The sequence below is a fragment of the Urocitellus parryii genome (assembly GCF_045843805.1).
Source record: "Urocitellus parryii isolate mUroPar1 chromosome 8 unlocalized genomic scaffold, mUroPar1.hap1 SUPER_8_unloc_1, whole genome shotgun sequence".
In the NCBI taxonomy this organism is placed as follows: Eukaryota; Metazoa; Chordata; class Mammalia; order Rodentia; family Sciuridae; genus Urocitellus; species Urocitellus parryii.
In genome coordinates this window covers 186,424-257,337 of record NW_027551785.1, presented here as the reverse complement: position 1 = coordinate 257,337, position 70,914 = coordinate 186,424, and the positions used below count along the sequence as shown (strand labels likewise).

General features: G+C 42.5%; 3 protein-coding genes and 1 non-coding gene across 4 annotated transcripts; 2 read left to right on the top strand and 2 right to left on the bottom strand.

The window, feature by feature from the left end:
- The first annotated feature begins 2,131 nt into the window (after positions 1–2,131).
- LOC144251521 (pre-mRNA-splicing regulator WTAP-like) lies at positions 2,132–5,620 on the top strand. The gene is made up of 2 exons (XM_077794390.1): positions 2,132–3,124; positions 4,804–5,620. Exons 1-2 carry the CDS (start codon positions 2,947–2,949, stop codon positions 5,385–5,387), a joined length of 762 nt encoding a protein of 253 aa, XP_077650516.1. The 5' UTR covers positions 2,132–2,946; the 3' UTR covers positions 5,388–5,620.
- Positions 5,621–15,890: 10,270 nt separating this feature from the next.
- On the top strand, positions 15,891–41,104 carry LOC144251517 (acetyl-CoA acetyltransferase, cytosolic). Its single transcript, XM_077794386.1, has 9 exons — positions 15,891–16,076; positions 16,683–16,817; positions 19,915–20,096; positions 22,301–22,418; positions 37,979–38,122; positions 38,769–38,891; positions 39,782–39,936; positions 40,433–40,543; positions 40,929–41,104. The coding sequence occupies exons 1-9, from the start codon at positions 16,022–16,024 to the stop codon at positions 41,097–41,099; spliced, it is 1,194 nt and encodes a 397-aa protein (XP_077650512.1). The 5' UTR covers positions 15,891–16,021; the 3' UTR covers positions 41,100–41,104.
- Positions 41,105–41,231: 127 nt separating this feature from the next.
- On the bottom strand, positions 41,232–52,285 carry LOC144251519 (T-complex protein 1 subunit alpha-like). The gene is made up of 8 exons (XM_077794388.1): positions 52,200–52,285; positions 51,635–51,816; positions 51,283–51,409; positions 48,074–48,249; positions 42,705–42,828; positions 42,054–42,246; positions 41,761–41,924; positions 41,232–41,435 (listed from the first exon to the last, which is right to left on the bottom strand). Exons 1-8 carry the CDS (start codon positions 52,220–52,222, stop codon positions 41,234–41,236), a joined length of 1,191 nt encoding a protein of 396 aa, XP_077650514.1. The 5' UTR covers positions 52,223–52,285; the 3' UTR covers positions 41,232–41,233.
- LOC144251527 (small nucleolar RNA SNORA20) lies at positions 42,524–42,651 on the bottom strand. Its single transcript, XR_013342685.1, has one exon. It is a non-coding gene; the product is annotated as a small nucleolar RNA SNORA20 (small nucleolar RNA).
- Positions 52,286–70,914: the final 18,629 nt, after the last annotated feature.

The following is a 70,914-nucleotide window of genomic DNA, read 5'->3' as shown; positions in this document are numbered from 1 at the left end:
ACTTACTTATTTAGTTGTGTTGGGGATCAAACCCAAGGCCTTGCACATGCTAGGCAAGTGCTGTATCACTGAGCTACACCCCACTCCCTGTTTGCTTGGGGCAGGTGCTGAAGCTTGAATGTAGGGCCTCACATGCTAAACATAGGTTCCACCCCTGATTATAACCCCAAGCCTTTTTTTTTTTTTGGTGTGTGTGTGTGTGTGTGTGTGTGTGTGTGTTATGCATCACATAAATTTTACATGAGATAATTAATAAAAATGAGATAAAATTACAGAGTTTTTTTGAAAAGTGTTTTTGTGTTTGAGTTATCACTAATTTTAGAAGTGATAGTGTTATCTTAGATCAGCTATTTATAAAAAGATGAGTTTTTAAAATTTTTTTTTGCAATAGAATTTTTTTGGGATGTGATTGGGGGGGATGCCAGGGATTGAAATCAGGGGCACTTGAACACTGAGCCACATTCCAAGCCCTTTTTTGTGTTTATTTAGAGACAGGATCTCATTGAGTTGCTAAGTGCCTTCCTTTTGCTGAGGCTGGTTTTGAACTTGAGATCCTCCTGTCTCAGCCTCCTGAGCCGCAGGGATTGTAGGCGTGTACCACCATGCCCAGCTTGCAATAGAGTTTTCGATGTTTTTATATGGGGTTAAGTCAGGTCATTAATGTATTTTACAGCTTTCTTTTCCTAATCCTTATTAAATTCATAGAAAAGAATTTTCAGTTTAATTGCTGTATGCCTTGCAAGAAATAAAGTTGTTGCAGCATTGGTAGCCAAGTGGAAAGAAGTCCACTGCCTTTGACAGCGGTGTTCATGATATCTTTTTTTGTTGTTGTTGTCCGTAATATCTTATTTCCTCATTGTTTGGTTTCTAAGTGCTTGTTCAGTGGAGGGTAAGTCTGAGGATGCTTATGAAAAATGGGATAAATCTGAAGCTACAGTAGCAATGAAGAAGAACACCAGCTAATATAATTGAAATATAAAAGAATAAAACCCTTGTCATGTGCTAACTCGTGAGTTTCACCTCGTACTCATTTGAGTAGTGTTAAACTGGGTTTTACTGTTCCATAGATTTTTGTAAGGAAACTTACAGGCTTTTTTGTTGGGTTAGAACATAAGCTGTGATAGTGAAAAGAACTTTGCCATACTACTTGAAAGATTAAGAATTATCTATCAAGTGCTCCCAGTTTTAAAGTTCTAAGTCTTGATAGAATCAGATGCACTCAGAAGTAATGCATCAGGAAAGTGCATTACTACTAGAACAAGGAAAAACTAGAATTAAAATATTTTTAACCAATAAAGTCATTTTGAGCTTAATTCAGTGAAAAGAATGTCGTACTGTCCCTATCCACATCCCAAAGTTATTATCACAGTTATATACTTAAATTAATACCTTTAAAAGTACCAGTAATTTCTGTCAGTATTGCTGAGGCTGAAGTAAAGCTGTTATCAGGGCTTCTGATTTTACTTCTGCCATTGCTGTGCATGTGCTTATAGGGACTACAGTATATGGCCCTAGCATTTGGAAATGGAGCTATTGAAAGTAAGGCACTCCTAATTTGGTAGACATTTTTATGTTTGCATTATTTGTCTTAAGTAATCCCTGATTGGGCTGGGGATGTGGCTCAAGCGGTAGCGCGCTCTCGTGGCATGCGTGCGGCCCGGGTTCGATCCTCAGCACCACATACCAACAAAGATGTTGTGTCCGCCGAGAACTAAAAAATAAATATTAAAAATTCTCAAAAAAAAAAAGTAATCCCTGATTGTTGTGATTCATAGTTAATCTTTTTCCACATCAGTAAAAGCTAAGCTGCATATTAGTATTAAATTTTAAAACTTATGCCCCAGTTTGGCGACTTAAAAAAATATCTATATCTATATCTATATATATATATTTTTTAAAGAGAGAGTGAGAGAGGAAAGAGAGAATTATTTATTATTTATTTTTTAGTTTTCGGCAGACACAACATCTTTTGTATGTGGTGCTGAGGATCGAACCCGGGCCGCACGCATGGTAGGCAAGCACGCTACCGCATGAGCCACATCCCCAGCCCCTATATATATATTTCATATAAAAAGTTAAACGAGGCTGGGCGGCTGTGCCACATGCCTGTAATCCCAGCTACCTGGGAGGCTGAGGCAGGAGGATAACAAATTCAGGGTCAGCTTGGGCAATTTATTAGCAAGACCCTGTCTCAAAAAATAAAAAGGGCTGGAGGTGATGGAGTGTCCCTGGGTTCAGTCCCTAGGCTGGGGAAAGAAAAAGTTAAATGAGGCATTGATGAGTGAGTAGAAAAGAGCCCCCACCCTCCATTCCCACTGCTACGGATCAGGCCCAGGGCCTTGTACATGCTGGGCAAGTGTTCTACCACTGGGCTACCCCAGCTCAGAAGAGTTTTAAGGCTTAAAATAGTAATACTGAAAGTGCTTCACTTAACAGAATAGATATATTCTTGAGAAGTAGGAAATATTCATGTGCCAGAGAATCTATTTAGTAGGAGGAATTTATATGTTTTTCTAGCAAGGATAAATATATTTTGATTCATTTATAGGTATTTTAAAGAAAGTATATTTATGACTGATACTGCATGTACCTTTTCAAGAACTTTTGTTTGATAAAGCTAAGTACCTGAGTGTAGTTAATATGGTATATGCAAGATGTGTATTACTTAACTGGACTGTTTCTATTTTAAATGATATTTTGAGTTGAATAGATTATTGATGTAAAAGAAAAACAATTAAAAAAGGCTTTTTGGGTACTCTCTGTATAGGGGTTATTTTTGCTGGTGTATAGGCAAAATACTGACATACAGAAGATGGACATGTTCCAGAAAAGAAGATGGTAATTATAGGGTGGCATTTATTGTGAAGTAGTTATGTTCTGTATGTGTTATATCTACTGCTGTAGTAATGCAAAGAAGGTTATAGAGATTTTTATCTTCATTTTGTGATGGTTGGCTCTTTCCTTTGCAGCCAAACAGGCAAAAAGTTAATGGCGAAGTGTCGAATGCTTATCCAGGAGAACCAGGAGCTTGGAAGGCAACTGTCCCAGGGTCGTATTGCACAGCTTGAAGCAGAGTTGGCTTTACAGAAGAAATATAGTGAGGAACTTAAAAGCAGTCAGGATGGTAAGGGGTTTTTTGAAAAGTTTGCTTAACTTTGCACTGGCTTTAAAACACTGCCAGGCATGATCACATAGGTTAGATTCTGTGCATGCTGTTCTCTGTCTGGTTATATAAAGTTATGAATGAAACATTTTTAGTTAAGTCAAAAAACAGCTATTTAATTTTAGGATTTTCCCCCCTCTCTAATTGCTTACTCCACAAATTGCATAAGAAATTTTTTTTGTTTGGTGGTTAAAAGGTGTATCTTTAACCATTTCTCGGTAAGAGTGAATCTTAGAAATGTTTAGCAATTTCCAGTAGTCTGAAAAGAATATAATTTTATCTATCAGGGTCCTAGTGAATAAGAGATTTAATATTTAAATTTGCTAAGACAACCCAAGTTTAATTGTTAGCCACTGTCCTCTTTGGGGCAAGCAGAGGTGCATCCAGTGCTCTTTCTCCTGTTTGCGAAGAGGACTGATAGTGAGGCACATAGCCAAACTGAACATTTAAACTGAGGGATACAATATGTGATGGTTAATTGCAAAGAGAATCAGTGGCCAAGTACTACCTTTAAAACTACCTTTTAGTTGGGCACAGTGGCGAACACCTGTAATCCCAGTGGCTCCAGAGGCTGGGACAAGAGGATCATATGTTTGAGACCTGTCTGGGCAACTTAGTGAGACCCTGTTTCAGAATTGAAAAAGGACTGGAGTCAACTTGTACTACTTGTAAACATGTTAACTAGGAGATTTTTATATATCAGTGAGGGACTTTGTTTTCCCAAAGTCTTTTAAAAACTTAACAGACGTGTATTTGGGGGTGGGGTATGGGTAAAGGGAATTGAACTCAGGGCACTTGGCCACTGAGCCCCATCCCAGCTTTATTTTGTATTTGTAGACAGGATCTCATTGAGCTGCTAAGCACCTCACCTTTGTTGAGGCTGGCTTTGAACTCGTGATCCTCCTGTCTCAGCCCCCTGGGCCGCTGGGATTACAGGTGCCATGGGGCCCAGCTCGGACATGTGTATCTTAACTAGTCTCCTAGTAGTATTTTATGTGATTTTGTTCTTATATATGAAGCAGTCTTTGGTAACAGCACAGACCTCTTAAGAGAATTAAAGAACCATACTGTCCTGAGGACTGGACCTACTGTGGAGTTAAGACACTGACTAAGAGGGTGAGGAGTAAGGGGATTGGCTGTGGTGAACCCACAGGTAAATGTGGGTCATATTTTTCAGGCTGTAACCAGCTATGGGTAGCAGGATGGCTTGAATCATTTTCAGCTCGGTTCTTTAATATATTACTTGAAGTATCCAATTTGCCCCCACACTCATTTCTGAATGGCTATTTTAAAATTTCAAGTAAAAATTTAAAATGTGTTGTGGTATTAGCATCATTGTTTCTTAGCTGGTCTTGGTGGCATACGCCTGTAATCTCAGCCACTCAGGAGGCTGAGGCAGGAAAATCGAAGTTCGAATTCAGCCTGGGCAACTTAGCAAGACCTGGTCTCAAAGTAAAAAATAAAAAGGGCTGGGGATGTAGCTCAGTGGTTAAGTGCTCCGCAGTACCTCAAAAAAGAAAGAAAGTTGTGTTTCTTTACTTACTTAGTATTTATTGACTGCTTGGCTTTATGACTTTATTGAGAAATATTTTAAAATATTTTAAGAGATATTAAAGTAGGTTTGACTCTCCTTTGCACAGAACTAAATGACTTCATCATACAACTTGACGAAGAAGTAGAAGGTATGCAGAGTACCATTCTAGTTCTTCAGCAACAACTGAAGGAGACGCGCCAGCAGTTGGCTCAGTACCAACAGCAGCAGTCTCAAGCCTCAGCCCCAAGTACCAGCAGGACTACATCTTCTGAACCTGTAGAACAGGCAGAGGCCACAAGTAAAGACTGCAGTCGTCTGGCAAATGGACCAAGCAATGGCAGCTCCTCCCGTCAGAGGACGTCTGGGTCTGGATTTCACAGGGAGGGGAACACAACAGAGGATGACTTTCCTTCTTCTCCAGGGAATGGTAATAAGGCCTCCAACAGCTCAGAGGAGAGAACTGGCAGAGGAGGTAGTAGTTACGTAAACCAACTCAGTGCGGGGTATGAAAGTGTAGACTCTCCCACGGGCAGTGAAAATTCTCTTACACATCATTCAAATGACACAGACTCCAGTCATGACCCTCAAGAGGAGAAAGCAGTGAGTGGGAAAGGTAACCGAACTGTGGGCTCCCGCCACGTTCAGAATGGCTTGGACTCAAGTGTAAATGTACAGGGTTCAGTTTTGTAATATTTTTCCAGCAAATTTTTATACAGTGTCATTTAATTTGGGAGAGGATACTGTCCAGAAAATTGATGCATACTTTTTGTCACAACTTGCCTTTTTATGGGTGTGTTTTTGTTTTGTTTGATTCTTTTCTTTTTCCCCTTTCTTTTTTCTTTTTTTCCCTGGCTTCAATACCTCTGCCACTTTGGAAATTGTAACAGTTAATTACTTTGAATGTTGCTAAAAGGACATTTTGTGTAGGGTCAGGTTATTTTTATATGAGTTAATGTGAAGTTGTAAATGGAAATCTTTCCTTAAAAGTATGACACAATGATGTCTGTATAAATCTGTGTCTCTAGAACCCGTGCTGTGTAAGGGCATTCTTCCTCATGCTGTTATATACTTCCGCACCATTCAGACTTGTTAGAGTAGATGTGGGTTTATGACTGCCAAGTTTGCCCAGTACCGTAGATTTTTATCACTAAAAGTTGGACTTGTTGATGGAATCCTATAGTAGTTTCAGTGTTAGATACAATTTTTTCCACCATACATCTGTGCATTTTCTCTTTAGGTGACTGAATGTTTAAGATATTTGTGTGCATAGTTAACTCAATTTTTATGAACTGTTGTATCCTGTTAATGCATATTGCTCTGTGACTCCAGTATATCTTACCTGTACTGGCCAAACCTAAATAAAGATTTTTATTGTAACTCTTTATCATTGGTAAAAATTTTTTGTTTTGTTGTTTTGGGTATGTTTAGCTTTTGTCACATTGTCATTGACTTGCTGAATTTCTAATCATTATCCTTTAACATGCCACAAAGCTGAAATTTAGGTCTGCCCATTCATCAGTTTTGATTGTGCACATGATTATTAATCTGTGCTTTTTTTTGCAAAATGAAGTTGGAGTTTAGGACTGTTCTTTAATGTTTTTTTTCCTGACATAAAAATAATAATTTAAAAATATTTGAAAATGCAGAAAAGTCTAAAGAAAATAGTCACCAGCTATTTTTTTGGTTTTAACTGAAAAGCAGCTTATTTCTGTGGCCTGATTTTAATTAATTAGTGTATCCTTGTAGTCAGTGATGTTTGTTTTGAAACATAGGCCAGTATTATTGGGTTTCACTAACATATCTGTATATATTATATCACTAAGTCTATGGGGGTATTGAGATGTAGGAGAAAATGCTAAGATTGCTAAAGCTGGTTCCATTTTTTCCCCCTCAACGTAATTATACATTAACTATCAAGGACTAAGACATCATGTCTTTAGAATTCTGTAGCATATTTATATACGGTTGATATAAAACATGTCATTTCTGCTAAAAGCAAAACAGTTTTCAGACATAACTTGTAACCAGTGAACCTCAGAAGTGGAGTTACAACAATAATTGTAACAGAAGTTCAACTTAATTTGGAAATGATGACTATATTTTGCTTATCTAGCTGACACATCTGTGGTCTTAAGTGGTGTATTAAAAATAATTACTGGGGGGGCTGTAGTTGTGGCTCATGGTAGAGCGCTCATCTGGCACGTGCGAGGCCCTGGGTTCATTTCTCAGCATTACATAAAAATAAATAAAATAAAGGTATTGTGTCCAACTACAACTAAAAATAATTATTAAAAATAATAATAATGTATTGGGCTGTGGATGTGGCTCAGTGGTACAGTACTTGCATAGCATACACAAGGCCCTGGGCTCAATCCCCAGAACTGTAAAAAATGAAAAACCTTTTTTCCTTCATTATTGGGTATTGTGCTTGCTAGGCAAGATGTCTAGTGTACTGTGCTGAATCCCCAGCCCCATCCCTGCTTTTTGAAACAGATTGCCCAGGCTGGCTTCCGCCTCAGCCTCCCTAATTGCTGGGGTTGTAGGCATATACCACTGCCTGGCCTGCACGTAAAAAAATAATAATAATAATAATATATATATATATATATATATATATATATATATAATATTTTAGTTGAACACAATATCTCAATATCTATTTTTTAATTTTTATGTGGTGCTGAAGATCGAACCTGGTGCCTCACACCTGAGAGGCAAGTGCTCTACCACTGAGCTACAACCCCAGCTTTTGCACTGTCTTTTGATTAACCTTTAGTTCAGTCTTCTAAAGTGAATGAAAAATAATATACAATTTGCATTTTTATATGATTAAACATTTTGATACATGCTAAATTAATATTCCCTGAGCAGGGTGTGGTGGTACCTGCCCATTATCCCAGCAACTGAGGAGGGTAAGACAGGATGATCACAAGCTCAAGGCAACTTAGTGAGAACCTGTCTCAAGATTAAACAAATTTTTTTTAAAGGGCTAGACATGCAACACAGTAAAGTACCTCTGTGTTCAATCCCTAGTACTAGGGGCAGGGGAGATATCTATGGAATGGAACTCACCTGTCGTGTTATCATTGGTGTGCAATAGAAAATTAGTTTTTCAAGGAGTAGTGCAATTTTATGACTAAACTTGTGTAGGCTTCTTTTTTTTTTATTATTGGTTGTTCACAACATTACAAAGCTCTTGACATATCATATTTCATACATTAGATTGAAGTGGGTTATGAACTCCCAATTTTACCCCAAATGCAGATTGCAGAATCACGTCGGTTACACATCCACAATTTTACATAATGCCCTATTAGTAACTGTTGTATTCTGCTACCTTTCCTATCCCCTACTATCCCCCTCCCCTCCCCTCCCATCTTCTCTCTCTACCCCATCTACTGTAATTCATTTCTCTCCTTGTTTATTTTCCCATTCCCCTCACAACCTCTTATATGTAATTTTGTATAGCAATGAGGGTCTCCCTTCATTTCCGTGCAATTTCCCTTTTCTCTCCCTTTCCCTCCAATCTCATGTCTCTGTTTAATGTTAATCTTTTCTTCCTGCTCTTCCTCCCTGCTCTGTTCATAGTTGCTCTCATTATATCAAAGAAGACATTTGGTATTTGTTTTTTAGGGATTGACTAGCTTCACTAAGCATAATCTGCTCTAGTGCCATCCATTTCCCTGCAAATTCTATGATTTTGTCATTTTTTATTGCTGCATAGTACTCCATTGTGTATAGATGCCACATTTTTTTTTTATCCATTCATCTATTGAAGGACATCTGGGTTGGTTCCACAGTCTAGCTATTGTGAATTGTGCTGCTATGAACATCGATGTGGCAGTATCCCTGTAGCATGCTCTTTTAAGGTCTTCAGGGAATAGTCCGAGAAGGGCAATAGCAGGTTCAAATGGTGGTTCCATTCCCAGCTTTCCCAGGAATCTCCAAACTGCTTTCCAAATTGGCCGCACCAATTTGCAGTCCCACCAGCAATGTACAAGAGTACCCTTTTCTCCACATCCTTGCCAGCACTTGTTGTTGTTTGACTTCATAGTGGCTGCCAATCTTACTGGAGTGAGATGGTATCTTAGGGTGGTTTTGATTTGCATTTCTCTGACTGCTAGAGATGGTGAGCATTTTTTCATGTACTTGTTGATTGATTGTATATCCTCCTCTGAGAAGTGTCTGTTCAGGTCCTTGGCCCATTTGTTGATTGGGTTATTTGTTATCTTATTGTCTAATTTTTTGAGTTCTTTGTATACTCTGGATATTAGGGCTCTATCTGAAGTGTGAGGAGTAAAGATTTGTTCCCAGGATGTAGGGTCCCTATTTACCTCTCTTATTGTTTCTTTTACTGAGAAAAAACTTTTTAGTTTAAGTAAGTCCCATTTGTTGATTCTTGTTATTAACTCTTGGGCTATGGGCGTCCTATTAAGGAATTTGGAGCCCGACCCCACAATATGTAGATCGGAGCCAACTTTTTCTTCTATCAGACGCAGAGTCTCTGATTTGATATCAAGCTCCTTGATCCATTTTGAGTTAACTTCTGTGCATGGCGAGAGAAAGGGATTCAGTTTCATTTTGTTGCATATGGATTTCCAGTTTTCCCAACACCATTTGTTGAAGATGCTGTCCTTCCTCCATTGCATGCTTTTAGCCCCTTTATCAAATATAAGATAGTTGTAACTTTGTGGATTAGTCTCTGTGTCCTCTATTCTATACCATTGGTCCACCCGCCTGTTTTGGTACCAGTACCATGCTGATTTTTGTCACTATTGCTCTGTAATATAGTTTGAAATCTGGTATCGCTATACCGTCTGATTCACACTTCCTGCTTAGAATTGCTTTTGCTATTCTGGGTCTTTTATTTTTCCATATGAATTTCATGATTGCTTTCTCTATTTCTACAAGAAATGCCGTTGGGATTTTGATTGGCATTGCATTAAACCTATAGAGAACTTTTGGTAATATCGCCATTTTGATAATGTTACTTCTGCCTATCCATGAACAGGGTATATTTTTCCATCTTCTAAGATCTTCTTCTACTTCTCTCTTTAGGGTTCTGTAGTTTTCATTGTATAAATCTTTCACCTCTTTTGTTAGGTTGATTCCCAAGTATTTTATTTTTTTTTGAGGATATTGTGAATGGAGTGTTTTTCCTCATTTCTGTGTCAGAAGTTTTGTCGCTGATATACAGAAATGCCTTTGATTTATGCGTGTTGATTTTATATCCTGCCACTTTGCTGAATTCATTTATTAGTTCTAGTAGTTTCTTTGTAGACTCTTTTGGGTCTTCTAGGTATAGAATCATGTCATCTGCAAATAGTGATAATTTAAGTTCTTCTTTTCCTATTTTTATGCCTTTAATTTCTTTCGTCTGTCTAATTGCTCTGGCCAGTGTTTCGAGAACTATATTGAATAGAAGTGGTGATAGAGGGCATCCCTGTCTTGTTCCAGATTTTAGAGGGAATGCCTCTAACTTTTGTCCATTCAGAATGATGCTAGCCTGAGGCTTAGCATAGATAGCTTTTACAATGTCAAGGTAAGTTCCTGTTATCCCTAGTTTTTCTAATGTTTTGAACATAAAGGGATGCTGTACTTTGTCGAATGCTTTCTCTGCGTCTATCGAGATGATCATATGGTTCTTATCTTTAAGTCTATTGATGTGGTGAATAACATTTATTGATTTCCATATACTGAACCAGCCTTGCATCCCAGGGATGAATCCTACATGATCATGGTGCACAATTTTTTTTATGTGTTTTTGTATTCGATTCACCAGAATTTTATTGAGGATTTTTGCATCTAGGTTCATTAGAGATATTGGTCCGTAGTTTTCTTTCTTTGAGGTGTCTTTGTCTGGTTTCGGAAGCAGGGTGATATTGGCCTCACAGAATGAATTTGGAAGAGCTCCCTCTTTTTCTATTTCCTGAAATAACTTGAAAAGTATTGGTATTAATTCTTCTTTAAAGGTTTTGTAAAACTCCGCTGTATACCCATCCGGTCCTGGGCTTTTCTTGGTTGGTAGTCTTTTGATGGCTTCTTCAATTTCATCCATTGATATTGGTCTGTTCAAATTGTGTGTATCCTCCTGACTCAGTCTGGGCAAATCATAAGACTTAAGAAATTTATTGATGTCTTCACTATCTTCTATTTTATTGGAATATAGGTTTTCAAAATAATTTCTAATTGTTTTCTGTATTTCTGTAGCATCTGTTGTGATATTGCCTTTTTCATCCCGTATGTTAGTAATTTGAGTTCTCTCTCTTCTTCTCTTCGTTAGCATGGCTAAAGGCCTGTCAATCTTATTTATTTTTTCGAAAAACCAACTTTTAGTTTTGTTAATTTTTTCAATAGTTTCTTTTGTTTCAATTTCATTGATTTCCGCTCTGATTTTAATTATTTCTTGCCTTCTGCTACATTTGCTGTTGTTTTGCTCTTCCTTTTCTAGGGCTTTGAGATGAAGTGTGAGCTCATTTATTTGTTGGTTTTTCCTTTTTTTGAGGAATGACCACCAGGCGATGAATTTCCCTCTTAAAACTGCTTTCATTGTGTCCCATAGATTCCGATATGTTGTGTCTGTATTGTCATTTATCTCTAAGAATTTTTTGATTTCCTCCTTTATGTCTTCTGTAACCCATTGATCATTTAGTAACATATTGTTCATTTTCCATGTGATGTAGGATTTTTCCTTCCTTCTTTTATCATTGATTTCCAGTTTCATTCCATTATGATCAGATAAAATGCATGGTATTATCTCCACCCCTTTATATTTACTGAGGGTTGCCCTATGGCATAATATATGGTCTATTTTTGAGAAGGATCCATGTGCTGCTGAGAAAAAAGTATATCCATTTGATGATGTTTGATACATTCTATATATGTCAGTTAAGTCTAGGTTATTGATTGTGGTATTGAGTTCTATAGTTTCTTTATTCAACTTTTGTTTGGAGGATCTGTCCAATGGAGAGAGAGGTGTGTTGAAGTCACCCATAACTATTGTGTTATGGTCTATTTGATTCTTGAACTTGAGGAGAATTTGTTTTATGAATATCGCAGTGCCATTATTTGGTGCATAAATATTGATAATTGTTATGAATTGTTGGTGAATGGTTCCTTTTAACAGTATATAATGCCCTTCTTTATCCCTTTTGATTAACTTAATCTTGAAGTCGATTTTATTCGATATGAGGATGGCCAACATTTGGTCCACAGCAAGTGCCAAGTACACAGTGACTGCTCAGTAAATGTCAGCCACTACTGTATCCAAGTGAAGTTCCAGTCCTTTAAGTCCACCTCCCTTTGTTAAACTACTCCCAATAGAAATTTTTATTTGCAGGGTTGGGGTTGTAGCTCAGTGGTAGAGCGCTCACCTAGCATATGTGGGTCCCTGGGTTTGATCTTCAGTATCACATAAATAAAAAAAAGGTATTGTGTCCAATAAAGATTAAAAAGTATTTTAAAAAATTTATTTGAGCAGTTGATTTTAAAAAGAAGAGATAATAATAGCTTTACTTAAAGAATCCTTTAATTTTTCAACAGGTTAGTGTTAGAGCTGCCCCTTTAGAGTGTTGCCATTAGAGCTCCCTCAGTAATATCCCCCTCAAAGCTGGTAGCTGAACTATGATTCCAAGAATTGAGACACTGTTAGTCTTCCTTCATTTTTCAGTAAAAAGAACTGTACCTGAACCAGAGATGCCAACTCAAGCAGTCTTAATGACAGCTGTGCCAAATACTTAAAAAGTTGGGCACAATCACGTGAAATGGCAATGGAATAACCAAAAAACTACAATTATGCAGATTTTAAGTATATAGCTAAAGACATAGATTAATTTAATGGATTTAGTTAAGTACTGTCTCTTAGAAGTAATTTGGTAGTTAGGAGCAAAGCTCAATGGTAGAGTGCTGGCCTGGCAGGCTCTAGGCTGGTGTTATCCACAGCACTGACAAAAATGTCAAATTTGGCCTGTGAAGGAAATACCAATAAGAGGAATAAAAACATTTCACAAGCCAGGTGCAGTGGTGCACACCTGTATGTAACCCCAGCCACTCAGACTGAGGCAGGAGGAGTGCAAGTTCAAAGCCAGCCTTGGCCTTAGCAAGGCCTCAGCAATTTAGTGAGACTGTCTCAAAAAGGGCTGGGAATATAGCTTAGTGGTAAAGTGCCCCCGAGTTCATTTCCCAGTAAAAGAAAACAAAAAACAAGTCTTGCCTTGAAGGATGGACCAATTGACATTCACATAAAGTAGTGAATGCCTCTATGCTACTACAGGGAAGATTTCAAGAACACCTGTTTTGTTAGTACTTGTTACTTAGAGCTCCATGGATGAGCTTGGTTTCTCAGCTGTTATGTGGCTGACCACTTCCGAGATACTTTTACAGAATTATGGAAAGTTATCCTGACAGTTTTGTCTCTCAGATGTTCCCCATTTCTCACACGAATAGCTCTTTATTCCCTGTACTCCATCATTATTCACTACTCTTCTATGATGATGCTGTCTTGGGCATTCATCTGTCTCCATGGCTATAATGAATACTTTATAGCCCTGAATAAAGTAATTATCTCTGATCTGGACCTATTAGGGGGCAGTTGTGACGAGGCAGTGTGGAGCTACCCTTAGTGGTACAGAGCACACTGCCAACCTCCATCCTACGCAAATCCACTGGGGATTCACCACTCCTCACATGAATACCAATTTGCTAATTGGTAAGTTGGTGAATTCTGCTTTGTATCTAAAACCTGACTTGGATCCTTGCAACTGTTTATGAAACAACCAAGAATGGTTTCAAAGCCTCTGCAGGACAAACTAGCTCTGTAATACCAGTAAAATGGTGGCTACTTATACGCACTTGGAAATTATGGTGGTTACCCACCCACTTCCTCTGCTAAGCAGCCCAGGTAACATGATTCTAGATCTAACTTAAGACTTTTTTTCTCTTCTTTCCTCCTCAATATTCTTAGCCCCCATCTGGCCCATACATACTTTTTAGTCAATATTGAGGATTTCCTGGAAGACAGGTGTTGCATGCCACTCAACAAAAAGTTACCTTCTCAAGACTTCCTCCTAAGCTGGTTCTAGATAGAGCCTCCAGGCAGGAGACAAGTGAATATATTCTTGTCTCCAGAAGAATATATTCATATTTAATGCCCCTGATGTGCTAGGAGCTACATAACAAGGTCATGATGCAGATCTTATAGTCTAGTAGAGGAGACAAATGAAATTAGGAATTATATGGTAAATGAAAGGTAAGGTGAGGTATAAGACACTAGGGGGTGGGAGTGGGAGGTCACCAAATACAGGAAATTGGAAGCTTTCCTGAAGTAAGTGAAGTTCAAAGGGTGTAGATTTCTGGTTTCGTAACAGAAGATAGTTGTTAGACTGCTCAGTGAGATTTTAAATAGAGAAGAAACAAAGGTGGGAAGAGTTAGATATGATTTGGGCTTAATTGTGTTAAATTTGATGTGCTTATGGGAAACTTAAGTAGAGAAGACCAGTCAGCTCAAGAGACAAGGAGGTTGGATAGGACTTCACAGCTGTCAACATCAGGTGGTAACTGAAGCCATGCAATTGCCTGTTAGTAAGGGACAAGGGAACGAATGCAAAGTAGGAACCTTGGGAATTATGTTAAGGGGCAGCAGAGCAAAACCACAAAGGAGAGTGAAGACTGGCCAGAGTTAAGAGGAAAATATGTTAGAATAAACCTGAAACCAGGGGAAAGTTCTTTGAATTCCTTGGACTCTCATATGCTTGGGGATAGGGAACAGAGTCTGGATTATCAGAAAGCAGAGAATTGCAGTGCACTGCTGTTCCCATCACTACCCCAGACCCTAAGGATTTCTTTCAAAGGAAACACCACTATTCAATTTTTTCCCTCTCAGAGACCCATCTCTGGGGCCTACACTGCAATTATCTGCTCTGGGTTATTTGACCCATTACATCTTTGCAAATCTTAAAGTAGGTTCCCAGTACCTAATGATTTTTTTCAGTCTACTTTGAAGTTCAGGAGGATTCTTTCTCCAGACTTGTCAACAGCTTTTCCCTCCACAATCTTGTGACACGTTCTCTTGTTCCATTATATAGTGTTCTCAACCAACTGCAGTGCTTGCCTAGAAGCCCTTTCCTTCCTAGCATAGTAGACTCTGCCTTGCTGAGAACATGGGAGTGAAAGACCCCAGCCCAACAACGTCAGGCCTAGTTACAAAACCACCGAGGCATGCCAGAAACCTACGCAGGCACCAGAGGAGTTTTTCAAATAATCAGTTAGGTGTAACCGGTTGAGAAAGGACAGAGAACCAGGTCCCAAGGCATGCCTGAATAAGCAGGAACAAGAGGACCAGAGTGCAAACATGTAGCTTTTATGTGTTTTTTCCAGTAACAGAGGAAAGAAACAACTTTGCCCTTTTAGGTAACCTATATGCTGAGTTTAGAATTAACTAATGAGAAACCTATTGCTTACCGTGTGCGAAAACTGCCCCTTTACCCTATAAATATCTCTGTATCCCCAAGCCCGGTGTGCCAGCTCACCAAAGCTCCGGCTGAGGTTCTGCTGGGCACCCACAGGCGCCTGTGTCTCAATAAACACCTCTTGCTTTTTGCAGCCAGTGTTTCGTGTGATTCTCCTTGGACAGGGAAACGGGGGTCTTTCAGGAGTTCTCTGCAGGCAAGCCAGCAAGCTGGGCAAGCAAACAGGATGGGTATTCTTTCAGAACAGTGGAAGCCCCACAGCTGGCCTGCAGAGGTATTTCCAAGAGGAAAGAGCTAAAGCTGGCACTAGGGCACTGAGGTTCTGGGGCTGGGGTTGTGGGGTTGTGCTCAATGGTAGAGCACTTGCCTAGCATGCATGAAGCACTGGGTTCGATCCTCAGCACCTCATACAAATAAAGGTTCATCAATATCTTAAAAAAAAAAAAAAAAAGCTAGGAGATTCTGATTTGGGCCCAAAAGGGTATAGAAAGAGTTTGAAACAGAAGTGACCCCGCTTAATACACACACCCTTTGCCTTTCATCATCCAAACTGCCAACTATCCATCAAAGGAAATTCTGATTGTCAGACAGGAGGACAGTGCAGTTCCTTACCTTCTAGAAGAGGCCGGTAGTGCCGGCCCACCAAAGGCAAGGTGCGTCCTCCAGGTCGCGCCAAAGAACCCATGTAGCGCCCAGAGAGAACGAAGGGTTACTGGCTCGCGCCTGCGCAGAGCGGACCACGCGGAGGCGGCGGGGGCGGGGCTGCCTCAGGCTCCGCCCCCATGCGCGGCCTGAAAGCCGCGGGGAAGAGCTTTACCACCCTCACAGGCGGCGCTGGGCAGAGGCGGTCGTGGCAAGATGAATGCAGGCTCAGACCCCGTGGTCATCGTCTCAGCGGCGCGGACTGTCATAGGTGAGTGACTGGCGGGTAGGCGCGGGGTCCGGGCCCCCTGCGCTTCAGTAGTCGGGCCAAGGGTCGGGCCCGTGTGGTGTGGGAAAAGGGTGGACAGGAGGGGCCATAGTCCGGTCGCGACCCCCAGTACTGCGGGAGGGCTCCAGCGCCCTGCGCCTCCCTAGCCCCGGCCTGCGGCGCCGCCCCTTGCTCACCTGCTGCGCTCGCTCCGCCCCTCGTCCTCGGATTGGCTCCTCGTGGTAGAGCCACTGTGCTGCCAAGCCCTCCTATTGGCTGGCACAGGGAGGCGTCTTCTTGAGAGACCCCTGATTGGCCAGCTCCGGGACACGCCATCTGTCAGCTGTGGTCGCTGGGGCTGAACCACTGGTGGTCTGAGCCCAGGCACTGGGCGGAGCGGGTCTGGTAAAGCGACTGTCAGCTGTGGTTGCCTCCACCTCCTTAGTGGGGCAGAACCCTTGGCAGCGTGGGGCCGCATCCACACCTTCCGTGGTCTTTCTAGATGGCGCCCATCGCCCTGGCTCAGGCTACTGGAGTCCCGAAGCGCGTGGTGGGCTTCTGCAGCGCGCCCAGGGTTCAGATCTCTGCTCTCTCCACAATTCTTTGTAGGCTCATTCAATGGTGCCTTATCTACTGTGCCTGTCCAGGACCTGGGCTCGGCTGTCATCAAAGAAGTCCTGAAAAGGGCCACAGTGGCTCCGGAAGAGGTTTCCGAGGTTATATTGGGACATGTTTTGGCAGCAGGTAACTCCTGAGTGACCTCAGGAAAGGATAGGTTTATTAGAAACAGCCCCGCCCCCCGCCCCGCGCGCACACACCACACACAATTGCCTCCATACATTTGCCCCAAATTCCCCCTGCTAGGATTTATCCTATCTTCCTTCTCCCAGCCTTGTAACTTCTTCAGCTCGGGATTCGGCTTCTTTACATGCTTTTCTTGAATGTTCCTACATCACTAACCTACACTGCCTTTCCATTCCTTAGAAGCAGGGCCAGCCTGATACATAGAAGAAATGCATTGTCCTCCACACATCAGTGAAAATGTATTACATTCCTCCTATGAGCCTGCACTGTGCTTATCACTGTCTGGAGGAAGATGAGTCCTGAGAATGCCCCCATGGTACTTCCAGTTCCTGCTGGGTTTATAAATCAGTGATCAGTGACCATACCTAATTTGACATTAACACTCATTTTGGGGATCTAGGAGTGTAGCTTAGTGGTAGTGTTACCGCTGTTGACCGGTGACGAGTTCTTGCTCCTCGATGTTGAAGAATAACACCAAAGAAGCACGCGGAGGCAAGGTCAGAGTAGAAATTAAAAATTTATTAAAGGACAGAAGAAAAGACTTCTCCCGGAGGAAGAAGGGGACCCAGAAGGTGGAATCCGTGGAAGTGCAGTTGTCTCCCCTTTTTATAGTTCTTTCAGTGATGGAATGTAGGTTGGAAGGCCTCAGGGGTGGGACACAGGTGGGCCAAAGAAGTAGTCTGAGCAGGAAGGACTTCATTATCACTTCTTTGTGATGGGCTGTCTTCAAATCTGCTGGGGGCTATTCATTAATACTTCTTCCAGGTGGACTTTGGCCTAGGGCCTCTTCAGGACTTCATTAACATTCCATGAGTTGTCCTGTTTTCCCTGAGTCATTCCCAGCATGGCCTCCATTTTAGATTTCACTCGGTATTAGACCTGATTTACCTAACTACACTGACTACCTAACTTTAAATCTGGCTTCAGTAGAGTGCATGGTTACCATGTATGTGGTAATGGGTTCACTTTCCCGCACCAAAAGAAACAAAAATATTAGTTCATATTCACTCAATACTATAAATTCTAATTAATTGTAGTAATAATTCATAATACCCAAAACTAACTTCTGCCCCTACCCAGGCTGAGACCTGATGCATTTATCTGTGTACAGGTTGAATATCCCTTACTCAAAATGCTTGGGACCAGAAGTGTTTTCAATTTGTTTTTTTTGTTTTTTTTTTCAAATTTTGAAATATTTGCTTATACATACTGAGATATGTTGAGGCTGGGACTCAAGTCTGAACATGAAATTCATTTATGTTTCATATATGCCTTATTCACACAGCCTGAAGGTAATTTTATATAATATTTTTAATTGGTTCATGAAAAGTTTGTGTCACAGCTAAAGATCCTGGAAGGTTTTTTTTTTTTTCCCTTGGGATCCTGACTTTTAACTTTGACCTGTCACATTAGATCATGTGTGGAATATTATGACATGTCAGCACTCAAAAAGTTTTACATTTTGGAGGATTTTGTATCTTCAGAACAGACATACTCAACCTATATTTGCAGTTCCTCTTCCTAATTCTGCTCAGCTTCTCCTTATGAACCTTAAAAGATTTGTATGAATTGTGACACTTTATCATGACTCTCCAAGACTTTAAAGTATGACTGTAACAACCTCAGCCTGATTGTGTTCTGGCCCCTTCCTCCTTCCTGTTTTCCCAGACCTGTAATTCAGATTTTTTCATTTTTCATAGGGTGCTTCACTACTGGTTTCTCTCATACCTCCTTCCATGTTTCATTGACTTCTTTTTTTTTTTTTTTTTTTTTGATACCAGGGATTGAACTCAGGGCCACTTGAGCACTGTGCCACATCCCAGCCCTATTTTCTTTTTGTATTTTATTTAGAGACAGGGTCTCACTGAGTTGCTCAGTGCTTTGCTTTTTGCTGAGGCTGGCTTTGAACTCACAATCCTCTTGTCTCAGCCTCCCAAGCTGCTGGGATTATAGGTGTGTGACTGATACCTACCCAGCTGTTTCACTGACTTCTATAGTATATCTTACATAATTATGATAAAAATAAACGGTTGTGGGGGTTGGGGCTGTGGCTCAGTGGTAGAACACTTGCCTAGCATGTGTAAGACACTGGGTTCAAACCTCAGCAGCACATAAATAAATAAAATAAAGGTATTGTGTCCATTTACAACTAAAAATGTAATTAAATAATTTTAAAAATTAAAAAAAAATATATGGTTGTGAACTTGGGCATGGTGGTGCATGCCTGTAATCCCAGTGGCTGGGAGGATCACAAGTTGAAAGACAGCCTCAGCAACTTAGAGAGGCTCTAAGCAACTTAATGAGACCCTGTCCAAAATAAAAAATTTGAAATGTGGCTCAGTGGTTGAGTGCCCTTGGGTTCAATCCCTGGTAAAACAAAACAAAAAAACCCAGCTTTGTTTATTGAGGGCCTACTAAGTGCAGGGCCTCTAAACTCTATGCTAAGTGTTTCCCTTTTGCCTCACTTAATCCTTTTAATAAATGTGTTGAATCCTAGTATCTGCATTTTACAAATGAGTAAATGAGACTTTGAGAGGTCAAGTAACTTCCCAAGGTCACAGTTTGAAGTGGAGGTAGCACATGGACACAGATCCACCATACTTCTTAAACCAGGTATCTTCCACAATCATGTAATAAATATTCAATGAGCACCTACTGTGTGCCAGGCACTAATCAAACAGTTAGTGATAAGCACTGTGTCAGATAGGAATCCTCATTTTCATTCTATTAAATGCTTGCACTATTATGTTCAGTAATCATTTCCTAAATTTAGGGTTTTGTCTTTTTAAGGTATTAAGAATTTCTTTGTGGAGGAGAAAGCTTCTATCTGTTAAATAGCTGAAGAGCAGCACAAGGCAATATATATTCAAGGTCTAGACTGACTCATGGAGACTTATAGGCCTTTGTGCTTTCAGTGCAACTTAGCTGTGGGCTTTCAAAAAGTGGCAGGTGGCATAGTTGGCAATTTTACATGTAGTTGCACCCTGATATTTTATCTTTCTCCTTGATTGTGTAGAGTCTTCTGTTCTTCTTCCAGGTTGTGGGCAAAATCCTGCTAGACAAGCCAGTATGGGTGCAGGGATTCCATACTCTGTTCCAGCGTGGACCTGCCAAATGATCTGTGGGTCAGGCCTAAAAGCTGTGTGTCTTGCAGCCCAGTCTATAGGGGTTGGTGACTCCAGCATTGTGGTTGCAGGAGGCATGGAAAGTATGAGCAAGGTAAGTCCTTTGAAAAAATGCCTCTCAGTGACCTCTCACTGATAAACTTGTGCCCATACCATTGCAGAATAAGCTGATGCGTATCAGAACTGGAATCAATAGTAAGCCAACAAAAATTGGACTCAACCTTGACCCTACCTATGTGTGTATTTGTCTTCAAATTGGAAGGGAAATTCCATTTGAAGAAAAAACCTCTCTTGGGGCTGGGGATGTGGCTCAAGCGGTAGCGCGCTCACCTGGCATGCGTGCGGCCCGGGTTCGATCCTCAGCACCACTATACCAACAAAGATGTTGTGTCCGCCAATAATTAAAAAATAAATATTAAAAAAATTCTCTCTTCCTTTCTCTCTCTCTCTCTCTCTCTCTCTCTCTCTCTCTCCCCCCCCACTCTCTCTTTAAAAAAAAAAAAAAGAAAAAACCTCTCAACTGGAACAGAACCCATTGTTTCCAAAGTATTGTTACTGAAGCATATAGTATTTTCTAAATCAAACTCATAATGTTAGTTGTGTCCTTGGTTTTAAATTTCTTTCCAATTTGAAGAAAGTCAAATTTAGATGTTAAATTTTTTTAACATTTATTTTTTAGTTTTAGGTGGACACAATATCTTTATTTTATTTTTACGTGGTGCTGAGAATCGAACCCAGTGCCTCATGCATGCTAGGCGAGCGCACTACCACTTGAGCCACATCCCCAGCCCCTAGATATTAACTTTTATCTTCCTGCATATGACAAGGAGAAACCCAGGGACCAGACTTTGTTGACCTTTTGGAGGTAAACAATGTGGAAAAGAGAACCGAAAAGCAGTGCTCTTCTCCAGTAGGTTTGCCAGGTGGGAATTGTCTCACTAAGTCAATCCTCTAATTGGCACAGAGGTGAAAAGACAAAGGATATCCCCTGCTTTCTACTGAGGCGGCTCAGGTCTGATCTGGGAATCCACTAGTCGGAGGCCAGTTCTCAGCTATTGCAGAGTCAGAAAGAGGCAGAATGAAGGTAGCAAAAATGATCAGTGATTTTGATGGGATCCTATGATATACTTTCTTAAGTGCTTTTGTACATATCGTCACAAAAGCCCAGTAGGATTGATGATATTATTCCCAATTTACGGGGAAGAAAATTGATGCCCAGAGTCGGCATTTAAGCACAGCTTTTGTTTTGTTTTGTTTCTCTGAGATGGGTGTTTTTTGTTTTTTGGTACCAGGGATTGAACTCGGGGACACTTGACCACTGAGCCACATCCCCAGCCCTGAGTTGCTTAAGGCCTCACCATTCCTGAGGCTTACTTTGAACTCTCGATCCTCCTACCTCAGCCTCCCGAGCCACTGGAATTACAGTCAAGTGCCACTGTGCCCAGCTTGAGAAGAGGTCTTGCTATGTTTTCCAGGCAGATCTCAAAATCCTGAGCTCCTTTTGAATCAGCTTCCTGAGTGCTGGAACTTGGGCATGTGCCACTCTGCCTGGCTAAATACAAGTCCTTTGGATCCAAGCCCATTACTCTTTCCATTCGGTTACAGGTGCCAGTGAGTTGGTGGAAGTTAAGAAATTTCTACCCAGAAATCCCTCTTATTAGTCAACCTACTTATTCTCATTGTATATATTATGTCTCCTGTCAAAATAAGTAACACATTGTTAGCATTACGGAAGTCCTTAGGTGAATGCTTCAATTTACAGATAATTAGTTCCCTCTCTGGAAAGAATAATGGGATTCTGCTTCTTTTTTTTGAGGGGGTGGTGGTACTGGGAGTTGAACTCAAGCCCTCTACCGCTGAGCTATATCCTCAACTTCTTTTAATTTTATTTTGATCTTATTAAATTGTGCATTCTGGCCTTGAACTTTGATTCCTCCTGCCTCAGCCTCTTGAGTAGCTGGGATTGCAGGTATGCATCACTATACCTGGCTACAAATGGGATTCTTAAGGAAATAAGACACCAAATGGACAGGGTTGAGGGAGCCGTAGTGGTGGGTAGGTGGGAGAGTAGTCATTCCCCTTTTTTTGGACCAGGGATTGAACCTGGGAGCATTTCGTGCTGAGCTACAGCCCCAGCCCGCCTCTTTTTTTCTTTGCTTTTATTTTGAGATAGGGTTTCGCTAAGTTGCCCAGACTGCTTGAACTTGTGATCCCTTTGCCTCAGCCTCCTGAGTAGCTGGGATTACAGGCATGTGCCACTGTTTCTGGCTTAAATCCACTTTTATTTCTTGTTTCCAGGCTCCTCATTTGGCTCACTTGAGAACAGGAGTAAAAGTGGGGGAGATGCCGCTGGCTGACAGTATACTCTGCGATGGTCTGACAGATGCATTTCACAACTACCATATGGGTATCACAGGTAAGGCAGAGGTAGCTGAGCATACACTAACTTTAAAAAGGTTGAAACAAGTCAACCTCCAGATCCAGCAGCCAGCCTACTTGACCTTTGTCTTAACTGGAAAGCTGAGTGTGGAATGGCACCCAGAGGACACTGATAAGTGTATGGTGTTCAGTACTTTATGGTGATCAGCGGCTGGCTAGCCTACATTTCCTTTGGGCCTCATGCCAGAAAGTGGTCACAGTTGTAGATGCCAGTGTTCAGAACAGGGCTTTGGAGGATGGAGTGTATTCAGGCAAGGAAGTAGGCCGTGCCTCCCAAATGCCTGCGGCTAACTGACTCCACCCTTAAGTTCCCACACAGTGTCCTCCAGCAGTATGTCCCACAGGCCTGGCAGAAGGCAGATATCAGTACAAAATGTGTGGCCACAAAGTGGGCCAAGAAGACTGAAGCCAGAGAAAAGAAAGCCAAGATGACAGATTTTGATTATTTTAATACACGAAGGCAAAGAAAATGAAGAGAATAATCAAGAACAAAGTAGGAAACGAAAAAGGGCAGCACTCCGGAGAGTGTCCCCTGGAAATCCACTTGCTGGAATGCTGCTGGTGTAGCTTTTGCTGCTGCTGCTTGAACCTCCTCCTAACCCCTAAGAGTCCCGTTTAGTCCCTCGTCCACTTTTAGGTCATCTGTCTTCAAGCTTCAATACTTTCTTTTGTTTAATCCACTGTTCTTGAGGCTTTCAAATGAATTTTTCATTTCTTTTCAAAAATTTCTCTTTGGTTCTTTTTCAAAATCTTTATTTTTGAACTGCTCATTCACATTCTGCATTGTTTTCTTCAATTCATTCAACTGTTTGAGTGCTTAAAAAAATCATTCTTTTGAATTCCTTGTTTAGTATTTCATCCACTTTAATATTTCTGAAATCTGTTATTATGGAGTTATGAACTTTAGGTGACATTACCTTTTTTTTTCTTCTATTTCTTGTATTTCTATGTTGAGATTTGCAAATCTGTTGGGATTAATCTCTCTTCCACTTTTATGTGGTGTCCTTCTTAGTATGAGGCTTTCTTCTGCTAGCGAAACATGGGATATTGGTTTGTTGTATGTGTTGAGTTTATTTTCAACTGGACTCCATAGTGTGTAATCTCCCTGTAGCTTCTTTAGTTGTGATTTGTGGGTTTGCACAGGGTGTAGTGTTTCAGAGTGGGCGATACCATGAGACACTCTGGTGCTTGAGAGTGGTGTGGGCAGCACAATATGTGGGATGTGCCTCTGTGGCCACTTCTACCATGAGAGTGGCAGTCCTATCAGGAGCTGGAGATTTCCAGATGCTATTCATAGTAGCTCTGTTATAAATGATTATGATGCTGGCTGCTTCCGTTGTGTTGAAGCACCTGAAGCTCTTTTTCTGGTACCGGGGATTGGACCCAGGGACACTTAACCACTGAGCCATCCCTAGCCCGTTTTTTAATATTTTATGTAGAGATAGGGTCTCACTGAGTTGTTTAGGGCCTCTGGGATACAAGTGTGCGCCACAGCACCTGGCCCTAAAGCTCTTGTTCTCTTTACTGGAGACTAGTGCAGATCTGGGTGCTTCACCAGGAAGGGCAGCGGCTGGATTCACACGGCTCCTCTGTGGGAATCGCCTTCCGTCCTACCAGCCCTGTACAGTGGGTCAGGTATGGCTGTGGTTGATGTAGAGAACCCACTTAGATGCGATGTCAGCCACTGTTGTGCGTCTTCTCTCTGCACCACTGTGGAGGTTTCTGCCTGGGAGCCAGCATGGGGACAGGTTCACAGCTTAGGGCTCATGTCCCTCTTCTTTATGTAGAACTTTCTGCCAGGATTTGAGCGGGCTTCTGTTGTAGCTCAGAGGCTGAGCGTCTGTCCTAGTGTGCATGAGGCCTTGAGCCCAATTTCAGCACTGGAAGAAAAAGAGAGAGAATAAAGCAAAACGAAAACAGACAAAACACCAAGGGGAGAATACTTACATAAAAAAATAAAAAGGAGAAGGAAGAGAAAGATAATGATACAAATAGAAATAAAAAGGAAAAAATGAGAAAGGCACTTAAAAGTTTAAAATGAAATAAAGTAACAGACTAAAAGAAAATAAATAATAAAAAGTAACAATGACAAAAAAATAACAGGAGTCAATAATTCCTCCTGGCCAAGGTGCTCAGGAAATGCGAGTGAGGGCTGCTGGTCCTGAGCTGTGCCCGTCATCTCCCTGGGTCTCCTAGGGTTGGAATCCACCAAGTACTGGGTGAGGGTCGGGGATGGGGGCTGTAGTTTGCTGGAATTTCCTCAGCTCTCAAACCAGTTGGGGTGCATGCAGGCTGTGTCAGATCTTTCTTGCCCAGTGAGTTAATGCAGACGTCGGCTGTGCCAGGGGTATATTCTCTTCAGAGGTTTTAGCTTGCACATCCAGGGCCTGGCAGATGCTGGGCTGTGGCAGTCAAGAACTTCTCACCAAGTTTGGGTGGAAAGCCACCTGTCCCAGGAGTATATTTGCTCTGGAGGTTTTTAGTCTGTGACCCAGAATTGTGGCAAATGCCAGAGCCTCCCAAAGTGGGAGTGGCAATTGAATCACTGAGTTCTGGGCTGATTGAGGATCCCGGGAACCAGGTGATCTGCTATCCTCAATCCCAGTGCCTTCAGACCTGGGCCCTGCAAACACCAGACCAACTGGTATTGCTCCCCATCACAGAAGCCAGGTTCACTGAAACCACTGATTCCAGAGTGCTCTCAGCACTGTAAAGCTCTTGGCAAGTTTGTGTTGGCGACACTGCCCCAAACCAGGAGTGTCTCATGTGACTGCATTTCCAGTCAACATAGCGGGGTGTTACTGGAGAATATAGGTTTTTTTTGTTTGTTTGTTTTTTCAGTTTTTGGTGGACACCACATCTTTATTTTATTTTTATGTGGTGCTGAGGATCGAACCCAGCGCCCCACGCATGCCAGGTGAGCGCATTTCTGCTTGAGCCACATCCCCAGCCCTGGAGATTGTGTTTATGCCAGCTTTTGTACCCCTACAGCAGTATAGTTGCATATAACAGGATCTTTCTCAAGATGGCTTCTGGCTGTAGCTTCTGAGAGGCTGGGAATGCACTGAATTCCTTCTCTGAAGCTGGCTTATTGTGCGGTCTCCAGGTCACTTATTTACTTAAGCTATTTGTCCAAAGGTTGCAGCCTTCCTGGTCATGCTGCGACTCTGTTTCACCTTTACCCCACCCCCCAGTGGGGAGCATCCCCTTCCCCAGTCGCCCCGTGCCAGGTGCTGGGGTCTTCTGCTTCTTTTGCTTTCTTATTCTCCCTGGTTTCTGGTTTTCGTCAGGTTTGGTTTTCTTTGTCAATATCAGTGGTCACCATGGCCACTTTCCCTCAAGCAGTTACATTGCTGTTGTTTTGTTTCTTTTCTGTGGAGGAACAGTTAGTGCATGGGGACCTCTACTCTGCCATCTTCCCAACTTGCTAATCATTTTTATATCCCTACTTAGAAATGCATAATTCCTCTTTAATGAAATGAAATAAGTATTCTCTCCACTTTGTGAATCCTTGACATCCAGATATGTTAGAGATGGGACCTACTTGGATTGGGGATATGGCTCCGTGGTTAAGTGGCCCTGGGTTCAAACTCCCATACCTCCCCCCCAAAAAAAAAACCCAATAGTAATAGAATTGAGATGTACCCCAGGTTTTCTGGATCAGTCCCCTCATTTACCAAATGAGGAAACAGGGCCTCCAAAGAGTGGTTCTTTCTGTAGTAGAAGCAGTATCAGATACAAACCAGTACTTCTGGTATGCTGAGAGCCACAGCCGAGTAGGGATGGCGCCAGAAGGAGTGGTTAAGAGGTGAGCCAGCAAGCCATTAAGATGATGATAATTAAATTATAATTGCTGTGACTGGATGATGCTGGATTGAAACAGGCTGTGTATTGAGTTGTATATGGACCCCTGTGTATTGAGTTGTATATGGACCCTGCTGTCCGACAATAGGGCAGCTTCTGCTGCCTCAGGCGCCTGCTACTTTGGAGTCCCCAGTGGAGTTCTCGTGGGGTGCCCGTTGAGTTCTCATGGGGTGCCTGTTGAGTTCTCCTGGGGTGCCCCTTGAGTTCTCATGGGGTGCCCCTTGAGTTCGCGTGGAGCCCAGTGGAGGGTGAGAGAGTTCCCGGGGAGGCGCGTGGAGTGCTGGTTGAGTTCGGGCAATAAAGTTGTTCCTGTTGGAACCTACAAGTGCCTCGTGGAGGCTCGGTTATTTTGTGCCCTGCCAGACTGCGGCACTGGTACTTAACTATTTTTTTGCACTCCACGTTACATATTAACCAGCTATCTAGAAGGCCCCTGGTTTTATGTTTATTGACAATGCAATTGGTAAATCAAAATAACTCATGCTTTTTTTTTTTTTTTTTTTGGTGATAGGAATTGAATGCAAGGACACTTTGCCACTGAGATACATCCCAGCCCTTTTAAAAAATTTTATGGTGAGAGGGCCTTGCTAAGTTTTTGAGGCTGGCTTTGAATCTGTGATTCTCCTACGTCAGTCTCCTGAGTTGGTGGGATTATAGGTGTGTGCCACTGCACCCATCTCCATATTTTTTATTGGGGTACTGTAGTTGTATGCAATGGTGGAATTCATTGTTACATGTTCCTACATGCACATGACAACATGACAATATTATTTGGCCAGTATCATTCCCCAGTGGTTCTCCCCTCCTGCCTCCCCCTGTCTACCACGCGGCCTGCGCAGTGGTTTCATTAATGAGGTTCTAGGCATAAAGTTAGTTAGACGAGATCGAAATAAAAACACAAGACTCAATTACCTTAATTCTATTGCTAGGTCCGAGACGGCTCCCCTCTCTGGTTCGCTCCTCTAGCCGCCCAGCAGGGCAGCAAGGATTACTCAGGGCTAGCAGGAGAGAGAGAGCGAGCACGCCGGGGAGTAGCCTTTTATTAGGGAACCAGAGATTCAGGGGAGAATTCCATCCAATGAAGGTTGAGGGGGGGCTGCACTCCAAGGTCAGGGTCAGCGATTGGGTCCCCGGGGTCAGTGGTCAGGCACACCCCCACACGGATGGGCTCTCTCATCAGGAGAGGGACGGGAAAAACTTCGACATGTGCCAAAGTGCCTCAGACCCTCAACGGGAGGCACCCGATCACGTGTGAGAATGGCGTCCCACATATTCCCCCTTTTTTGTCTTAAAAATGAGGCGGCGGTTCATTCTCTGGAGTTCCTGGATTCTTGATTGGAAGACTCGCCATCCTATAGTTACAATACAAAAGAGAATTAACAGCAAAGAGAATAATCCAATAATGTACCAAGCGGAGTGTTTAAGAATATTTCCAGGATTGAATCCATTTAACTCCTTCAATATTTGGTTAGCCAAAGAAGAAGGATCTGAAAAATCAGCTTTATTATTTTGAATGTCTTGGATATGGTGATGAAGTTCCAGAATATCCAAGCTATTATTACTATTTTGCCAAATACCTAATAAATGGTTTTTAACCTTCTCCCAATCCCAGAGAGAAGCATTGTATTTGGCAGCTGTAACACATACATACTTATAATTAGCATGGCATTTAAGCCTTTCCTTAAATTTTAAGGCTGAAAGTTCATTACCTATGTCTATAACAGTCGCCTCTAAGGCATTTAATTTAGTCTCAATCCTTTCATCAATATTTACTTGATTACGCAGAGCCTTGGAAGTATTTTGAGCTAAATTATTAAGAAATTTTGCATGCTGAATATTTTGAGACAACGTCAGAGACGCAGAGACTGTTGAGGCAATAAATGAGACCAGTGCTAACACACCAACAATTATGACTCCAATAGCATGTTTAGGTCTTGTTAGCTGAGCATGAATTTGCTGCAAGACTTGTAAACCAGCATCAGCATACCATGGCTCTGAAATATTAGCAGGTAATAAAACAAAAGAGGGCTGATGAAGTATCAGCACTCCTTTTCCTCCATTATACCTAGTAATACAATTGGTTAGGTTGCACTTATTACAAGCAATAACATATCTGTCACCCATCCATTTAACTTTTACATTTCCAATAATTAAAACATAAGGAGATTGGACACAAGCTCTTAAGCCATAGCAAGATCCCTCTTTACAGTTCTTGCCGACAAATTTTGGTAAAGGCTTATCTGTAAAATGTAAATACTCTGAGGCAGCAATTAAGCGCCAAATATCTTTTTGAATACCTCCTTCACTATAAGTCAAAATATTACTGACAAATCCTGCAGGTGTCATAGCAGAATTTCTTCGTAATTGTCTTTTATCAATCTTTGGAGACCAGTCTAAAATATACCCACTATCTTTAGACACCTTATGTTGTACAGGAAAGGCATTTACACAATCCATCCATTTAGGAAAGGTGCCGATCTCAATTATAGAACTATTTAGACAGTGGGATATCTGTGGAGGTTTTGCAGAAATGACTGGCTTGTTATGGGAAAGTCCCATTTTAATTACTGATCTAATATTAGGTTTTAAGTCCCCATAAATAGAATTATTTGTCAGTCTAGGTTTACCAATCGCTGTCTTTTCTTCGAATGATACTTTCAGACAGCCAGCATGTTTATCATGTGACCAACACAAAGGTAATTGGGCACTGTAGCCAGAATAATTAAATCTAGTCACATGATTGGGAGTAATATGAGTATCTGTAAATCCTCCCATCATGAATGAGTCATTAGTAAATACTGGAATAGATTCTCCAGTCCACACAGCTGGGTGTACCAGGGGTGGATCTGGGAAATATGTCCAATAAGTGTCTACTTGATTCCCTTTTACCTGACAGCCCAGTAGGGCAATTATTGTCGCTACCATCAAGACTGGGGTCCTGTTCTTTCCTAGGCGTCGAAGTATTTGGGAAGCCTGGGTTGTTAGCTTCTTTACGTCTTTCCACGAAATCAGCTTTTCGACTGGTTCAATCTGGTCTTTCTTCATCCTTTTCCGAAATCTCCTCCTTCTGGGTAGTGGCTCCTCTGGGTCGATCCTCAGTCGCTTGAATCTGGGTTCTATCTCCTCCATGTCTGATAGCACGTTCAGGCACCCAAATAGGACGGAAGGCACCTTCTGGGAAGATACAAGCATGGCCTTTTCCCCACATTATTACCGGATCTGGACCCTTCCACTGACCAGTCTGTAAGTCTTTCCACAGAACTCTGCCTAAGGGGCCTGTTACTGAAGGAGACATTTGTCTCTCAGCAGCAGTGTGACCTTCTGCATCACAGTTTAAAAAATTTAAAACAAACAAGGCATGATTAAGGCTATTTTGGGGAGTGACAATCCTATTCCCCCCTTTTAATTTTTGTAATTGAAGCTTAATAGATAAATGAGCTCGTTCCACAATGGCTTGACCTTGGGGGTTATAAGGAATTCCTGTTTTATGATTAATTTTAAACTCTTGACAAAATTGTTGAAAAGAAGAGCTTACGTAAGCTGGAGCATTATCTGTTTTAATCTGCATAGGGCACCCTAAAACGGAAAAAGCTGCTAAGCAATGAGAAATTACATGTTGAGCATTTTCCTTAGTACGTGCTGTGGCAAAAATAAATCTAGAATAAGTGTCCACTATGACATGCACATAACATTGCTTACCAAATTGAGGAATATGAGTTACATCCATCTGCCATATCTGATTTGGTTTTAATCCACGGGGATTTACCCCTGATGGCAGAGATGGAGTGTGAATAACACACTTTGGGCATTGGCTTACAATCTGACGAGCTTGTTCTCTGGTAATACTAAATCTTTTACGTAAGCTAGAAGCATTTTGATGATGCAAGGAATGGGAAGCTAGTGCACAGTCATATGAAGACATCTGTTGACAAAAGGCTACTAACTTATCAATTTTGTCATTACCTGAAACTAGAGGTCCAGGAAGATTAGTATGGGCTCGAATGTGTCCTATGAAACATGGGTACTTTCGCATTAGCACTGTCTTTTGTAAATTATGAAATAATTCAAATAACTCCTGTGATGAAGTAAACCCAATCATTGAAGTTTCAATATTTTTGGTAACTCCGACTGCATATAAGCTGTCAGAATAAATATTAATAGGCTCATTTGAAAAGTAATCTAAGGCACAGATCAGAGCTTGAAGCTCTGCTCTTTGGGCAGAAGTATAAGAAGTTTGTATCACCTCTGTGTGAACACGACTGAAAAAACCTGCCTTACCGGAGTTAGAACCATCTGTGAACACCGATAAAGCTCCCTCTATTGGATAAGCTCGTACAATTTTTGGAAAAATGAGTGATGTTAATGATGCAAATTGTACAATCTTATCACGAGGATAATGGCTATCTATCTGTCCAGGGAAATCAGCAAAAGCTATCTGCCAATAGTTAGAAATTTGAAAAAGCCAGTTAGTTTGTTGAGCAGAAAATGGAATAATTATGATATCAGGCTCAGATCCAATTAATTGTAAAATCCTAGTTCTACCTTTAATTACTAATTGAGCTATAGAATCATGAAAAGGAATTAATGTTTTTTGAGGAGAGTGGGATAAATAAATCCACTCAATAACTCCTAATCTTTGCCATATGGCTCCTGTTGGGGTATGCTCAGTTGGAAATATTAATAAATACACTATTTCTTTAGGATCTATTCTAGTAAGCTGTGCATTTTTAATTGCAACTTCAACCTTTTTCAAGGCTGCCTTAGCTTCCAAAGTTAGCTGACGTGGAGAGGTTGGAGAAGGATTCCCTTGTAATATCTGAAATAAAGGACTTAACTCAGAAGTAGTTAGTTTTAAGGATGGCCTTAGCCAATTAATATCTCCCAATAATTTTTGAAAATCATTAAGGGTACGTAACTCCTTAACTCTTATCTGAAGATTTTGAGGACGGATTGTACGTCCTTGAATTATTTGACCTAAATATTGAAAAGGAGACACCTTTTGAATTTTTTGAGGAGCTATACATAAACCCATTGCTGTAAGTGAAGCCTCTAACTGAGTAAAAATTTCTGAAAGTGTCTCTGGATTAGCATGAGCCAATAATATATCATCCATAAAATGAATAATATATGCATCAGGAAAGCTATTACTTATGGGATCTATTGCCTGATCAACGTATTTTTGACACAGTGTAGGACTATTACGCATTCCCTGAGGAAGAACCTTCCAGCAATATCTCTTAACAGGTTCCTTAAAATTAATTGCTGGGACAGTGAAAGCAAACCTTTCACAATCTTCAGGATGCAACCTTATAGAGAAAAAGCAGTCTTTTAAATCTATTACCATCAAGCTATAATCTAAGGGAATGGCTGTGGGGGAGGGAAGTCCTGGCTGTAATGATCCCATAGGCTGAATTGCATGATTTATTGCCCTTAAATCCTGTAGTAATCTCCAATTTCCTGACTTTTTCCTAATAACAAAAATAGGTGTGTTCCAAGGACTAAGCGTTGGTTCAATATGACCAGCCTGAAATTGTTCCTCAACTAATCTATGAATTATTTTAAGTTTTTCCCCTGAGATGGGCCACTGAGAAATCCATATAGGCTCCTCTGTGAGCCACGTGATTTTTTCAGCTGTCTTACGGATCGGGGAAGTACTCAGGGCCCCTAGTAAAAATTTTGGTTTGGAGCATTTACTAATCTTTGTCGTGGAGACTGGCTTGTAAACAGATACTCTTCCTGAAAGGTCTCCCTATCATCTCTAGGAAAATACCTCTGATTAACTTCCTCAACTGACCTTATAGAATTTGGAGTAACTAATAATAATCCCATTTTGGTTAAAATATCTCTTCCCCATAGGTTAGCTGGTAAAGACTCTAACACATAAGGCTTAAATACTCCACGGTTCCCATCAGAATCTTCCCAATGGAGATAGTTGGCACTTTGAGCAGGCTGTGAAACCTGTCCTATTCCCTCTAGGTTAGCTGGTGCTACATGCAAAGGCCAGTTTCTAGGCCAAAACCAACTAGACAATACCGAAATATCGGCTCCTGTGTCGATTATTCCTAGAAAATTTTTATTATTAATTCTAAGTTTTAATAAAGGGCATTCTTGTCTTACTAACTGTGACCAATATACTCTGTCCGGCTGCTTAGAAACTGAATCTGCCGGCAGGTGCCTTTCAGAGACACAAGGCAATAATATTAATTGGGCAAAAGTATCCTTTGGGGTGAGTCTTAGGGGATAATTGGCTTTTACAGTAACATATAGCTGTTCTTTAAATCCTGAATCTATCACACCAGGTATTACCTCAATGGCTCCCTTCAAATTATTCCGTCCCAAAATTAAACCTACAGTATTATCAGGAAGCGGCCCGAAAATCCCAGTAGGAATTTGTTCTGGCCCCGTTTCAGGATTTAATTCAACTGTCATTGAAGGTCCTAAGAAAACTGTCTGTGATCTCTGTCCCTGTCCCGGTAAAAATCGCGGACTGTTCTGGTCGGCGCCAGTGACGTCACACTGTGCGACCTTCCCTGGAATTCCCCGTATTGTTGCTCGGCTCCCGCCAGGAGGGAATGATGGCGGCGAGAAGGCGGGCTCATCCGCGCCATCTGAATCCTCCACGTGGGGCTGCAAGTTTAAGTTCACATTTCTAACCTTTGGCTTGGCCCTTAGTGCCTTTGTTTTTAAATGGCTTAAGGGAAAGGGAATTAACTTAGCCTCAGGCTGATTCTCCATTTGAATAGACCTAACAGCTCCTTGAATGCCTTTTAAAAGGTCCTCAGGGGGCCGTGAATTTTGGCCCATAAATTTTGGCCCATATATTTAAAAAGACAAACTTCTAGAGCTGTCCATGTTTTCTGTATATTTTCAATGCCTCCAGGTAATTCATTAGAAATACAAACTCTCTGTAACTTCCTTCCTAATTTCTCCCAAGTAAGTAAATTTGGAGATTCCTGTTCACAAAACCAAGGACAATATTCACCTACAATCTTTAAAAATTGTAATAACTGAGTTTTCTTTATCTGTTTCCCTTTCTGATTAATTATACTGTCTAAAATAGTCAGGTACATTTCCTTATCAGAAGAAGTTGAATTTCCCATTTTAATTAATTTAACGTCTCTTTCCTTCAATAACTCCAGGTACTTTTGTGACCCAAACGTCACCTCTTCCTTTATCTTTATCTTTTTCCTTTATTTCTTTATTTCCTTTTTCCTTATCCTTATATCTTTTTTCCTTATCTTTATAGCGCGCTCCCACTCAATCTAACTAATCTAGAATGCCCCCCTCGTGGGCGCCAAATCTACCACGCGGCCTGCGCAGTGGTTTCATTAATGAGGTTCTAGGCATAAAGTTAGTTAGACGAGATCGAAATAAAAACACAAGACTCAATTACCTTAATTCTATTGCTAGGTCCGAGACGGCTCCCCTCTCTGGTTCGCTCCTCTAGCCGCCCAGCAGGGCAGCAAGGATTACTCAGGGCTAGCAGGAGAGAGAGAGCGAGCACGCCGGGGAGTAGCCTTTTATTAGGGAACCAGAGATTCAGGGGAGAATTCCATCCAATGAAGGTTGAGGGGGGGCTGCACTCCAAGGTCAGGGTCAGCGATTGGGTCCCCGGGGTCAGTGGTCAGGCACACCCCCACACGGATGGGCTCTCTCATCAGGAGAGGGACGGGAAAAACTTCGACATGTGCCAAAGTGCCTCAGACCCTCAACGGGAGGCACCCGATCACGTGTGAGAATGGCTTCCCACACCCCTGGCTCTTTTCTTTACTCTCCTGATCTCCCTTTGACTTTCATGAGATTCCATACCCTACCACCTTTTCCTTTTTCCTCTCCACTTTTGCATGTGAGAGAAGGCATAGGACCCTTGACTTTCAGAGTTTGGCTTATTTCACTTAACATAGTGTTCTCCAGTTTATTTATTTTCCTGTAAATGATATAATTTCATTCTTCTGTGTGGGTGAATAAAACTGTATTGTGTATATGTACCGCATTTTCTTTATCCAGTCATCCATTGACAGACACCTAGGCTGTTTCCCTAGTTGGGCTATTGTGAATTTTGCTACCATCAGCATGGGTATGTGTGTATGCTATAGTATGACGACTTTAATTCTTCAGGATAAATACCGAGAAGTGGTATAGCTGTGTCACATGGTTCCATTTCTAGTCTTCTGAGGAATCTCTGCAGTGATTTCCATAGTGGTTGTACTGATTTACAATCCCACCACCAGTGTAAAGGTGTTCGTTTTTCTCCACATACTCTCAAGCATTTATTATTGTTTGTATTCCTGATGACTGCCATTGTGACTGGTGTTGATGAAGTCTAAATCTCAATGTAGTTTTGATTTCATTTTCCCAATTGCTAACTTTGTTGAACATTTGCATGTATTTGTTGACCATTTATTTGTATTTCTTCTTTTGAGAACTGTCAGTTTAGTCAGTTTAGTTCATTTGCCCATTTATTAATTGGGTTCTTTGGTTTTTTGGTGTTAAGTTTTTTTTAGTTCTTTAAATATTCTGTATATTAATCCTTTGTCAGAAGAGTAGCAAAGGTTCTCTCCCATTCTATAGGTTCTCTTCATATTGTTGGTGTTTTTCTTTTTTTCTGTGCAGAAGCTTTTGATGCCATCCATATATTAATTTTCGGCATTATTTCCTGAGCTTTTAGAGTCTTATTGACAAAGTTATTGCTTGCACCTATATGTTAGAATGTTGACCCCACAGTTTCTTCTAGAAGTTGCAGTTTCTGATCTTATTCCTAGGTCTTTGATCCAGGGTAGAGCTTGTCTCAGTATTCTACATATGAATAACACCATTTGTTAAAAAGGCTGTTTTTTTTCCTCTAGTGTTTTCAGCACCTTTGTCAAGGGTCACATGACTGTATCTGAGTGGGTTTGTCTCTGTCTTCTATTCTGTACCATTGGTTAATTATCTGTTTTATGCCAGCACTTACAGTTTTTGTTACTATAGCTCTATAGTATAATTTGAGGTCAGGTATTGTGATGTTTCCAGAATTTTTTTTTTTTTTACTTAGAATTGCTTTGGCTAGGGCTGGGATTGTGGCTCAGCAGTAGAGCACTCACCTAGCACATGCGGGGTATTGGGTTCCATAAAAATAAATAAGTAAAATAAAGGTATTGTGTCCAACTAAAAAAATATTTTAAAAAAATTGCTTTGGCTATTCTGAGTCTTTTATTCTTTCAAATGAATCTTAGGACCGCTTTATCTAGTTCTGTGAAGAATGTCATTGGTATTTTGATGGAGATTACATTGAATCTGTATATCGATTTTGGCAAAATGACCATTTTAACAATATTAATTATCCATGAGCATGGAGGGTCTTTCCATTTTCTTGGGTTGTCTCCAATTTCTAATATTCATTGTAGAGGTCTTTCATCTCCTTGGTTAGGTTATTCCTAGATGTTCATTTACTTGTTATTGGTCTGCTTAGGTGTTTTTGTTCTCTTAATTCAACTTTAGTAGGTCATATATATCTAGAAATGTATCCATTTCTTCTTGGTTTCCAATTTATTGGAGTTTTCAAAATAATCCCTAATATCCTTTGAATTTCTGTGATGTCTGTGGTGATTTCTCCTTTTTCATCTCTAATTGTATTAATTTGGGTCTTTTTCTTTTGTTAGGCTATGGGCTAATCAATCTTGTTTATCTTTTTCAAAGAAAAAGATTCTTTGTTCATTGTTCCTTTTTATATGTTTTTCTCAATTTCATTGATTTTTGACTCTGATAATTATTTCCTTCCATCTATTGGTTTTGGAATTGGTTTGTTCTTTTTCAAGACCCTCGAGTCAAATGCATCATTAGATTTATTTGGGTTCTCTATGATTTTCTTTTTCTTTCTTTCTTTTTTTTTTTTTTAAAGAGAGAGTGAGAGAGGAGAGAGAGTGAGACAGAGAGAGAGAATTTTTTTTTAATATTTATATTTTAGTTCTCGGCAGACACAACATCTTTGTTGCTATGTGGTGCTGAGGATCGAACCCGGGCCGCACGCATGCCAGGCGAGCGCGCTACCGCTTGAGCCACATCCCCAGCCCCCTCTCTGATTTTCTTATGTGACGTGACACTCAGCTATCTTTCTTCTTAGAACTGTTCTAATAGTGTCCCAGAGGTTCTGGTATGTTATATCACAATTCTCATTGGATTGTAAGAATTTTTAAATTTCTCCCAATTTCTTCTATCACTTATTCATCATTCATAAGTGTGTTGTTAAATCTCCATGTGTTAAAATAGTTTTTCTAGTTTTTTTTTCCTAATTTCATTTTATTATGATCAGATAAGATGCATGGACTTGTATCTTTTTCTCTGTGTCTGTGTATATGCTGAGTTGCTTTGTGGCCTCAAATATGTTCTATTTTGGATGTTTCCATGAGCAGCTAAGAAGAAAGTATATTAAGCTGATGTCAAACGAAATGTTCTATAGATGTCTGTTAAGTCCATTTGATTTAAATTTTTTAGGTCCAAAGAATCTTTACTGCATTTATGTTTGGATGAGTAATATACTGATGGGAGAGGTGTGTTGAGATCATCCACTATTATTGTACTGGGGTTGAGGCTTTAATTTCAGTAGTGTCTGTAAAGGCAAACTCTTCTTTTTGATATAAAACCAGTTAGTCCATATCAAAAGAATGTTGGCATTAGAAATCATGAATGAAAGCTAAAACTAATGAAGAAGTTTAATAAGAAGATATTTTCCTAGACTTAGAACAACTTCCCATAACTTACTGATTAATTATAAATGGAAAAATAGTACCTGTAGAGTTAGAAACCTGGCAGATACCACTGTAACCAGGGACCAAATCTGACATCATCTGGGATACATTGATTACTTTCATGTCCTGACAAGATTCCTGAAAGATCATGCCATGACAAGATTCCAGAAAGATCATGCCATCATTTGGTGGTATTCTGCCTTTAAGCAAAATTGTCACATATAAGCTTGAGGAAACATGAGACAACCCAAATTGAGGACATTTGATAAAGTAGCTGGCCCATGCTTCTCAAATTTAACATGCACAAGGCCCTGGGTTCAAATTTCCAGTTAAAGAGGAAAAAGAAAATGTGTAGTTCAAAGTCCTTTTCATAGAGCAGACCATGCTGAAGAATCTCAGAGCTGGAAGAGCAAGTTTATGAAACACAAAGGTAGTCTAAAGAATGTTCCAGATTAAAGGATACTAGAGATGAATAGTTAAATGATGTAATACATACTCCTGCATTGGATTCTGTACTGAAGAAGAAAATATCTTCCTATTGACTAGTAGGATGATAGGTTAAATTTGAATAGGGACCAAGAATTAGACAGTAGTATTAAATTTTCTGATTTTTATAACTGTGGTTATGTTAAAAAAAAAAAGGCCTTGTTTTTGGGACATGTACACTGAAATTAAAATTCAGGGTGAAAGGACAGTGTATCTCCAGCTTTTACTCAGATGGTTTGGAAAGAGAATGTTAAAGCAAATGGGGCAAAAATGGCCTGAGTCATTGCAGCATTTTCAGATCGCTGCCAGGACAGGGCATTGCAGACAACGCCCAGCATTGCACCTCAGCCCACTAGGAAGCCTGCTAGTAGGTGTGGTCTGCACTGCTTTAAGTGTGGACAGCTTGAACTACCAAAAGCCAGTTTATGAAAATGTTGGGTTTTACTTTGTTTTTCCACAGCTGAAAATGTAGCCAAAAAATGGCAAGTGAGTCGAGAAGATCAGGACAAGGTTGCAGTTCTGTCCCAGAACAGGACAGAGAATGCACAGAAAGCTGGCCATTTTGATAAAGAGATTGTACCAGTATTTGTATCTTCTAGAAAAGGTGGGTAATAAAAATTATAATTTAAACCTTGACCTATTTATAGTAAGAATCATATATAGGAATTTTTATACATTTTTATCTTAGGTTTTTCAGATTGCAAGGATATATCCTGCTTATATCTGAATGTAGGGGAGAGGAGATGCTGTATTTATGGGTCATGGTAACATAGAAAACTGTTATCAGCCATTGGCTTGTGAGATTATTAAGGGGCAACAGCTGACCTATTTCCCATATAAGCTAAACTAAACCTTCTCAGAAGTCAACATCCATTAATTCCTGTTGCTTCTGTGTGTGACTCATATTCTAGAGAATGGTCACATGCCATTGTCTAACACAGAATGCTGCAATCAAGTTCCTTCATTGATAACTGACATCTCACCTCCAGGCAATCTTGAGATTGGCTGTTAAGACTTCCTGATTCACTCAGTTTTAACCAGCCAAAAGTGCTACGATGCAAACTCTAGCACCTTTTGCTTTTACATCTCCCTCAGGAAAGGTTACAGATTTGGAACATATAGTAATTGTACTTTTCTTCTACTGGAATGAGTGGGTATATATTAACAATCTTTCTGCCAAATATGAATCCTCATTTCTGGGAAACCTATCATTCCCAGGACAATCTAAATCTTGGCTTCTCTTCTTGTAGGTCTCACTGAAGTTAAAACAGACGAGTTTCCTCGCCATGGGACTAACCTTGAAGCCATGTCCAAGCTAAAGCCCTACTTTGTTACGGATGGAACAGGAACCGTCACCCCAGCTAATGCTTCAGGTTCAATTTTTGATGGGTATCTGGGGAGATATATTTTCTGCAAGGTCTAACAAGTGAAGTGAATACCTTTTTAATACACAAAATGGTTCTTAAAATTCATTTTAGTTTAAGGAAGAATTCTATTTGATCATTAGCCTATATTGAATTTGATTTCTTGGTAGTCCAACTAGACATAGAAAATACAGTATAAGGCTGGGGAGTGGCCCAAGCGGTAGCGCGCTCGCCTGGCATGCTTGTGGCCTTGGTTCGATCCTCAGCACCACATACAAAGATGTTGTGTCTGCCGAAAACTAAAGAATATTAAAAATTCTCTTAAAAAAAAAAGGAAAAAAAGATATACAGCTGCCTTTATGCTTTTCTAATACAGAAATTCCTAGTACCCTTCTGTGATTCCTGAGTATATTTATTCCAGTAGAGACTTCCTAAGTCTCTACTACTCCACTGCTATAACCTCTCCATTCTTTCTCTTTTTCCCAATATGGTAACTGAACCAAGGCACTTTACCAAAGCTGCAACCACAATGATTTTTTTTTTTTTTTTGACAGGGTCTCGCTAAGTTGCTCAGGCTGGCCTTTAGGTTGTGGTCCTCCTGCCTCAGCCTCTTATGGTTGGAATCACAGGCACATGCCAACATGCAGGGTCAAACATACCAATTCACTTTTTTTTTAGTGTTGGGGCTCAAACCCAGGGCCCCATGCATGTTTCACAAATGCTCTACCACTGAGCCACATTCCTAGCCCCAAATGGCTTTTCTACCCTATAAAGTCTGAATTGTGGCAAATGGCTTTGCCAAGATGGCCAAGTAATTTAATGTCTTCAAATGGAAAAGTGAAATTCTTTTAAGTAAAATTAATGAGCATCGTGGAAATCAAGTCGCTTACATTTTATAGGAATGAATGATGGTGCAGCAGCTGTGGTTCTCATGAAGAAGTCAGAAGCTAACAATCGTGGGCTTTCACCTTTAGCAGAGATTGTTTCTTGGTCACAAGTAGGTGTGGAACCTTCCATCATGGGAATAGGACCTATTCCAGCCATAAAGCAAGCTGTAAGTGTAACTTTAGATCTCATCCTTCACTCTAGGTAAGAACTCTTTAGACCAATAATCTGTGTTCCCGTATTCAGTTCACTTCACTTCTAATTTCTGCTTAGTCTTCCTACTACTTGGGATGCCAGGATTGTGCTTGGTTTTGTCAGGTTTCATCTGCTCTTTCCCTTTGTAAAACACAAGTCCTTATTGGTAGCTTTGTTTCTTACCATGAAGAGCAGCATTCGGCTCTTTTCTATTCCATCACCTTACATGGACATGGACATGACTGATGCTACTGGTTCAATATTTATGAATCTGGAATTTTTGAGGGATGTTTTTAAACAGCACACCCTTAACCTTTTGGATAGAATTAAATCATTGGGCTGATCTAGGAACACCACATAGTGGTAGTTTAAGAGATCCTTAAATGTGGAACATTATCTTCGTAAGTCAACAAACAAGGTTTAACTTTAAGGCTTTCAACCAGACCTATATCCCATTTATCTTTCTTTAGGTTGCTAAAGCAGGCTGGTCCCTGGAAGATGTTGATCTGTTTGAAATTAATGAACCCTTTGCAGCTGTCTCTGTTGCAATAACTAAAGAACTTGGATTAAACCCAGAGAAGGTAAATAAAAAGAAAAATCAGTACAATGAAAATATGAAATAGGGTTGTCCGCTTGGCAGTGGATGATATTGGGACAGATTAATTACAAAATAACAAAGGGGGACTGCAGTTGTGGCTCAGTGGTAACGCACTTGCTTAGCATGCGTGAGGCACTGGGTTAGATTCTCAGCACCACAAACAAATAAAGGTCCATCAACAACTAAAAAATATTTTAAAAAATAACAAAAGGTTGTCACCAATGCATACCAAAGGTTATGATTTTATTTCTAAGCAGTCATGATGAAAATTGAGCTTGAAAGTTTTGACACTTAAGTGGACAAAGATATTTGGGATTTTAACCTCTATCTGGAGATCAAGGATCTAAGAAGAATCTTTTTCTTCTTAGGTCAACATTGAGGGAGGGGCCATCGCCTTGGGCCATCCTCTTGGAGCATCTGGCTGTAGAATTCTTGTGACGCTGTTACACACATTGGAGAGAACTGGTGGAACCCGTGGTGTTGCTGCCCTGTGTGTGGGAGGTGGGATGGGAATAGCAATGTGTGTTCAGAGAGGATGAAATACTTAACCACATTGTGATAACCAAAGTGAGGATGGAGACCATCTTCACAAAACAGAAGTTGATAGCATGTATACTACTCAAGGTATAAGACATTGCATTTAACATTGTTATAAATGAAAGGGAGATTCAGATCAGTCATCAAGGGCTCCAGAGTGAACAGCATCTTCATAACCTCCATGCTTATCATCTTTACTTTCTGGGTGTAATTTAATAAGGTCATCAATCCGAAGAATGGTAATTGCCGCTTCTGTTGCAAATTTCAAGCTCTTCACTTTAACTACAGTTGCTTGCTTGTTATCTCGAGGTTTACCATTGATCAAATCAAGACCAATCCTACAATTAAGGTGAAATAGCTGATTAAATGATTTCCCACAGGTTGCTTAGGTGTCCTGTTATTTCCAATTATTCCATTCAAATATTAATCTTGAGAAATACTGGCTTTATGGTTACACTTAACAAACACAGCACTGTGCAATACAAAAAGGAAGAAACCCTGTTCCCAGACATCTAAAACACGTTATGTGCTGCATGATAACATTTTGGTCAATGAAAGCCCAAATATAAACATTGGTCCTTCCTAGAAGATGATTACTATTACCTATACCTTACAATGTTCTCATGATGATCACTGTGAAAAGGAGAAAAACTATATGCTTACCATTTTAGATTTTTACGTTCTGGATTAACTTGAGCCTCATTATGAAAAGCTCTTAACTTTGCAACCAGATCTATGGAGTCTTGGGCAGCATTAACTGCCAGTGTATTAGGAATAACAAGAAGAGATCTTGCAAACTCTGCAATAGCAAGCTGTTCCCAAGAGCCCTAAAAGGAAAAGATAATTAGTTTCTTTTCAAAAAGGAAAATCCTAAGGTTCACAGCAGCAATTAAGATCCCAGACAAAGCATGTCAACAAAATGCCAATTATAGCCCCTCTTGAAAATCAACTCTTACCATGCTGGTTGCATAGTTTTCAAGGTATATGGAAAGGGCTGCTTCTACAGCACCCCCACCAGGAACGACAGATTTGGACTCCAAAACTCTTTTCACCACACAAAGAGCATCATGTAAAGAGCGCTCCATCTCATCACACATGAAATCATTTGCCCCACGTAAAATAATCGATGCAGATGTTCGTGCCTTAGTACTAATAAGAACAAAAAGTAAAACTGTTAAAAAAGAACATTTATGAATACTATACAAAAAGAATATCTAGGGCTGGGATGTAGCTTTGTGATAGCTCTACCACATTTGTCTAGCAAGCTCAAGGAATTGGGGTTCAATCCCCAGCATTGTAAAAAGTGAAAAAAGAGGGCTGGGGTTGTGGCTCAGTGGTAGAGCATTTGTCTAGCAAGTGCAGAGCTGTGAGTTCAATCCTCAGCACCACACGAAAAACAAACAAAAAAAATATATAAAATAGAAAACACTGTCTAGACCATGCAGAAGAGATGAAAGTAACTTCACCTCAATTTACAATGGCCCCATATTGTTTTATCCCACGCGTATAACTGCTTACATCACTGAGAGACTATAGCAGCAAATAAATGGGAAGGAAATTTTTTACGATGAAATCTGTATAGCTTTAATTTGGAAAGTAGCTCTTACTTTTTGATTAAGATCAACTCATCATCACAAATTCTCTCCTGGACCACTTCTTCTGCTTGTCCCAACATTGTAGCTTCAAAAGTTTCTTCACCTTCCAAATTGGCCAGGGTTGACAGAATAGTTGCTATAGGAGTTAAAAAGATCTCTAAATATTGTTTCCCATGATATTAAAGTCTTAAATAAAGAAACATTTATGATAAAAGTGATGCATTACAAATTAAAGGCTTACAGCTAATTATCAGATAATTAACATTTATATTTTATACTAATATGAAACTATATCATTTTGAAGTGAATAAAATCAGTTCATGAATTCCCAACAAACTAAAGAACTTTTCCAGTTCATGAAAAATAGCTCTATATTTATTGTGGATAGTGCTGAGTGTTTTTGAAGCTGCTCAGTGCCAGTACTCCAATGTTAGGCTTGTGCCAGGGTGTCGCGACCCCTCGCCGGCAAGGGAAAAAACGACACAGGATTCTTCCTTCAGCAGTTTACTCATAATGAAAAGACAGGAACAAGAGAAGAAAGCGCGTGCCCGCCCAAGCGGTCGGTCTGCCCTAGCTTAAGTACCCAGCCTTGCCAATGAACCAGCACCACGTAGAAGAGTCTAATAGGTGCAGCGCAGCGGAAGCAGGCCAGAGCCCAGCCCACAGCCCAACAAGGAGTTGTTTAACAACTCTAACGGCTGAGTCATCAGAAGCAGGAAGCCAGCGCCATTTTCAGGGTGCGGTCGCCGGCTCCCAACAGTTCCCCCTTTCTGTTTTACAAGCAACAGGTAAAAGTAGAGGTCCTATCTCCATTGTGCAAAAAATGGCCGCAAATAATGGCACACTCCTGAGGGGCGCCTCCCCAGGCGAGTCACCATTTCGACCGATGCCTTTTTCATGGAGGTGGGACGTCGACATCAAACCCACAAACAATAGGACATGCTTTTCTTGGGACTCAAACCTAGAGCTCCCAAGTGCAGTGCCTTGCCTCGCATCCTGTATCGTGATGATGGTGAATGAAGGGGGACAGCTGAGGCTGCCTTCGTAATGCAGACAAAATTAAGCTGGCAACACCCCAAGAGAAAGACACGGACAGTAGAGAAGGGGAGAAATTCGGTTGTAACATCCGCTATTGTTAGATAAAGGTCAAGACGTTCCCGTGGAGCACATATGTCGTGGCCTTGTGAGCTGGCCACCTTGACATGCAGAACAAGGAATTGGGGGCTGGGCCCCGGGGGCCAGGGAAGGCCTGCTTCCAGCAAGTCAACCTCTCTTGCATGTCAAGGGGAATCAAGTAGCCCCTGTCTTAGGTCGTCCACTGTCCCTGCACTGCTTACCCGTCTCTGGGGAGGCCCCATTCCCCTGGCTTAGGTTGCAGTGCAAGCGTGGAAGTTGCCCGTCACTGGGTACTACAAGATCAGCTCAGGGTGTTGTGGCCAACAGGACATTGTTATGGTAAGTGTTCAACCGCCTCCAAATACAGGACCCATGACCATCACCATCAAATGGCAGGTGTAGTTGGACCATAAGATTAGCTAGCAAAGATCCTAGTGCAGAAAGGCAGGGAGGAAAGATATGCACAGAGGAAAGATCAACATGTACAGAGAAACACAATGTGTCAAATAATGAAACAGTAGAAAAGTTATCAATAGCTGCTACAGTATCCATAGGCAAGGTCGGCCAATCCAGGGTGGCAGAGTCATTAGTAGTGAAGAAAAATGAAATCACACCAGTCCGAGAAATAACGGGCAATGGATATGGCCACGTCTCTATCACCACCCAGAGGAGTCGTTCTGCAGTCCAGACGACCTCATGTCCGATCACCATCAGGAGAAGCATCAAGCACCTCATCCTGTTCATCTTCATTCCTCCCTCCTGACGGGGCTTGAGGAACTCTCCGCACGAGGCGCTCTGGCACCCACAATGGTTCCGTTCGATCCTGTGGGAAAACACAGACAGCACCTCGTGCCCATGCCAGCATGGGATCAGGCCCATACCATTGTCCAGAAAGTACATCTTTCCACTTAACATGCCCAAAATTCGGGGCAGAGGGCAAACAGTGCCTAGTCGCAGCAGAGCGCCCTTGGATGTCCAGATTCAAAAAATTAATAGTGAATAGAGCCAGGGAGAGGCGCTCTTTCGGGGTGTGGCCTAAGCCAATTCCCCCTTTTTGTTTTATTAACATCTCTTTTAGAGTCTTATGAGCATGCTCTGCAATACCCTGAACTTGTGGATTGTAGGGTAAACCATGGACAAGCTGGATACCCATCTGGCTGCAAAAGGAAGAAAACTGTCGTCCAGTATACGCTGGACCATTGTCCGTCTTAATGGTCTGTTGCAATCCCCAGGCTGTCCGGGCTTCCAAGCAATGCGTAATAACACTTCCAGCCTTTTCACCAGACAAAGCAGAAGCATGGATAATGCCAGAACAAGTATCTACAGACACATGGACATATTTAAGTTTGCCAAAGTCGGGAACATGAGTGACATCCATCTGCCATACAGTTAAAGGCCGCAAACCACGAGGATTTACGCCTACAGAAAAGGGATGATGCAAAATGATACAATTAGGACAATCCAATATAATCTGCCGAGCATCAGCACGGGAGATAGTAAAGCGCTTCTGGAGTGCTCGTGCATTAACATGAAACTTACCATGAAAGTTTCTAGCTTGATCCAAGGAGGAAACAGGGAACACCCAAGAAGAACGAGTAGCAAGATCAGCTTGGGCATTGCCAGCAGAAAGAGCACCCGGTAAACCTGTGTGGGCTCGAATATGCAAGGGGTAAAAACAGGCGGAGCGATTCCAAATCAATGTTTGAAGATGGAGAAAAAGGGAAGACATTACTCCTGATGTGTGTATGGGACCCACTGCCTCCAACACCTCCAAAGCCTGAACCACACAAACAGAATCTGATATTAAATTAAAAGGAAACGGACATTGTTCAAATACTTTTATGACAATTTGCAGCTCCACCCATTGTGGATTGCCAGGAGCAAACTGATGTAGGATAGGAGGTTGATCATTTACCACATAGGCTCCAATACCAGTTTTAGATCCATCTGTAAAGATATTTGCAGCTCCTGGGATAGGCGTAGAAGAAGTGATTTTAGGGAAAATAATAGGATGTTCCTTAACAAATGTAATAAGAGGATGTGAAGGATAGTGATTATCTATCTCTCCTGAAAAAGAGCATCGTAATATAGCCCAATTATCCAGGTTAGCACACAAAACTTGAATTTGTTGAAACGTATAAGGAACAATCACAGACGTTGGAGAAAAGCCAAAAAATTGTATACTTTGTTGTACCCCTAACATAGCTAAAGAAGCAACTGCATCAGGATAATACTCAAGAGATTTTCCAGGGGATATACGTGGATGTATCCATAACAAAGGACCATCTTGCCACAAAACTCCAGTAGGTTGCCGTACAGTGGCGAGCACACATAATTGAAGAGGCTTATCCTCTTGAAGCCTGCAAAGGCTAGCATGTTGTATAGCCTTTTCCACTTTAAGCAACACTGACCTGGCTTCCTCAGTAAGATGTCACCTTTAAGAATTTCATACAAGGACTTTAACTCAACATTGGAAATATGCAAGTAGCCCCTAATCCAGTTTATGTCACCCAATAATTTCTGAAAATCATTTAATGTATGTAATTTATCAGTCCTAAGAGTTATCTTTTGGGGTGTAATAGTTTTACAAGAGATACTAGCACCAAGATAATCAATAGAGTCTCCTGTCTGCACTCCACCAGGTGAAATAAGCAAGCCCTTCAATTGTAGCAAATGCACCAAATCAACACAAGCCGCTCCACCTGAGTAAAAGTGAAAGAAGCATCTACACCATAAGTGTGAACAGATTCTGCCAAGGTTTTAATTATTTTAAAATCTAAAGGCTCATGGTATCTTCCCCTATTAGGGTCCTGAAAAAACGGGTACGCTAGTCCCATGTCTGTATTAACTGTTCTCCAAACCTGTGCATGAAAAGTTCTCCCGGAGCTTTGGACTCCCCCCACATATGGGGGCGATGCAACAGGCACTGCATCTTCTTCTAAACTCTCAACCTCTTCTTCAAAATTAGATTTATCCCCCTTCTCATGGTAGGCTTTCATGCTCTGTGTCTTCCTTTTTTCCTTTTCATTTTTATCTTACGTAGTTGTTGTAACAATACGTCCAGGTCCTCAGAACTCTCCGAGCCGCTTGTGTCCTCGGGTGTTTTTAATTCGGTCTAATCTGGATAGAGCCTTCTCCTATTTTTATTTTCAGGCTCTTTTGCCCTTTTACTACTCTTACTCCTAAAACTCTCTGCCACTTCGCTATGTGACCCCTCCGATCCTTCCTCATGTAGTTGTTCAAGAACGGCCTGACCCTCACCCACAGCTTCCTGGCACTTACCGTCTGCTATACATCCTCTAACCAACTTCCAAAGTGGTATAATGCCATCCTCCAAAGTACCTTGCTCATAAGCGAAATCCAGATCTCTCCCTAATTTGTCCCAGCTGGGAATTGTAAGACTCCCTGAAAAAACAAACCAAGGAGCCGCTATATCAGCTTCTCTTAAAAACATCCGCAAAGTACTCTGTTCCACCCCAAGTCCTTTTGAACGCAGCAGCCCATCCAGGGCCAAAAAAATTGGGCTTGAAGAGGTAACACCCATAATATTTTCAAAATTATGAAGAAAATGAAAATACAAAAGCCCCGCTCTCTCTTTATCTCCAGAGGAGCGTCCTATTTTATTATTTTTTCCCCGCTCTCTCTTTATTCACAGAGGAGCTGCCCCGCTTTAATCGCGGATCCCACTCACCTGGGACTTATTCCCGCTCTCTCTTTATTTGCAGAGGAGCATCCTATTTTATTATTTTTTGCCCGCTCTCTCTTTATTCACAGAGGAGCGTCCCGCTATTTGCTTGCGGATTCCCACTTTACCTGGGAACTTACCGGTGCACCACCCTTACCGCTGAAAGTTCTGGATCCTGGGTTCGAGGAATATTCCTCCCCATTCTGGCCACCAACTGTCGCGACCCCTCGCCGGCAAGGGAAAAAACGACACAGGATTCTTCCTTCAGCAGTTTACTCATAATGAAAAGACAGGAACAAGAGAAGAAAGCGCGTGCGCCGAGCGGTCGGTCTGCCCTAGCTTAAGTACCCAGCCTTGCCAATGAACCAGCACCACGTAGAAGAGTCTAATAGGTGCAGCGCAGCGGAAGCAGGCCAGAGCCCAGCCCACAGCCCAACAAGGAGTTGTTTAACAACTCTAACCGCTGAGTCATCAGAAGCAGGAAGCCAGCGCCATTTTCAGGGTGCGGTCGCCAGCTCCCAACACCAGGGAATGCATATCAACACAAGGTTTTTTATTCAAGATCTTGCAGTTGTAGTACCTCCAGAAGCTTTAGCAATACGCTTAAGGTCCTTTTTCAAAACTCTTCTAACTGCCATGGCGCCAGCCTCCACAAAGTACTTCAGACACATATCATCAATTCCACCAGTGGTTAGAATAACGTTGGCACCCGTTGCCAGGATCTTCTGAATTCTCTCCTTGGTGATATCTGATTCTCTACAGAGAAAGTATTTTCGTTAACTCGTTACTTTCGGTGTTTTTTAATACTACAACTCTTAACTTCCATCGAATACTTTTCACAAAGATTAGTGTAGCTCAATGGTACAGTGCTTGCTTAGCATGCACAAAGACTTGGGTTCAATTACCAGCACCACAAAATAAAAACTCCAAAATACTTACCATGAAATAACTGTAGGCTAAGTTGTATCAACTGTTCTTTCCTACCCAGAAGCAAAATTAAAATTAACCACTTTGCTCTCCTCAACTCCAATTTGAGTTCCTATCAAGTATGGTTAGAAAGAAATAGGAGGCCCTGCCTTCAAGAATCTTATAGGGAATTACCAATTTCTCAGGGCAAATGTTTAATAAAGGGATCAAGAGTTAAACTACAGAAATAAGTAGGACCAGAATATGAATCTGGCAGGACACATTAAAGAGTCTAGATGGCTAAGATGCTGGTGTTTCGAAGCAACAGTAGTATTACCAAATCTGATTCTTTTTACATGAAGTGAGGACTTGAACCCAGGGCCTCATGCATATGTTAGGTAAGTACTAAATACTGTACCTCTGAACCATACCCTGCTATCCTTTGAATCTGTATTTTCAAAATGATGCCAATGTCCATATGAAAGTTGCAGTGGAAAGATTAAGGACTGAAGACATGGGGACAGTAACTGGGGATACAGAAGTATCCCTTATGAGGACCGACAGCATGAACGAAAGTCAAACTACAGGCACAGGTAAATGGGAGGTATGGGCTTGGGGCAGGTTGGGAAATCAAGAGCACAGTTTGGGATGTTGTAAGTTTAAAGTCTCTGTTATTCAGGGAAGGCTGCAAAGAGGAAGTCAGTATATAAATCATAAGCAACTCTAGTAAGGAAATATAGATTCAAAGTCAATATACAATTGAAGTCATGGAGTAGATGAGATTATTCAAAGATTTTTTTCAAGTAGTCAATCATGCATTCATTTTGGTCAATGATAGGCCAAATAAACAACAGTGGTCCTATAAAAAATTATAATGAAGCTGAAAAATCCTTATCACCTACTAGCATTATAGCAGCTATCTTGTCACAATGCAGTGGACACACGTATGTAGTGATGATTATTATAAACTAATGACACTTATCAGTTGTACTAAAGCACAATCAAGCACAGTACATAAAACTTAAATGATCAAAAACGACTGTTACTCGTCTGTAGACTTACCATACCTATTGCCTCTGCCTCTCAGGTAAGTGAGACTACAGACTACAAGGATGTACCACCATACTTAGCTTGTTTATTATTTTATAGAGTACTACTACTCACCCAGTCTACTAAATAAGTACTGTGTACCAGATACTGAAGAACCAAGGCTACAAAGCCAAAGAAATAATGCCATCTCTATATTCAGAACTCACATTACAGTTGTATACATAGCAGAAACTGTGTAAGCCCAGGAAGACAAAGACTGGGAATAACCCAGATTGAGGGAAAGCCTCCCCTCTTTAAAGGCATGTTAAGACAGAATTGGCCAAAGGCTTGATAAAGATCAAGAAAAAGGAGGCTGAAGATGTCAACTGACTTTCATGCTAGTGTTATTAGTGACCCTGACACTGGAGAAGAGGGATGAAAAAGGGATCGAAAAGTAAAGTCCCAGCAAACATGTTTACATCACTCTTGTGGCACCTGCTTGATAAGAAAGGACAGGGAGTAACTATGTCAGGTGGATGAGCAAAATGCTTTCAGGACAGGAGAGCTCCAAGTGGAATCCAGCAAAGGAAGAGTTGAGTTAAAGATGCAGTTGTTAAAGAACAATCAATGAAGGAGGGCTCTAAGGGAACAGACTCTGGAAAACATACTGCTGGAGAATTCCCCTATGATAGAAGGAAAGAGTAAAAGGATACACATGCATATAGATTTCGAAGATGGGCAGCATTTCTAGCTTTTGCAAAGATTTCTTGCAGTCTTTGGTTAGTTGTTTATTCAAAGTAACCAAATAGCAAAAAGTAAATAAATAAATAAAAATAAAAACACACTTCCAAGAAGTAGAGAATAGAACAGCAGTTATCAAAGTCTGGGAAGGGTGTGGGGGAAAGATACAAAAAGTTTAATGGGTACAGGGACAGGAAGAAATAACTGAATGTTTCAAAATACCTAGCAGAGAGGATTCTGAATGTTCCCAATACAAATAAATGTCTGAGGCAACAGATAATGATTATCCTGGTCTGATCATTACCCAAAGTGAAGCCACACTGCACTCAAATATGTAGTTACTACATGTTAAAAATAATGATAATAATAATAATAAAATGAATGTGGATAAAGTGGAAGAAAGCAGGCAAAATCCCTGGGAGCAAACTACCTTCACAACTAGCTCTTCCTGTATGCCAATCGAGTAACACCATCTGCAGTCCATAGTATCCAGTATACAGTAGCAAAAAGTCTGAACTGCTTCTTTGAGGAAATAGGTTCTTGGCTTTTATACCTTTAATCTCAAATCAATTCATAAAGCCAAAATTCCACAAAAAGTTCAATTTTCACAGAAGTCATAGCACCCCAAATCCCTTTTAAAACATCATCACATTTCCTATTTTTTTTCTAGAGGTTCATGTAGAACAGTTTGATTTGGGTAAATGTTAAGTTTTCCAAAACTCTGATACTTAAAAAGTCCAGTTCTATAGCCATCAGAATGATGACTATTCTGTCCTATGAGAAAACTCATTCTTTCCAGTCTACTGTCGCCTGGTTCAACACAAAGGAGTTTTACAAACACCCCTGACAAAGGTAAAAAATCTCTCAATATAGTGCCTGGTGTAGTGATGCATATCTGTAGTCCTGGCAGAGGAAGGCTGAGGCAGGAGGATCACAAGTTCAAATCCAGCCTCAGCAAAAGTGAGTTGCTAAACAACACAGTAAGACCCTGTCTTTAAATAAAATACAAAATAGGGCTGGGGATATGGCTCAGTGGTCGCCAAGAACCTGTGTTCAATCCCCAGTACTAACAGATTAAAAAACAAAACAAAACCAAAAAACCCCTCAACATACCTCTGTCTAATTTGGTCCAATTTTTCAGGGTCTGCAATAATCACTTGTACACCAAGCTTCATTTTTGTTTTCTGTAGGCTGAAGTCAAGGCAAGCAATTTTTGCATTAACTATTCTCTTGGGCATGCCTATAAGTGAACATAATATTTTGTGATAACTATAACAATATTCAGTTCACATAATACACCTATCCCTAAAATTAAAATAAAATTATTAAGCCTTCAATATAAAGGCATTAAGGGGAGATATTTCTTTTAATTTGCACGCATCTTAACTTTTTTTATGTGCTCAAGTTACAAAAGATGTATTTTAACTATAGAAATCTCATTCTATGATTAAATCTCAAACCTTACCCTGAGATCCCACCACACAGTTAAGTGCATAGCCACTGATCAGCATGCTCTCCATCTGACTTCTCCCATGGGCTTTCAGAATATTAACAGAATTGATAGGATAGCGAGGCTGGCCTCTCATATCTGTGTATTTGATAGCAAGTACAGCATCTACTACCATATTAGAGAAGAAATCACCATCTCTAAGCTGATAGTTAAGGATAACAACAGAACGAATGAACAAAGGGTACACATAAAAATCAAAGGCAATTGAAAGTGACTTTCTTTTTAGCAATTTCATCAAAGAAAAAATATTTATCAAAGTGACTTATTACTTATCACCATCCACAATTCATATCACTTACACATGCTTTACATTATATTTTTACCCTTGAAATACAAAGAAAGCAACAGGCAATTTCAACACAATGTCATATCTCTGACAGATTTATCAATTTGCATTAAATTGATATTTAAAACTTTTACTGTTTAAAAAAAAAACCCCAAACCTAAATCAGGTTCAATCCCTAGCACTCTACCCACCAAAGGGGTAGGGGTGCTAAACTTTACTTGGATGCAAGGATACATTCCAATAATTTTGGAAGACATGGAAGTCTTAGCAGCATTAATCAGGCAATCTTTTCCAAGTTCATCTATGTTAATAATTAAGTTTTCACTGATATAGCGCCCTGTTTCCCTGTTTAAAGGGACAGAAAAAACAGTCAATTCAGTACTCAAACCTTTTAATGTTATCACATTTAAAAAGACACTTTTTATATTTGTTTTAGTTATGAGTGGACACGATATCTTGGTTCTATTTTTATGCGGTGCTGAGGATCGAACCCAGTGCCTCACATATGCGATTCGAGGCCAGTGCTCTCCTCTGAGCCACAATCCCAGCCCTAATGTTATCACATGTAACAGTTTCAAAATGTCAAAGGAAAGGACTTTTTTGTTCGGGAAGCTTGCGGCAGATTGGGCTTTGTTGTGGGACTAACAGGCATGACCTTGCGAGTCTGCACTTGGTTAGTATGGGGCCAGGTTTTCCAAGGGCCACAGGGGAAAGCCTTCAGTTCCCAAAAGACGGCACCCTTTTTGAGGAAAAAGTGTGAACATTGCTCTGCCTCCTTTCCTCCCAATACCCAATTACTGTGTCCACGCTACAATGATGGGCTTAAGGGGCCAGACAACCCAAATACGGTAACTTCAAGTTGTGTCTCGGGGGCCGAGCTTGGTGTAAAGGGTAGTCTGCAACAAACTGCCTTTCTATCAGGTGATTGGTTGGCGCCTAGCGTGATTGCAAATTTCTTTTGGCAGTGCCCGCAGTATCCTGAAGGAGTACAGGTGCCACCCAACCCTGCAGGTCTCCCTATACCAGTATTGGAGTTAAAAACTCAAGGATGTCAGGGTGAGCCAGTGGGTGCTCAGGACAGTGCAGGGCAGGGTCCTTGAGTTGGGGAGGCACCTCACCGAGGGCCGATGAGGCCACTGTGAGCCGACGTAGGCAAACGAGGATGGACGAGGCAAGGAGGAACTGGGTCCTGTCTGAGTGGGCATAGTAAGGGCCACTTGGAGGAATTGAGGATCACTTGGTTTGGGCAGAGGAAGGGCACCATCCAACTGTCTTCTCTGCTATGGTAGGCTAAAGAGGAGGTGGAGGGCAGGGGCACCAGGAGGCCAATGTGTCTGTGGTATGGCCCAGCCTGGTGGTAGTGGGGACAGAGAAGGAGCCAGTGGCAGAACCAAGAAGAGCTGTGTGCACTGTTGTGAGGCAGGTTGCTCAGAAAACACACCAAGTCCCAGTTTTGTCCAGATTGAAGAGTATTTAGCCGGCTGGCCAGTGACTGCCCCCCACAGGAGGGGTTATAACTGTCTCTGCAAGGAACAGCCCCAAGACTGAGCGTTTTAGGATATTTAAAGGCAAAAATCACATCCGGGTTGACATAACTGCAAGCTAGGAGGTACAGAAGCTGAATTGGGCAGTTAGCGAGACAATGCAATGGGTACATTGGTAATGCTCATGGGACTTTTCAGCTTGGTATAGCAGCAGGCAAGCAGAGGCGAAGGAGATCAAAATGACCCTATTTCAGTACACATTAGAGAATGGTTACGAATGTATAGACAATCAATCTCTGTAGATTGCCCAGGAAAAATGGAAACCAAAGAGAATAATTTGACATTGTATAAGAATTGCTATTTTGTGTTGTCAAGTATGTTATGCTAGGTAATGGGTACAGGGGTGGGGCCTTCCCATGGCAGAAGCATTTCTTACATGACATGGAGACTCGGGGTAAAATGGAGTCTGTTTGGTTATTGCCCATATAGCCTGGACCATAACATGCACAGTCAAGGTTCGCCCTGAGTAACTTGAAAGACAGACTTGCAGTTACTGAAGTTTTATGAGGATTCTGGTGTGCTATATAGGAGCTGGATCTGTAGTGGACAGCACTGCAGAAGAGAAATGGTAGCCTCCCAAACAGCTCTTTGTCCTCCTGCCAACCTCTGATCTAAATCACTAGGGAAGGTGAACTGTTTGTATCCCAGAGCCATGGACCCTGAGAGACGAGCAAGCAGCTCAGTGTTGGCACCAGGAAGAAAGGAAGGACTTCTGGGGTTGGCGGGAAGAAGGGGGAGTCTGCCTGCTACTTTGAGACCTGCCAGTGTCACAGAAGAACCAGGCTTCTGACCCACGTCCTTGTCTTACAGAGTCTGTGGAGTGGTCACTACCTGGGCTCTGCTGGCGTTTCTCCTGGGAAGATCCAGATCCTGAGTGCTGCAAGCCTCTTGGCCTGTGTTCTGTCGCCAGGCCTTCCTGGGGCGTGTGTGTGTGTGTGTGTGTGTGTTAATATGTGGAAATCATATTCTCTTTGCAGGTGGATTATATTGTCCTTACTAGAAATTTTGTTATGTTTTGAATGTGAAATTCTGTAAATACTGCAGCTCTTCATGTCTGTTTTACCATCAGCTGTCCACTAAAACCCACAGACCCGGGGAACCAGGTGCCCTGCCCTTCCCTTAGCTCTGTCTGCCTGTGACCCTTCTTCCCTTTCAGGATGAGTGGGCTCTGTCGCCCTGCCCACCAGCAGCCCTGTGAGGCCTTAGGTGCTCCGGGGCCCAGGCCAGCCTGCACCAGCACCTTGCGTCTGCTGATGCTCTGCCCTGAGCCTCGGGGTCATTCTTCTCTCAGATGCCCTCGGTCCTTCAGCGTGCGGTGTTGGAGGACTTGGCACACGGGTTCTGTGCCAGCATGACCCTGAAGCTTCTGGTCCAGCTGGCATCTCTCCTGGCTGCAGGTCACCTGCTGAGCCTTCCTAGAGTGTCCCACAGACATGCCAGACTCCGCCCAGCAGAAGTCCGTGCCGCCTTCTCTGATGAAGCCCCAGCTCCTCCCGGTTCCCTGCCCTGCTCTGCTGGTGGTCTGCCCTGGCCCTCTCCACCCAGGCTTGCTCTGCTAGCAGCTGCTGGCTGTGTCTGCACCCTTCACAAGGCCAGGAGAGCCAGTACCTTGGCTGTGACAGTCCTGCTGCCTGTTCCTCCCCTCTCTACCATGACCTTCAGGCACAGGCGAGGGGGAAGGCAGACATGGCCATCTCCTGCCCACAGTCCTGTGGATTCTGTACCAAATCCTTGAGCCCTGAACCTCCAGGACTGGGACCCTGCTGTTTGCTGCTTCTGTGGGCATCTGCCTCTTCCTTGGGTTCACAGTTTCTCTTCTATCTCCCTGGGGCACTCACTCCCTTGAGTCTCAGATCAGTTAATGACTCATTATGGTACCCAGCTAGGCTGGTGTCCAGGGTTCAGCCTGCTTCTGGGCACCTCACGCCTGCCCCTGCTGAGACACTTGGTACTTTGTGCCCTGGTTGGGCCTGCATGGGTGAGTACTTCAGACTGTGGAACCTGCAGGGATGTCAGTGTCTTCAGGAAGGGGCCTGAGCTTAGATGTTGCTGGAACCTCTGGGCCATGTGTGTGTAGTGTTTTTTGGGGTTATTATTTTTTTGGTACCAGGGATTGAACTTGGGGGCATCTGACCACTAAGCCACATCCCCAGCTCAATTTTGTATTTTATTTAGAAATAGGGTCTCGCTGAGTTGCTTGGCACCTCGTCATTGCTGAGGCTGGCTTTGCGCTCACAATCCCCTGTGTCAGCCTCCCGAGTCGCTGGTATTACAGGTGTGCCCGGCTGATTTTCTTTTGACACAGGGTCTCATTAAATGCCCAGGCTGGCCTCAAACTTGCAATACTCTTGCCTTAGTCTTCTGAGTAGTTGGGATTATAGGTGTGCATCACCGTGACCAACTGGGCTGTTTTTATTTTTTTGGTGCTGCTCATCTGTCTTCCACAGCTATTATAAATACCTATAAAATCACACAGAAAAGGGGTTTCAGCCTGTTGCTTTTGCTGAGGTAGCCATCCCAGTGTAGAGAGCAGCGGAGCTTGGTGAGGAGACATAGCCAGGAGGGGACTGGAGACCTACAGCCCCCCAGGAAGAGGCACTCCCAGGGGCCTGGGATGTCCCCCTAGGCGGCACCTCCTAAATTTCCGCTGTCTCCCAATAGTGCCCCTTCATGATCAAAACTTTCACACACAGGTCTTTGGGGGGACATCTCGGACCCAAACTAGAGCATCAGGGAATGAGCTGTAAAGATGGCCCAGTCTCATTATTTTGTTCTATCTGCCAAAGAGAAAAGGGATGAATGGGTCCCCCAAGCCTACCCAGCCCAGGCTGTTCTTACTGGTCCGTGGGTCCGGCTGCTGTATAAGTGATGTGACTCCACATCATTCTAAGTTTCGAATCTTGATTCTTTGTAGTTTACCATTTTAGCATGAGATTGTGACTCGAAATAGCAGTCTTCATCTTAATGTTAACTAACCTTTCTCTTTACATCCTTCAAGTACCTCTTTGGCTGCTGTAACAAAAGAACCACAGACTGGGTGCGGGGCTTCAGCAACAGACATGTATATATTTCTCCTGGTTCTGGAGGTCGGGGAGTCAGATCAGGATGGCAGCAAAAATTTTAAAAAGGCACTAAACGAAAACACCCACCCAGGCTACTTGTGGGAGGCTGAGACCAGGGCCTCTAGTCTGAGGCTGCGTGAGGTGGCAGCACTTAACGTGCCCTGGCTGTTGTTTCCACAGTTCCTGTACCAGCTGGTGACTGCCACCTTCAGAGTGTGTGCAGGATGAGCTTGGTGGCTGTAGGGTGGCCGCAGAGTGGAGTCGGCCTCCTGGGGGCTGCCGGTGCCTTACACCTTCCCTCCTACCAGGTCCCTGTGACCGCCTCATGGAGGTGCTACTCTGTCACCTTGTACTGTATTTGCCGTGCTTCTTCTATTTATGAAGCCATTTTTGTCCCTAGTTACACGTGTCTTCTTTGCAGTGTAAGCTCCTTTGGGATGCAGACAGTCTCCTGTCCCTGCAGGCTGGTGGCATGGTTCAAGGCTGAAGCTAGGCAGTCGCTGCCCTCCACCTAGAGGGAAAGCTGAGTAACTGTGACAGTAGGTTGGCAGTCCCGGCTGGAGGAGGGCTGGCGCCTACATAGCAAGGGCCCCTACAGAGTGATGCCCAAGTGGCAGGGAGGACGCTCTTGTCCCTTATAAGCAATAACCTGTGGTCGTGTCCGGCAATCGCTGCACGCTAGACTCGGCTGTCCATGCACTGCAGCTAAATAGTTCATTTGCTTCTCCCTGGACCTTGGAGGGGAGCACTGGCTCTTCCAGCCCTGTGGAGTAGAGGCTCTGAGAGCAGAGCAGGAGCTGCCTCCACCAGGGTGGGCAGCTCTTCCTTCCCACGCTGCCTGCAGGGGTCAGGAGCCATTGGATATCCTTAATGGTTTGTTTTTCTTTTTTAAATATCAGAGCTAATCACACCAAAATTACCCTGGTGTAATTTTAAATGGGTTAAGAAAACAGGACACGTGACAAACATCTGAAGGTCAGGGCTAAGCTGGGCGTGGTGCTGCATAAAGGTAATTCCACTACAGGCAGGCGACTGAGGCAGGAGGAGACAAGTAGTACAAGGCCAGCCTGGGCAACTTAGCGAGACCTTGTCTTAAAAAGTAAAAATTAAATAAAAATAGAGTGGGGCTGGGGTTGTGGGTCAGCCGTAGAATGCTCGCCTAGCATGTGTGGGACACTCGGTTTGATCCTCAGTACCACATAAAAATAATAAAATAAAGGTACTGTGTCCAACTACAACTAAAAAAAAATAAGGACAGGGCTTGCCCTTTTGTGGGACCTCAGCACACGCCCCCTGGTGGTGGTTGGTCCTCTGGGCTCCCCGGGCACCTCATTTCTCCCAGTTCTGGAAGAGAGCCTCTGGTGTCCCCATGTCAGAAGTGTGGCTCTCGTGTCCCAGTGTCATCGAGACTCATTCACTCTGCTGCTGTCCCTCTCTGCCATCATTGTGTTGTCTCATGTCCCAGCTGTCAAATTGCTGTCATCTTGAGACCCAGTTCTGGAAACCTCAGCTGGTGCCCGGTGCTCCCTCACTGGCTCCCAGCGTGGAGAGAGAACTGCTTTCGACCAGTTCTCTGTGGGAGCAGAGCCATACAGCGTCCTCCAATGTCTGTTTTTATGGCCAAAGAGAGCTTGGGTGATGCTTTTTATGGGTCTTGACACTTAATGAAATAGCTTGGACTGTTGTGTGTTGGACTCCAGGGGATGGTGGTGTTTGGTGGGGAAGACCTAATAGACAACCCATCGCTGAAGCTACCTCTAGGCCCTTTCTATCCTCATGACCACACCTGTGGGGGCAAGCGGGGTGCATGCATTCCGAGCAGAGTTACCTTCAAAAAACTAATAACATGCATTAAAATGTTATCTCGTGGGAAGATTCTTAATTTATTTCTCAGGCTTCTCTGGATGCCACAAGTTTTCACAGTATAAGCTTGTATCCCTTCAAAATCAGAAATGGCCTATTTTTAAATATCAGTATATATAACTTAGTATCTTAGTGATCACAATTCTAGGAAAGTTATATACTTTTGTTGAACAGGGAAAAGTATACACAAAGTTTACTACCTACCTAAGATTTGAGGTATGAGACTTATGTAACTTTTTATATTAAAAAGTTATTGAAGTGAAATTAAAACCGAGAGAAGAGATACTAAAGTGTGGACAAGGTAGCTTGGCTTAAGTAATTAAATTGAGCTCTTCAAGAAAAAAAGCCACAAAAATAGGAGTGGGTCCCTTGGTCCCTCTTTGTCCAGAAAGGCTCTAGTGTTTGTACTTCATGGGTTTCTAGCTTTGATGAACTCCTAGGACTCCGAGGCCAGGCAATCCCCGTCCCTCTCGTTCTAGAATGCCTGGTATACCACAAGTGTCCAGGCTTCCGTGGAGCGCCTCGGGTTCCGTATTTCTAGACCCCTACGCTCATCTGTGGAGGGAGGTGGTGGTGGGCAGCCTGGACTGTGGGGAGCCCATTGGGGAACCCCAGGATCTGGGTCCCTGGCCCTGCATTTGAGGAGTAAGGGCAGTTGGGACGCTGGAGGAGAAGGAAGAGGAGGTGGGCATGGGGTTCTCCAGGACACTTCGGCAGCCACTGGACAAGACCTGAAGCAGATGGACAGTATTCTTCTCTTGGTGATTTGTTCTCCACAATTTCAGGAGCTGCATTTCCCACGGGTCTCCAATCTCTCCGAGGTGTATGAAGTACTGAGCAGGTGAGGGGCGCTTCCGGAGCTGGTTCTGGGGCAGGGGGCCTGTGGCTGCAGCTGCTGTGTGGCTCAAGGTCCCTCTGGTCTGGTGGGTGCTCTTCCCACCCATCGCACTGCTTCCTGGAGCTGGTGTCCCCTCCAGGTCCTGCTGCCTCAGCCCATCTCTGCAGCCCTCTTGGCCCCCATTTCCAAGAACAAAGTCTGATGGCACAAGCAGAGAGAGGCTATTTGGACAGACCTGGCAGAGCTGAGGGAAGAGACCCCATTTTCCCCATTCCTCCATCACTCATTTATTCCCTTCAGCAAATGCCATCTGAGCACCATACTGTGTGCGGAGGCATTGGGCTTGGCCCCAGGAATCCAAGAACAGCAAAACCATTGAGGTCCAGTCTCAAGGAGTGTGGGCTAGAAGCATAGGATGGGAGCCCAGCACTGAAATTGACATTCAAGTCATTTCCAACAGCGAGAGACACTGGAGGAAAAGCAGGAGGTGCTGTCAGAGCAGAGTGACCACATAGTATGACTGTGGGAGGGCAGCCCGCCTGCAGGGTCACCCGCACTGAGAGCTGGGGCCTGGTGGGTTCTGGCACTGCTGATTCTGTCTCAGGAGAAGAGCGGGCATCCTGGAACACGGTGCATGAAGCCAGTTTTTAGTTGGCTGAAGAGAGAGAACAACGCTGCTGCTGCCTGCTCTTTTCCCGATGCCACCAATATATTGAAACCTTGTGTGTCTCTTCTGTCCCCGTGGGCATGCGTTGAGATCCTTTGCTGGGCACCTGGGTTCTGGCTGGGCCTGGAGTTCCCTGGGCTCCCACCCTAAGTCTTTTGGTCCACCAGGGCTGACACAGTCCCTGGGTCATGGTGACTTCTGAGCCCATTTGTCCTGAGAGCCACTCTGTAGCAATTAGCCACCTATGTCAGAGGGCCAGCCCCGGAGGCTGTGTTTCTCAGGTGACATGCCTGCTGGTGTCAGCTGGGTTTAGTCAGTTGGAGGCCTTGGAGCAGGGGCAGGAGAAATGGAGGAGCCAGCGTGTGTCACCACCCTCTTGGCTTCCTGGCCTCAGCAACACCTTCTGCCGCAGCCCGACTGCAGCAAACTAACCGGGGGGTGAGGAATAACTTGTGTACGTTGATACAGCAGGAGTAGGAGCCATTTACTGTAGGACAACAGAGCTATTTATACATTTTGCACAGCTTATCTTAATTAGCATAAACTAGATACATCAGTCAACCAATAAGGAATCTCCACACTTAGTGGCTCACTTTTGTTACTTCTCAAACCACTCCCTCTGACATTTTGCCAGGCACCATCCAGACTTGTTTACGAACTCTAACATTCCCCTGGCAAAATACCAGGTGTTATTTTGACTTGTTTACAGACCTTAACAACCTTCCATCCTCTAGCCCCTCCCCAGGAACCAAGTCCAGTGTTACCGGCTCTGGGGGTCCTCACGTCCTGTCTGCCCTTTCAGCCCTTCTGTCATCTGCAGAACCAAATGGCCCCGTCCGATTCCTGCAGGTGGCATCTGTTTTCCTGACAGAGCTGCCTAATTCAAGGGTGGCCTCTCGCCCATCCAGTGTGACTTCCCCTGGTTATGGGTTTTCCCATGGAGGTTGCCCTCAGGGTCCTGCACTGCCCCCAGGAAGGTGCTCTGGAGCCTTTTGGCTCGGAAGTCCCTCAGCCCATCGAGGCTTCTCTTCTGTAGCCCGCCTCCCACCCTGGGCCCCCGGCCTGCCAGCCCCGGCTTCCCGCCAGCCTGGTTGCTCGAGCACTTATCTCTGTTTGGATGGAAAATTGCGCCTTTATCGTGGTGTATTTTTTCCTACCCATGATTTCCCTGTCAACTCCGCAGAATCCAGGAGGCCTGCTATGGAGATGGCGTGCCAAGTCGTCAGAAATGTGAAAAAAATAAACAAAACAAAACCTCGCCGAAGAGCCAGCTTTTGCAAATCAAGAACGCTTTGGCTTCCATACAGTCGACTCTGCTCCGTCTTTCCAAAATTCTGTATAAATTAAGCTCAGAAGCCAAGAATGTGACTTTTTGGTCAAAGCTGTAGCCTACCTTCCCCTGGGACAATTTATGTCCCCGGCTTTGATGGATGGGCGGGGACAGGGAACCTCAGTTTAGAAATATCCAAAGTTCATTCTCTTAATATTGCCATTTTACAAAGGAGGAAACAGAACAGTTTTTGTTCCTTGCCAATCAACTAAGGACAAACCAATATCGATTTTATTTCTTTAATGTTTCAACAAACTGTATTTCATTTCCTGGTCTGTGCTTGGCAACTTTCTCTCACCCTCTGACTTCTCTTTCATAGTCATAGGTCTAAGAAGAGCAAAATGAAAATACCAGCTTTGCATCGCTGCAACAGAACACCAGAGGCAATTAACCTACTAGAGAAGGCAAGCTTATTTGGCTCACAATTTTGGAGGCCACACTGGCCTGTTCTCTTGTGAGGATGGGATATGGTGGAAGGTGTGGGAACAGCAGTCATCCCGGAGCTGCAGAGAAAGAGACCTATACTGGTCCCACAATCCCCTGGGAGGGCTGGCCCCCAAAGACCGGGAGACCTTCCTCTAGGCTGTCTCCCAAACCTCCTCTACCTCCCAATATCCCCACCCTGAAGGCCCAAGCCCCCAATCACGACGGACCCTCGGAGGACATGCAGACAAATCACAGCCGTGGGAAAGCCTGATTTGCTCAGTCCCACTCTGACTTTAGAAGCTCCATTTCTCTGAACTCAACCTGGTCAGTTCTTCATTCCAGTGCCGTCTCGTGTCGTCATCACCATTGTCACCTCTGTGCCCATGTTGTCCCAGCTCAGACGGCAGGAGCCAGGGAGCCCCTTCCTGTTCCCTTGGCTCTGCTGCCGCTGCAACACCTAATTTCTAAACGGAGCTTCCTCCCTCCAGCCAGCCCTCTGCTCAGATGCCACTTCTATGAGATGCTGTTTTCGTCAGCTTTTTCATCACTGTGACCAAAAGACCCCACAAGAACAATATTAGAGGAGGAAGTTTATTCAGGGCTCTTGATTTCAGAGGCCTCAGTCCCAGGACAGCCAACTCTATTATGGGGGGGGCCTGCAACAGAACCTCAAGAAGGGTGTGGAGGAGGAAAGCGGCTCAGGACTTGGACACCAGGAAGCTGAGAAACAGAGAGCTCCACTCATGGGGGACAAAATGCAAACCCTAAAGTCAGGCACCCAGTGACCCACCTCCTCCAGCCAAGCCCAGCCTGCCTAACGTTACCACCCAGTTAACCATTCAAATGGATTAACGCACTGATTAAGTTAAGACTCTTACACCCTAATCATTTCACCTCCAAATTTTCTTACATTGTCTTATGCATGAGCTTTTCTGGGGAACCGCATATCTAAACAATAACAGATGCCATCCCTGACCACCACAGAAACGTAATAATACCTCTGTCACTCTTTGTCCTTTTTCTCTACTTATCATTATTTTTATCTGCAGTGCCTTAAACAGTGCCAGGCACATGCAGGGCTCAGTGGACATCTGCTTAATGAATGGAACAGTCCTGACCAGAGATTCTAATAGGCTGCACCTCAGTCCTATGCCTGAGTTGCAGTGGCCATGGGGTACAGAGAGGAACTGTGCTGTGTCCTCTGCTTCCCACACAAGCAAGAGGCGGAATGGTTTTGATGCCAGGGCAGGAAAAAAAGAGCCATTCAGACTAGAAAGATGAGTATCCTCCTAAATTATTTTTATCATAAACTAGGAGCACCATCAGTAGATAACTGACCCTACAACCTAAATTGTATAAGAATGATTTTTAAATCACCTACATTAAACTCAAAATGGTTTTGTTTTGGCACATAATTCGCCCCTATTTCATCAGTCCGTATCCAGGAAGGGTATGCAGCAGGGGAACTCATGTTCTCACTCGGAAGTTCGCCTGACAGTCTAGTCATTTTGGGGTTGATGTGGAAGCCACATTCTCAGATTCAAGCTTTTTGTCAGTGCATTAAGATTTTTCTATGATCATAATGGGCCATGCTGACTCCTGCTCTGGAAGTCTTCAGGGTCAAGTCTGAGATGGGCTCTGTGCTATGTACCTTCATTTTTTGTTCACAAGCTATGGGAGAGCCAGAATGTTTTCTAAGTAAAACCCCAACTTGACGGTAAGTGCTTCTCCGTGTACTGGGTGTTCCATACACAGATGGAAAACTGCTGTTGTGAGCATGAATCTTGGTTAGGCTTCTTAATTTTCCCCAAAGTTTCTCATTCCCATCAGCTGATCAGTTAATTTTTGAAGTTTGTTGGCCAGCCCCAGGATCTGTCTTGCCCACCAGGATATATGCGGGCTGTTTCTGCTCAAATTTGATCAAGTTCCCACCTGGAAAAAATGTACAGCCATAATTTGAAAGACTAACTATGCATCAAATTCCTTAGATATCCTGTTAATGTCATGGACAGTTAGAAAGCCATCTACCCCACCACCACCCTAGAATTACTCTCAGCTTAATGAAAGGAGGCATCAGAAGTGTCCATGCAACTGAATATTATTTGGCAATAAAAAGGAATGAAATACAGATACATGCTGTAATATTGGTTGAAAACCTGCTAAGAAAGAAGTTGGTCACAAATGACCACACGTTGTCTGATTCCGTTTATAGGAAATGCACAGAATGGACAAATCCATAGAGACCAGAGAGAGATCCACAGCTGTTGGGATCTGGGGCGTGATTGCCAACGGGCATGGGCTTTATTTGGGGGAAGGAGAAAATGTTGTAAAAATAGATTGTGGCAATGGTTATGTAAGTCTGTGAAGCCATTAAACTGTACATTTTAGATGGGTGATTTTGATGGCTAGTGAAGTAGATCTCAATAGAGGTGCTTAAAACAGCCAGAGCTGCGTTTACTGTAGGGTGGATTCTAAGCCTGTATCCCCAGGAAGATCCACGGCAGAAACTGTTCAGAGCAAACACAGCCCGTGTGTCTCCTGCCTCCTCCACCAGCCCTTCCCAGGAACCAGGTGGCTTGCAGAGAATGCTGGTCACTCCCCACCGACCCCAGGTTTTTCTTTTTAGTTTGAATGCAGAAAGCCCACACCCTGTACCTGGTGCAATGTGACGACACATGACCGTGGCCTGCATGTTCACATCTTTATTTTCCCCTTGGCCTTCATCTCCGGTGCTACCTGTGCTTTTCTGATTTCCACTGTTACCCATTTCACTTTCCATTTAATTCATTTGCGTCAGCCTCTTCATGCCCTTTGGTGTGTGCGCAGATCAAGTGAACACACCTCCCTGTGGCCATCCTTAGAGATGGGACTTATAATGGCCTCCTGAGCCTTCCAGCTCCTCTTAGGATGAATCTGGAAGGTGAACCACAGTTAGTCCTCTGTAATAGTTGGGACAGACAATAACCCCTTGCACTGTTGGGTTCTGGAGAAAGGGTGGCAGCTGACCGGCCTTTAGATAACCTATTTGCATGAATGCCTCAAGACCCGCTGGACCCAGAAAAGGAGACTTTGACCCTGAGGACCTCCACATTGAGTTGCTCGAGGGCTGGTTTGGAACTGAGCACTCTTGAGTTTTGTGTTTTCAGCTGAGAAGAAATTAAGAAATGCCATTAAAAAAAGTCTGGTAGGTTGACAAGTTTGCATCATGTATATCTAATATTTTTGTTAAATCCATCTACCAATCCTACCCCTCAAGAGAAACAGCCACCTCTTTAAAAAGTTCTGTACTTTTAAGAAAGTGATCAAAGTTCAGGAAGGGACCATTTCAATTATTTCCAGAAGGGTTAGAAAGATTATAAGAAACAGAGTAATGGATATCATCATTAGAATTATTTATTAAGAACAGAAAGGCCACGTAATAGCACAAAAATAGGGAACATAAGAGGGTTTTACACTGGTCAATGTTGTTTTTGTTGTAAACACAACTGCTCTCTTTTTTGTGTGATGATAGGACTTTTCTTTTTTAAAAAATATTTTAGTTTTTAGTTGTAGTTGGACACAACACGTTTATTTCACTTATTTATTTTTATGTGGTGCTGAGGGTCCAACCCAGGCTGGGTCTTGCACATGAGAGGCACGCCATCTACTGCTGAGCCACAACCCCAGCCCATGGTAAAACTTTTCTACAGAAACATTCTTTTGAAATATTCAGTGTGTGGGGCTGGGGATGTAGCTCAGTGGGAGAGCACTTGCCTAGCATGTGTGAGCTCCACATAAAAATAAACAAAATAGAGGCATTGTGTCCATCTACAGCTAGGAAAAAATATTCAGAGGGCAAAATATTATTGCATTCTTCCTTCCTGGTTTCTTTCCAGATATCTTTGCAAAGAAATAACCAAATAGGATTGTTTTCTTTCTTTCATCTTAACTTTGATTTGACTTTTCCTTGCAATTGATTTTCACTCTCAACACTGTCCTTTCCTTCAATGCACCCCAGGTGAGATTCTTCTGCCTAGCCCTGAACCGTCTTTTCGGGGTCTCGGGAGAGTGAGCCGGCTACTTGAGGAGAATTTGAGGAAAACTTCCTGATACCTTCCCTGAACTTGGTTTAGTAAAATGTGTCCCACCCTGTCACCTGGGCCCCCACGACACTGTTTGCATCGGGAAATCAAAGGTTCAGTCAAACCCCACAGGTGATCCCCAGAAGGCACCAAGAGTGGAATTTTAAAAACTGTCCACAATGGCCCTCACTACTGACAGTTGCTGTGACAAGCCCTTCTGATAGTGGATGCAACATCCTCCTGTGTCCTGGGAGGCAGATGTCCACCAGCATGAAGAAGCAGGGGGCCTTGGGGACTCAGGGAACTTGCCCAGGACCACAATCAAGCATTGATGAGCTAGGAGGGATCTGAGCCCAGGTTTGAACAGCCCTACACACACACACACACACACACACACACACACACACACACACAACCCAGGGGACAGAGTGTGGTGGAGCCCACCAACCCCTAACCCATGTGGTGACTCTGAGGGTGCCATGGTTGACGGAGTGGGCAGAAGCTATTGGATATGGAAAATGAAAACCCCCCAAATAATGAGGCCTGGGAAAAGGGAATGAAAAAGCCAGACTTTCTCAAGGTAAATCTCTTTCAGATGCTGGCCGCAGGTAGGGGAAAAAAATGTGTCATCAATTCTAAAGTGGTAGTCTTGTTACCGCTGTTGACCGGTGACGAGTTCTTGCTCCCCGATGTTGAAGAATAACACCAAAGAAGCACGCCGAGGCAAGGTCAGAGTAGAAATTAGAAATTTATTAAAGGACAGAAGAAAAGACTTCTCCCGGAGGAAGAAGGGGACCCAGAAGGTGGAATCCGTGGAAGTGCAGTTGTCTCCCCTTTTTATAGTTCTTTCAGTGATGGAATGTAGGTTGGAAGGCCCGAGGGATGGGACACAGGTGGACATAATTATCATCTTTTGGGATGGGATTATCACTTCTCTGAGATGGGCTATCTCCAGATCTGTTGGGGCTGTTGGTTAATACTTCTTCCAGGTGGACTTTGGCCTAGGGCCTTTTCGGAACTTCATTAACATTCCATGAGTTGTCCTGTTTTCCCCGAGTCATTCCCAGCATGGCCTCCATTTTAGATTTCACTCGGTATTAGACCCGATTTACCTAACTACACTGACTACCTAACTTTAAATCTGGCTTCAGTCTCTAGGGAGCACTAATCTCTTCCAAGATAATGCCTCTTCAGGTGCTGGCCACTGACCTCCAGCCCCAAACTCAAATTCCTCAGTGCCCAGACTGACACGCTCACTAAATCACCCACAACCTATATAAGCCCAGTCCCCGCCTTTGTTCAGTGGCTCATTTTCCACCAGGAAAATAGGTCTGTTCCCGTAGGTGTGGTCCCGATCCTGAGTAAAGGCTGAAATGATCTATGAAGTGTGCATCCGGTAAGCCCGTCTCTTTGTGCTAATGTTCTGCTGAATGAACTATGATTTGGTGGCACTAGGACTGTTCCAACAATGATTATCACCAAATATAAATTAGGATGTACTTTAATAAATACAATAGTGGGTTACTATCCCTTAAAATATGGAATGCTCAATTAAACTGAGGAGAAAAATGTTGGGCCGCTAGTGGATGAATGGGTGGAGACATGGTGGGTAACTTATAATCACACTGAGTCACACAGACACAAATGTTAATGTCTAGCTTATAGACGTAAGAAATGTTCAGAGTCACTAATAATCAAAAATTATAAATCGAAGTCACAGGATATAATTTTAGCCTATACAAACAGCATAGCCTAGAACCAATACAATTGCAACTTTTTCTGTATTCTTTTTTTTTTTTCTGTATTTTTTTTTGGTTGTGGTGCTGGGGGTTGAACCCAAGGCCTCATGCCTGCTAGGCAAGTGCTCTATGACTGAGCCCCACCTCCAGCCAGTGTGAGTTTTCCAACTAGCCGGAGTGGTAAGAAGGGCACACACAGATGCTGCCGAGAGGAGAAAGGCCTGTTTTTACCCTTCTGGAAAGGTCAAGAGCTTCACACCCTTGCTCTGTCCTGCAGTGAAGGGTGATCTGCTGGGGCTCATTTTCTATGCTGAAAAGAGAACTTTAACCTCCTTTTGCCCTTTTGCGGATGTCACGGAGAGGGTGTCTTCACCAAGAATCCCAACTGTAAAAGTAGCCATGCACCCTCTGGAGCCCTTTCTCATCAAACAAGCAGTTGTGAGGAGTAATAGCTATCCATCACCCTCAGAAGGAAAGGATGCCATTCTCCATCCCCAGACGCTCCAGAGGCCCTGTCAGAGCTGGGTCCTCAGAAAGCAACTCTTCCTTCTCTTGGCAGTTGCCTGCCCTTTTCAAAATCGCCCTTTGATGGGATGTACTTGGCTTACCCTGAGAAGTAGAAACCTTCCTACTGCACTTACGAATGGGGTGTCGTTGAGGACACCTCACCCCACGACCTCCCAGAAAGAATCAGGAAACAGTGTACGTCTGAATACCCAGGAAACCATAAGCTCGACCCTCATTGCTAAACATTTTTTTTTTCTTTTTGCTTTGACTTCCAGAAAACTCAGAAACAAATGTATGCCTTACCTTTAGCAATGGCACCAGCCCTCATGGGAAGTGTCTGAGCTTTCCAATATGGCTCTTCTCTCCTTACTATATTTACCCTGTTCCAACCATCTGTAGTTATTATTTCAACGTCTAGTATTTACTTTGTTTTGGTGAACCACATCAATGATGGAGATATAAATAAATATAAGTTAAAAATATCAAAAGAAACATTCAAAAGCTCCTGTTAGATGTCAAGGAGGCCTTCTGAAAAAGTCTGGAAACCACAGGTCAGTTCTGAGAGCTTTTCAATGAGACTTTTTCCTTTTTCTCACACTGATTCCGTGTCACTTTTAGAGCAAATGTTTGATTTCATGTTCTGTATTACTGGGAGACCTGAGAAACCTGGGCATCTCCCAATGTAGACTTGATCTCTGTTATTAATTGTTTATTTAACTAGGAGAACCCATCCATAAAATATCTTTAGTTCCTTATGGGAAAGATTTTTGTCAGCTCTTATTATATTCTTTTACTTTTATATATTTGTTTATGGACCAGATATTTCTTGAGCACCCGCTGTCTGTGGCACAGTTTGTGATCCTGGGGAAGATGCATAATAACCCTGTAGGAGTCTGGTCCCTTCAGCTCTCAGGCTGGGAGACTCTGAGGCCAGGGCTGTGACTTACCCACTGAGCAGTCTCAGGCCACTAAGAGGCCTTCAGTAAATGTTTGGTTAAATAAATGATGAATGTAAAGTTCTTCCTCAAGCCTTGCTTTTCAATTTTTTATTTTTTAGTTGACAAATAATTTTTTGTATTTGTGGGATACAATGTGATGTGATCTATGTATGCATTATGCAGTGATGAGGACAAGCTAACTAACATATCACCACCCTGCAGACTTAATAATTTTGTGTGGTGTTTTGTTTCATTTTTGTATTTAAAGGTTACCCTTTTAGCCATTTCCTTGGTGGGGGGTGGGTGTTGTCATTGTTTTTGTTACTAGAAATTGAACCCAGGGCCTCCATCATGCTGAACAAGTGTTCCACCACTGAGCTACATCCACACTTTTATCGATTTTGAAATATACGATACATTATTATTAACTATTAACTCCAGTCACCATGCTGTGCAGTAGGTCCTGAAAGTTTATTCCTCTTAACTGAAATTTTGTACCCTGCGGTTGTCACCACCCAGCCTCTGGTAGTCCCCATTGTGCTCAATTTGATTGAGCATTCCATATTTTAATCATTCCACTATTGTATTTATTAAAAGTACATCCTAATTTATATCTGGTGATAATCATTTGTTGGAACTGTCCTAGTGCCACTAAATCATAGTCCATTCAGCAAAATCTGAAGGTAAGTGGAATTAAATTTAAGAATTTGTTACATGATGATCAGGTTGGACTGCAAGATAATTCCAGTAAGAATATGGCTGGATGAGCAAAATCTATAAATAGTCTTGGAAAGTGTGGGGCTTGGCTTATAATAGTGAAGTCCATCAAGAGGGCCTTGGGACCACAGCAAAATGTTTGCTTTGTAATAAAAAAAGAAAACACCTCATTCCAAAAAGAGTTGGCAGCATCTCAAGTCCGGTACTCAGAACTGAACTGAGAAAAGAGGGATGGTGGGCTGAAGAGATGGTGGAATAGCCATGCGCTGAAATTCTCTAGAAAATACATGGTTTTGTTTTGTACACATTTTGCAAAGAAAGCATTCTTCCATCTGTTGTATTTTATGGATATATCCATACCACAGATTAAGGGAAGGAAGGAAGAAAGGAAGGAAGGGAGGGAGGAACGGAAGGAGGGAGACAAAAGTGAAAATTTCCATGTTCAAGCAAAGCTTCAGTGATTCTTTTTGAAATTCCCTTGCTTTTTATTTTAAATTTTAAGTTTTCATAGTACTGAGGGTTGCGCCCAGGGCTTCACACATGCTAGGCAAGTGCTCTACCAGTAAACTACATCCCTAGCCACTTTTAGTTTTATTTTGAGGCAAAGTCTTGCTATATTGCCCAGATGGTAGGCATGTGCCACCAAGCCCGGCAGTTCCTGCTCACTATTACAAGACGACATTCTTAAAGGACTTATGGGATAGCTCTCCTATTCCCCAACACATCCCAGGATGAATTCTTTTTTTTTTTTCTTTTTGTGGTGTTGGGGATGAATTCTTCTTTTTTTTTTTTATTGGTTGTTCAAAACCTTACACGGCTCTTGACATATCATATTTCAGACATTAGTTTCAAGTGAGTTATGAACTCCCATTTTTACCCCAAATACAGATTGCAGAATCACATCAGTTACACATTCACCTTTTTACATAATGCCCTATTAGATGTATTCTGCTACCTTTCCTATCCTCTCCTATCCCCCCTCCCCTCCCCTCCCATCTTCTCTCTCTATCCCATCTACTGTAATTCATTTCTCTCCTTGTTTTTTCTTCCAATTCCCCTCACAACCTCTTTTATGTAGTTTTTTATAACAATGAGGGTCTCTTTCCATTTCCATGCAATTCCCCTTTTCTCTCTCTTTCCCTCCCATCTCGTGTCTCTGTTTAATATCAATCTTTTCTTCCTGCTCTTTCTCCCTGCTCTATTCTTAGTTGCTCTCATTATATCAAAGAAGACATTTGGGATGAATTCTTAATATGT

Coding starts and splice junctions, on each gene's coding strand:
- LOC144251521 (XM_077794390.1), top strand. CDS start 2,947: ATGGTTGGCTCTTTCCTTTGCAGCCAAACAGGCAAAAAGTTAATGGCG. Junction 3,125..4,803: donor ACTTAAAAGCAGTCAGGATG/GTAAGGGGTTTT, acceptor TCCTTTGCACAG/AACTAAATGACTTCATCATA.
- LOC144251517 (XM_077794386.1), top strand. CDS start 16,022: ATGAATGCAGGCTCAGACCCCGTGGTCATCGTCTCAGCGGCGCGGACT. Junction 16,077..16,682: donor AGCGGCGCGGACTGTCATAG/GTGAGTGACTGG, acceptor AATTCTTTGTAG/GCTCATTCAATGGTGCCTTA. Junction 40,544..40,928: donor TTGGATTAAACCCAGAGAAG/GTAAATAAAAAG, acceptor TTTTCTTCTTAG/GTCAACATTGAGGGAGGGGC.
- LOC144251519 (XM_077794388.1), bottom strand. CDS start 52,222: ATGTCTTCCAAAATTATTGGAAT. Junction 51,817..52,199: donor TCTTCCAAAATTATTGGAAT/GTATCCTTGCAT, acceptor CTATCAGCTTAG/AGATGGTGATTTCTTCTCTA. Junction 41,925..42,053: donor AAAACTATGCAACCAGCATG/GTAAGAGTTGAT, acceptor TTTTCCTTTTAG/GGCTCTTGGGAACAGCTTGC.